Source organism: Micromys minutus (assembly GCF_963924665.1).
Source record: "Micromys minutus genome assembly, chromosome: 2".
NCBI lineage: Eukaryota > Metazoa > Chordata > Mammalia > Rodentia > Muridae > Micromys > Micromys minutus.
In genome coordinates, this window is record NC_137971.1 from 91,621,501 (window position 1) to 91,693,589 (window position 72,089).

The 72,089-nt window shown below is 38.5% G+C and overlaps 4 protein-coding genes across 4 annotated transcripts; 2 read left to right on the forward strand and 2 right to left on the reverse strand.

Moving 5' to 3' along the window:
* Positions 1–1,333: 1,333 nt before the first annotated feature.
* Positions 1,334–2,293, forward strand: LOC308418030 (olfactory receptor 51G2-like; the record flags this gene model as incomplete). The annotated part of the gene is made up of 1 exon (XM_080913367.1): positions 1,334–2,293. One exon carries the CDS (start codon positions 1,334–1,336, stop codon positions 2,291–2,293), a length of 960 nt encoding a protein of 319 aa, XP_080769493.1.
* A 10,784-nt stretch (positions 2,294–13,077) lies between these two features.
* Positions 13,078–14,037, reverse strand: LOC308418025 (olfactory receptor 51G2-like; the record flags this gene model as incomplete). Its single annotated transcript, XM_080913363.1, has 1 exon — positions 13,078–14,037. The coding sequence occupies one exon, from the start codon at positions 14,035–14,037 to the stop codon at positions 13,078–13,080; it is 960 nt and encodes a 319-aa protein (XP_080769489.1).
* Positions 14,038–33,601: 19,564 nt separating this feature from the next.
* On the forward strand, positions 33,602–34,552 carry LOC308418060 (olfactory receptor 52P1-like; the record flags this gene model as incomplete). The annotated part of the gene is made up of 1 exon (XM_080913392.1): positions 33,602–34,552. One exon carries the CDS (start codon positions 33,602–33,604, stop codon positions 34,550–34,552), a length of 951 nt encoding a protein of 316 aa, XP_080769518.1.
* Positions 34,553–58,236: 23,684 nt separating this feature from the next.
* On the reverse strand, positions 58,237–59,187 carry LOC308418058 (olfactory receptor 52A5-like; the record flags this gene model as incomplete). Its single annotated transcript, XM_080913390.1, has 1 exon — positions 58,237–59,187. The coding sequence occupies one exon, from the start codon at positions 59,185–59,187 to the stop codon at positions 58,237–58,239; it is 951 nt and encodes a 316-aa protein (XP_080769516.1).
* Between the last annotated feature and the right edge of the window lie 12,902 nt (positions 59,188–72,089).

A 72,089-nucleotide genomic window follows, 5' to 3' on the forward strand; every position in this document is an offset into this window, starting at 1 on the left:
CTCTCTCTCTCTCTCGTGTGTGTGTGTGTGTGTGTGTGTGTCTGTCTGTCTGTCTGTCTGTCTGTCTGTCTGTCTCTCCTAAATTTATTCTTGTACCATCCATTTTGAAATGGAAAAAAGTCAGAAAATCAGCCCTTACTTAAAATGCCCCAGATTTTCTCGGCAGGTAGCATCAGTGTATGTACTTGTCTGCAATGTTGCAAAGGGTTGTTTCACATATTAACTTCAGCAGGCAGTCTCAAAACACCCACTTGAATCAAAGTTTGATTAGCTTTTAAATATGTTATTTTTAATTGCCTTTCAAACCCACTTTGCAATTTCCCTAGTCTTTTAAATTTAAAAAGCAACAGTAGAGACTTCTTTTATTTCTCTTTTTTAGAAAAATGCTGAAAATAATGCTATATCCAAGTAGGTGGGTTATCTAGTTAGGTTCAATAGAACTTGGACTATCAGAGTAAATCAAGCAGTGTGAAGGAATATAAAATAAAAGGAGTAGCAGACTCTGGCAAATTTTGTGTAAAAGTGGGGAGATAAAATGCTAATGTGGCTTCACATTCTCGTAGCTTGCTGGAATTTCTAGGGTTTCATTTGTACCCTACCTGGGAAAGTTTTACATTCCAGAAATGATAAGTGGATTGAATACAGAGCACATCATGTAGTCAATAGCACCAGTGGTGCTTGGTGGTAGAGACAAATATGAAAGGGTGATTTCAACTTGATATATTGGAGCATAATTATGTGAAAAAAAGATGAAACTGATATATATATATATTGTGTGTGTGTGTGTGTGTGTGTGTGTGTGTGTGTGTGTACGTGTTGGGTTACTATGCAACATGACAAATTTCATCAAGGGATTTTAATACTTATGTATCATTAATTGTTTTTCATTCATTTCCCTCTTCAATAGCTGTCCTTTGCCCAGTATTTGAGCAGATTCATATTCTTTCTCTGTTAATCCCAGCATCTGCTGTCATCTACTTGTATTCTGCTGCCCTTGCAGGTCCCTCTTCTCTTCAGATCTCTTTTTTTCCCCTTAAGATATGAGGGGGCTTTAATGCAATTGCATTTTGGAAGATGAAAGAAAGGTCTTAAGGGCAGTAAAGTAGATATTGTATTTTGATGTTAAATAATGATGAAATGGAGATGCTGAAGTAGAAATGAAGAAAGGATGGAGGAGTAAGTATACATATGGATCGAAGCCTTTTAAATATTACTTCTGCTCTTATCATTCATTGTCCTCTCCCTCCTCCCTTGACACAGATCCTGGCCTTGTCAATGTCTTCCACATTAGAGTATAATTGTGGGTTTAGACTGTGCTCGACCAGTCAGCCCAATGTCAACCTCAAACTCCAGCACCACTGTGTCCTCCACATTCTACCTCACAGGCATTCCGGGCTATGAGGAATTTCACCACTGGATTTCCATCCCATTTTGCTTCCTTTACCTTGTTGGAATAACAGGCAATTGTATGATCCTGCACATTGTGCGCACAGACCCCAGGCTCCACGAGCCCATGTACTACTTCCTGGCTATGCTTTCACTCACTGACATGGCCATGTCCCTGCCCACCATGATTTCACTGTTCAGGGTGTTGTGGTCTATTTCCCGAGAAATCCAGTTCAATATTTGTGTAGTCCAAATGTTTCTGATTCATACTTTCTCCTTCACTGAATCATCGGTGCTCTTGGCCATGGCCCTTGACCGTTATGTGGCTATCTGCCACCCCCTGAGATATGCTACCATTCTCTCACCAAAACTTATTGCCAAGATTGGAATTGCTGCTCTGCTCAGAAGTTCTATTTTGATAATTCCACTTATGGCCCGACTAGCTTTCTTTCACTTTTGTGGTTCCCATGTCCTTTCTCATTCCTACTGTTTGCATCAGGATATGATTCACCTGGCTTGTGCTGACATCAGCTTCAATGTCATATATGGACTAGTACTTATTACATTGCTGTGGGGCATGGATTCCCTGGGCATTTTTGTATCTTATGTTTTAATCCTTCAATCGGTGTTAAAAATTGCATCCCGGGAGGGTAGACTCAAGGCACTCAACACATGTGCATCCCATATTTGTGCTGTGCTCATTCTATATGTGCCTATGATTGGATTATCTATTGTCCATCGTTTTGCCAAACACTCCTCTCCCCTCCTTCACATCTTCATGGCTCATATCTACTTATTAGTTCCACCAGTGCTTAACCCAATCATCTATAGTGTGAAGACCAAACAAATCCGCCAAGGAATCTTCCATCTGATTTGTTCTCCCAAAATCAGCTCTATTACAATGTAGGCATGTCATCAAGACAAGATAGGCATCAGCATTTTCAATGTGTATCATGATAAGTTGTTTTCTCCAGTATATTACATATAGAGCGTCAACAAAAGCAGAAACAAGTCAGCGAAGAATCACAAGGAGGTTATGGAGGATTATGCTCTATCCGCTGTGTGTAGAAACACTGTCTCCACCTATGCTTCATAAATCTTCTTCAGTTATACATATCTTCCAGAGCACTGTATTGGTAATCATTGCTAATTATTCTTTACCACTTCTGTCCTCATATTTTGTTCCAGATAGTTTATCTATGAACATCAGGACCTGACTTCTACATTATTCTTCTCCAATTATTATGTGTGTAAATGTGCCTATAGTAAATTGTTATCTAGAATGAGCATTACTGTATGTTCGAGTAGATAGTATTCAATACTCATGGCATTAAAATATTTACATACCTGTCTTTTCCCTATCTAAGTTTTAGTTTTAAAAATATGCAGGGCAGTCTCAAACTATTGTCATTCAGCCTTTGTTTTGTTTTCTGTTTTTGATGCTGATACTAAGCCTAGGTAGGCCCTGGTGTATGCAAAAAAACACTATTACCTTGCTAGTTTACTAAATTCAATTTTGAAGAAAGTTGAGAATGAATTTTGAAAATTTTCTGGTTGTCATGTATCCACGTGAAACTAATGTTACAGTCTATTGAATTAAATATGTCTTAATAATAATTAAAAGTAACTATTAACACACATGTAAGTTCTTAGAAAATTTTTAAGTGGGAATCATATAGCAAGGGTCTTTATCTATTCATCTATACCTCTCTGCAATGTTCTAAGCCATTACTTTTTATAATTTAGAGATTGTTTTGTGTGTTCATGCAAAGAGTATGATAATAGTACTTTCAAAGTTTATTTAGGATTTTTTTCATTATGTGTTTATACTATCAAAAAGAGACATCCTAGCAAGAAAATGACCAGACCGAAAAGTAAGTAAAAGCTCAACTCCTATGAATCAAAATTCATAGTACAATAGATATGAATAAAATAGATAATGTATTTTAATATACACTTTCTAACCATGAAATAGAAATTATTGCAATGTGACTGTGCTTGTTTTTGAAGACTTAAAGATACTCTATGTAAAATTATTGTGAAATAAATTAGAAGTAAAAAAAGACTCATTTCTTTATTAATTTTATATATCTATAGTTGTCAAGAGGCCACATTTTATTTAATAAAATCTATTTTAACAGTTTAAAATTAAGATCTTTACATTTTAATTACCTGATGTAACCCCAAGAAACCCACAAACTTTCAATTGTACCTTAATTTTTGTTGATTGTATCTGTTTACCCCATTTATTCTCATCTTAGTCTTGCTTACTACCCCATCCTGAAACATATTCCATATCTTGGCAATTGGAATATAAAATAAAGCAATAGATATAAATATCAGAATGTCAGGATTCACTTTATGATACATATTTTAAATCAAATGGACTTCATGAAGATATTTCTAAAATTTTCTTGATTTTTGTTTGATGTGTATGAATGCTTGCCTATTTGCATGCATATGAAAAACATGTGCCCACTGAGGCCATATTATTATAGCTTACAAAATTAGTTATCTAATAATATATGATAAATGCAAAAGTTTTTCTTTCTTTTTCTTTTTCTTTTTTTTTTTAAGAAGAACTGAGGTTTCCACATTTTGCCCTTCCTTCTTTTTGAGCTTCATAAGTTCTGAGTGTTATTTCTTGGGTATTTAGAGCTTCCTGGCCCTAGTTTCCAATTATCACTGACTGACTGCATATAGTGTGTTCTTTTGTGACTGTGTTACCTCATTCGTGATGATATTTGATAGTTCCATCTATTTGCCTAGGAATTTTGTAAAGTCATCTCTTTAGCTTCTTCCATCTTTTACCCAGTACAGTCACAGGGGACCCCAGCATCTGTTCATTGGATGGGTGCTGATATCTGCATTTGACTCTTGTTGAGCCTCTCAGTAGGCAGTCATGCTAGGCTCCTTCTGCAAGGACACCAAAGCACCAGGAACAAGGTCAGGGTCTCAGGACTCACCTTAAGCTGCATCTTAATTTGGACCTGTCTTTTCTCTGTCTCTTTTCCATTTTTAGTCTCTGTAGTTTCTTCAGGCGGGGACAATTCTAATTCTGTCAGAGCTTTTAACTGTGGGATGGTAACCCCATCTCTCCACTTGATGCCCTGACCATCCACTGGAGGTAAACTCTACAAGTTTCCTTCCCCAATGTAGGGCACTTAATCCAAGGTTTCTTCCTTTGAGTCTTAAGAATCTCTCACCTTCCAGGTCTCCAGGAAATTTACAGGATCTCCCGACCTCCCACCTCCCAAAGTTTCCTGTTTCCATTCTTTTTGCTAGCCATCAGAGCTTCAGACTTGTTCTCCCCAATACCTGATAATGTTCCTCCTTCCCCTCCTTGTCCCATCTCTTACCCAGGTCCCTCATTCCCTCTGTCCCAATGACTGCTTTCTTATATCCCACAAGTGGTCTTGAGAAATCCTCACTTGAATCCTTTGGATATTTAACCTTCCTGAGTCCTGTCTGTCATGCCCTGGCTATCCTGTACTTTTTATTACTAATATCTACTTATTAGTGTGTACACACCATGTATGTCCTCTTGAGTCTGAGTTTCCTCACTCAGGATGGACCTCAGTATAATAGCAGATAAACTGACACTAATAGAAGAGAAAGTGGGAAAGAGCCTCTAACTCATTGGCACAGAGGAAATTTTCCTAAATAGAACTCCAATGGCCCAGCAATAAGACCAACAATTTATAAATGGGACCTCATGAACTCCAATTGCTCAGGCTTTATGATCAAAAATTGATAAATGGAACACCATGAAACTGGGAAGCTTTTGAAAGACAAAGGATATAGTCAATAGGACAAATCAGCAACCAACAAATTGGGAAAACATCTTTACTCACCCTACATTCTATAGAGAGCTAATATCCAAAATCTGTAAAAAACTCAAGGAGCTAAAGTACACAAAACTAAACCCAATTTAAAAAGGAACTCTGGATAATCAGTCTTGAGGTTTCTCAGAAAACAAATGTACCTGAAGACCCAGTTATTCAAGTCCTGGGCATATATCCCCTGAATGTCCCATCATGCCACCAGGGCACATGTTCTCCTATGTTTGTAGTGCCTTTATTTGTGATTGTAAGAAGCTAGAAACAACCCAGTTATCCCACAATGGATGAATAGATACAGGAAATGTGGCTCATTTACATAATGGACTACTACTCAGCTATTAAGAAGGGGGGCATTATTTCACCATACGAGATACTTTCTCAGACCCATATGGAACATCACAACTACTTTGAGACAAATCTGGGCTTGCAGCACACACTAGAGATAAAAGAACTGCCTATCAATAGTAGAGTCACTGAAAACATGACTTAGAATGTTACATAGGTTGGGGGACAATAAGAAATTAACTATTTCAAGTTATTAGATACAGTATTAAAAAAGATAAATTATGAAAATGAAAATATGCATTTTGCCATCAATAAACCTAAAACCAACATTATATGCCAACAAATCTAAAACTGCATGGAACTGGTACAGAGATAGGCACCTGGATCAATTGAATAGAATAGAAGATCCAGAAATGAGCCCTCACATATATGGTCACTTGATTTTTGACAAAGGAGCTGTAAACTTTCAGTGGAAAAAGGACAGCCTATTCAACACATGGTGCTGGTCCTACTGGCACTCAGCATACAGAAGAATGAAAATAGACCCTTTCTTATCTCCTTGTACAAAGCTCAAGTGCAAGGGGATCAAAGATCTCCACATTAAACCAGGTACACTGAAACTATTATATGAGAAAGTAGGGAAAACCTTAGAACTCATAGGCACAGGAGAAAATTTCCTGAACAGAACACCAATGGCTCGAGCTCTAAGGTCAAAGATTGAAAAATGGTACTTAATGAGACTGTAAAGTTTGTGTAAGGCTAAGAACACTGTCAAGAAAATAAAATGGCAGCCAACAGATTGTGAAAAGATCTTTACCAACCCTACATCAGATAGCGGCCTAATATCCAAGTTATACAAAGAACTCAAGAAGTTAGACACCAGAGAATCAAACAACCCTATTAAAAATGGGGTAGAGAACTAAACAAAAAGTTCTCAATTGAGGAATATCGAATGGCGAAGAAGCATCTAAGGAAGTGCACGGCATACTTAGCCATCAGCAAAATGCAAATCAAACAACCCTGAGATTCCACCTAACACCAGTCAAAATGGCTAAGATCAAAAATTCAAACGACAGCAGATGCTGGAGAGGATGTGGAGAAAGAGGAACACTTCTCCATTGTTGGTGGGGTTGTAAACTGGTACAACCACTCTGGAAATCAGTCTGGTGATTCCTTAGAAAATTGGACATAGTACTACCTAAAGACCAGTACATGTATCTTTCTTTTTACAATAAAGTTGTAAGAAAAAATTCAGTGCATGAATAGATGACTTGTTTTCTGTGTTCACTTCATGCCATAATTTTCACAATATGCTAATTGCTGTGTTTATGCAATAGAGTTTTTATTAGGAAAAATTATTATGTTTTTATGAAAATTTAACCTCATTCATGTTTCTTTAACCTTATAAATTATAAACTTTTGCTCAAAAGTGCCTTTTTTAAAAGTATTATGGTATGGATGCAATGTCACTCACAGGCTTGTCTTAGAGAGGAGTCACTGTTCATAGGGTCTACAGAACAGGAGCTTTGCTGGTTGATGTGTATCACCAAACTTTGAGCTTTGTATTCTTGCCATTGCTTCAGATTTATCTCTTTGCTTTTCATTTATTTATTTTTATTTTTAGGGAACTTTTCAGTTTACTTTTATGAGGGTTGTCTCTCTCTTTCTCTCCCTCCCTCTCTCCCTCCCTCTTTCCCTCTCTCTCTCTTTCTCTCTCTCTCTCTCTCTCTCTCTCTCTCTCTCTCTCTCTGTGTGTGTGTGTGTGTGTGTGCAGTGTGCATGTTTGTATGTGTCTGTCTATCCGTCTGTCTGTGTAAACATGCTAATACCGAAGGGAACTGAAATTATTACTTTAAGATTGGCTTTCATCGATGACTACCAGACATAATTAAAATGCACCAACATACTAGAAAAGGTCTGGTCTAAGCTATCTGCACATATGTTATATTGTTTCCCTTGATCTTCAAGTGGGACTCCTATCAACCAGCGCTGGGACCTTCTCTGACACTGTTAAGTGCCTTTGGGAACTTTTCCTTGTACTGTGCTGCCTCAATAAGAAGGATGTGCTAGATACATATGTGGGAGAAGAGACCTTTGGTCCAGTGAGGGCACATATTCCCAGTGTAGGGCAATGCTAAGCCACTGAGGTGAAGAGGGTTATTGGGAGCTAGTACACTTTCCCAAAGACAAGTAAAGGGAGAGAGGGGATGGGAGTGGGGTGGGTGAAAGGGATAACATTTCAAATGTAAATACAGAGAGTATCTAATAAAAATATAATTATACACAAAAGAGAGGATATGCCTAGTCTTTGTGCAACTTGATGTGCTGTGGAAGCTCTGACCTCTTATGAAGAGAAAGGAAGCAGAAGTACATGGGGGGAGTAGGGAAGGTGGGGTGAAAAACTTGGAGAAACAAGGAGAGAAAATGAGGTTGAGGTGTAATAATAAATAATTATTTTTTAAAAAAATAATAACAGAGAGCAACATTTTACATTTAAATACTTCATGGACAAGACAAAGCTGTTTCCTCTCCCTTTCTCTATTCCATACAGTAGTCAAAATTCTAGCTAGAGCAATAGCACAACAAAAGGAGATCAAGGAGATACAAATTGGCAAAGAAGATATAAAGGTATCACTAATAGTAGATGATATGATAGTATTCACAAGTGACCCCAAAAATTTGAGCAAAAAATTTTTAAAACTGATAAACAACTTCAACAAAGTCGTTGGATATAAAATTAACTCAGATAAAGCAGTAGCCTTCCTTTATACAAATGATAAACAGACTGAGAACAAAAATTTGTGACTTCACCAGAGTCACAAATAACATAAAATATCTTGGGGAAGCTAGAACCAAATAAGTAAAAGATCTGTATGACAAGAACTTGAAGTCTCTCAAGAAACTAATCCAAGAAGACCTCAGAAAATAGAAAGATTGGGGGGAAAATCTTCACTAACCCCATATCTGATGGAGGGCTAATATCTAAAATCTATAAAGAAATCAAGAAGCTACTCACCAAAAATAATTTAATCAAAAATGGGATATATAACTAAACAGATTTCACCACAGAGGAATCTCTAATGACTGAGAAACACTTAAAGAAATGTTCAAAGTCTTAGGGAATTGTAAATTCAAATGACACTGAGAATCCACCTTCTATCAATCAGAATGGCTAAGATAAAAAACTCAGGTGAGGGCACATGTTGGTGAGGCTGTGGAGAAAGAGGAACCCTCTTCTACTATTGGTGGGATTGCAAATTGGTACAACCACTCTGGAAATTAATCTGGAGGTTCCTCAGAAAACTGGAAATAGATCTACCTGAAGACACAGCCAAAGCACTCCCAAGCATATATTTAAAAGATGTACCACCATGCCACAGGGGCACATGCTTCACTATTTTCATAGCACCCTTATTTGTGATACCCAGAAGCTGGAAACAACCCAGATATCCCACAATTGAATAATGGATACAGAAAATGTGGTTTATTTACACAGTGGAAAACTACTCAGCTGTCAAGAATGAGGACATCATGACTTTTGCAGGCAAATGGATGGAACTAAAAATATCTCATCCTGAGTGCAGTAACTTAGACTTAATAAAACATGCACAATATGTCCTCAATAACAAGTGGTTATTAGTCAAAAGAAGTAGAGTACCAGTATACAATCCACAGAACTCAAGAGATTAACAAGTCAATGGGTCCAAGCGAGGATGTTACAATCCCACTTGGGAGGGAGAAGAAACCAGATGGCAGAGGACAGAGGGGGCAGGTTAAGAGGGGAACATTATTAAGTACTGGGGGTATCAAGTGTGAAGTTCCAAGGGGCAACAGCATAAATGGAAATACATAACATCAGGAGGTAGGAGAGAGAATGCACCTGTACAATTTACCAGAGACCTGGGAGATGAAAGAAATTCAAGATGCAAAGAGAGGGGCCTTGGATGAGATGCCAAACAGTAGGGAGTGGGAACTTGTAAAGTCTGTCTTCAGTTGAAGGACATGCCTTCTGATAGAGAGATGGGGTTGCCATCACAGTCAGGAAATCTGACCAGGGCTGTTCCTGTCTGGGAGAACTGCGGAGATATAAACAGAGAGGAGAATGGAGGAAAAGAGGTACAATGACAGGCCCAAACATGGACCAATTTCAGTGGCTGACTCCAGGGCCTGACACTATTACTGATGCTATGGTGTGTTTACAGATGGGAGCCTAGCATGGCTGCCCTCTGATAGGCCCAAGAAGCAGCTGACTGAGATGGAGGCAGATAATTGTACTCAACCAAAGGACCGCTGTTTTTGAATAGGGGAAAGTCTGTAGAAACTGAGAAGGGAGGAGACCCCATGAAAATGTCAGCACTCTCAAAGAACATGGACCTCTGAGAACTCTTGGACACTGAGCCACCAAGTAAGTGGCATATACTGGCTGGTCTGAAGCCCCTTACAGCAAGGGACTGCCTGTCCTGTCCTTAGTGAGAGAAGATGTACCTTGAGAGATTTGGGGCCCCAGGGACTGGGGAGGCATGGAAAGTGTGGGAGTGTGTGGGCATGGGTGTGGGGGAATCCTCTCTGAGCCAGGGAGTACGGGGTTGGGGGTGGGGGGAGGTGTATGAATGAGATGAGAAACTGTTGCATCTCAGAACAGGAGGTGGATATCAACTGGACTATTAGGAAAGATTAAAGATAATAATAATAATCTAAAAACCAGAGGAAACCTCAAAAATGAAAAACCTTTCTTCAAACACCTACAGAGTTTCATGCTATAAAACATTTTGTGGGACACACAGAAGGAAGTAAGCACCTAATCAGTGTTTGCTACTATTGTAAGTGGTAGTTTTCAAACTCCAGCTTTTAGTTAGTCGTAACAGTCTCTATTACTTTAATAAATCTGATAATGCTAAATACAGATATGGAGCTCTACCATACAGACTTAATTAACAACTTTGTTAAATCAGTTTCTTAAGTATGATGAATTCTTAATGATTTTAAAGCCTGTAGTTGTGATTTTTAAAAAAATCACTTGTCTTTCAACTGCGTTGTCACATATAATACATGACATAGTAACTAAAATAAATTGTATTCCACATAAGGCTTTAAAGGATTGCTGTAGTGTTGACACGAAGCAATTGACCTGGGAATTGTTGAAAAACACAAGAGCTGTGGCTTTGGAACACCAAGTCCTTGCTAGAAAAGTTGCAGGTCACAGTAGCTGTACAGTTACTTATACTGATACACAGTGGTTACTAGTTTTGGAAGACAGAGATCCCATGTCTAAATATATGGGGATAAAAACAGTTGCAGTTACGTACAAACATCTGGATGTGAAAGCACACATGTGGCCCTATATATTCCCCAATCCTGATATGAAAACTGAACTAATCTGCTTTCATTTCACGATGTATACTCACTAGAGACAGTGTCATGCTGCTCAGCTGAAGTGGAGTAGAAATTAAAGATTCAAACTAAATACAATGTTATATGAATGCTAACAGAAAAATTTAGTATAAATATACATCCTAAAATTTACAAGATATTCCTGACTTTATACAGGATAAGAAACATTCAGTTCTGGTGTGCAGGAAAGAAAATAATAATTACACCAAGAATAGGAAACTCAGAGTATTTTAAAGTTTCTAATTGTTGATACTTTGGTCTTATATCATCCTACTGTGAAGTAATTTCCATGAGTATGGTCATCTCTTGCTTCTTATCCCTGTATTCTATGTTCTCAGCATACACTATTTAAAAATAAATTTGCATTTGAAGGCATTACTTTTGTCATGACTATTAGAAAATAGTATTGATTCTATATATAATGCTCATATGCTTTGTAAATAGTTCTTAAAGGAGCTGAGGAGATGGCTCTGCAGTTAAGAGTACTTACTGTTCTTCAGAGGACCAAGGTTTATTTCCCTGAATGCATATGTCTCATGACTATCTGTAAGTCTAGTTCCAGGGAATTTTTCCACCCTTTTCTGGCCTCAGTGGGCACATGTTCATATGCTTGCAGGCAGGCAAGCATTCATACACATCAAATAATAGTAAATAAAATTTTAGAAATATCTTCATGAAGTCCATTTGATTTAAAAGATGTATCATAAAGTGAATCATGACATTTTGATATTTATACCTATTGCTTTATTTTATATTCCAATTGTCAAGATCAATATGTTGCAGAATGGGTAGTAATCAAGACTAAGATGAGAATGAATGGGGGTAAACAGATGCAATTAAACCAAAATTAAGGTACAAACGAAAGTTTGTGGGTTTTTCAGGGTGACATCAGGTGCTTAAAATTTAAAGATCTTAATTTTAAACCATTAAAGTAGATTGTATTAAATAAAATGTGTCTTCCAGACAACTATAGATACTAAAACAATATAGAAATGAGACTTTTTAAATTTCTAATTTATTTCACAATAATTTTACTACAGTAACTTTAAGTCCTCATTAACAAACACAAAATGCAATAATTCTATTTAATAGCTAGAAAAGGTATAATAAAATACATTATCTGTTTTTGATTTATATCTATTGTATTATGAGTTTTGATTCATAGGACTTGAGTTTTTACTTATTTTTTCTGTCTGGTCATTTGCTTGCTTGTATGCCAGTCTATTCTAGTGTAAATACATAACGTAAGAAATCCTGAAAGAACTTTGAATGGATTATTATCCTACTCTCTGAATGAACACACACGAAACAACCTCAGAATTGTAAAAATTAATGGCTTAGAGCATTGCAAAGAGGTCTAGATGAATAGTTAAAGACTCATGCATTATCTTTCCTGTTTAAAAATATTGTAAGAACTTACTAGAGGGTTAATAGTTACTTTTAACTATTATTAAGACATTTTAATTCAATAAACCATAATATTAGTTTCACAAGGTTACATGACAACCAGAAAAATCTTCAAAATTTATTCTCAGCTTTTGTTAAAATTGAACTAATTAGGGTAGCAGGTTAACTTACTGGTAATAGTAATTCTTTGCATGCACCAGGGCCTACCTAGGCTTAGTCTCAAGCATCACAAAAAGACAAGAAACAAAACGAAGACTGAATAACAAAAATTTGAGGCTGCCCTGTATATTTCTTAGGAAACTAAAATTTGTTTAAGCAAAAGACATATTCGTAAATATTTTAATTCCATGAGTATTGAGTAATGTCTACTCGAACATACAGTAATGCTCATTCTAGATAACAATTCACTATAGGCACATTTACACACATGATAATTGGAGAAGAATAATGTAGAAGTCAGGTCCTGATGTTCATAGATAAAGTATCTGGAACAAAATTTGAGGATGGAATTGGTAGAGAATAATTAGCAATGATTACCAATACAGTGCTCTGGAAGATATGTATAACTGAAGAAGATTTATGAAGCATAGGTGGAGACAGTGTTTCTACACACAGCGGAAAGAGCATAATTCTCCATAACCTCCTTGTGATTCTTCGCTGACTTGTTTCTGCTTTTGTTGACGCTCTATATGCAATATACTGGAGAAAACAACTTATCATGATACACATTGAAAATGCTGATGCCTATCTTGTCTTGATGACATGCCTACATTGTAATAGAGCTGATTTTGGGAGAACAAATCAGATGGAAGATTCCTTGGCAAATTTGTTTGGTCTTCACACTATAGATGATTGGGTTAAGCACTGGTGGAACTAATAAGTAGATATGAGCCATGAAGATGTGAAGGAGGGGAGAGGAGTGTTTGGCAAAACGATGGACAATAGATAATCCAATCATAGGCACATATAGAATGAGCACAGCACAAATATGGGATGCACATGTGTTGAGTGCCTTGAGCCTACCCTCCTGGGATGCAATTTTTAACACCGATTGAAGGATTAAAACATAAGATACAAAAATGCCCAGGGAATCCATGCCCCACAGCAATGTAATAAGTACTAGTCCATATATGACATTGAAGCTGATGTCAGCACAAGCCAGGTGAATCATGTCCTGATGCAAACAGTAGGAATGAGAAAGGACATGGGAACCACAAAAGGGATAGAAGGCTAGACTGGCCAAAAGTGGAATCATCAAAATAGAACTTCTGAGCAGAGCAGCAATTCCAATCTTGGCAATAAGTTTTGGTGAGAGAATGGTAGCATATCTCAGGGGGTGGCAGATAGCCACATAACGGTCAAGGGCCATGGCCAAAAGCACAGATGATTCAGTGAAGGAGAAAGTGTGAATCAGAAACATTTGGACTACACAAATATTGAACTGGATTTCTCGGGAAATAGACCACAACACCCTGAACAGTGAAATCATGGTGGGCAGGGACATGGCCATGTCAGTGAGTGAAAGCATAGCCAGGAAGTAGTACATGGGCTCGTGGAGTCTGGGGTCTGTGCGCACAATGTGCAGGATCATACAATTGCCTGTTATTCCAACAAGATAAAGGAAGCAAAATGGGATGGAAATCCAGTGGTGAAATTCCTCATAGCCCGGGATGCCTGTGAGGTAGAATGTGGAGGACACAGTGGTGCTGGAGTTTGAGGTTGACATTGGGCTAACTGTTCAAGCACAATCTAAACCCACAATTATTCTTTAATGTGGAAGACATTGACAAGGCCAAAATCTGTGTCAAGGGAGGAGGGAGAGAACAGTGAATGATTAGAGCAGAAATAATGTTTAAAAGGCTTCGATCTTTATGTATACTTACTCCTCCATTCTTTCTTTATTTCTACTTCAGTATCTCCATTTCATCATTATTTTACATCAAAGTACAATATCTACTTTACTGCCCTTAAGACCTTTCCTTCATCTTCCAAAATGCAATTGCGTTAAAGCCGTCTCATACCTTAAGGGGGAAAAAGTGATCTGAAGAGAAGAGGGAACCTGCAAGGGCAGCAGAATACAACTAGATGACAGCAAATGCTGAGAATAACAGAGAAAGAATATGAATCACCTTCAAATATTGGGCAGAGGACAGCTATTGAGGACGGAAATGAATGACAAAAAATTAATGATACATAGGTATGACGATCATTCATGAAATTTGTCATGTTGCATATTATCTCAACACACAAAGGCACACATGCACATATGTGTGCACACACACACATACACACATATACAAAAGTTTTATCAGTGTATCATATTAATCTTTTTTTCACATAGCCATGTCCCAATATATCAAGATATTAATCACCCTTTAATATTTTTTGTACCACCAAGCATGCCTGGTGCTATTGACTACATGATGGGCTTTGTGTTCAAGCCAATTATCAGTTCTGGAAAGAAAAACTTCCTCAGGAAGGTTACAAATGAAACCCTAGAAACTTCAGCAAGCTATGAGAAATCGAAGCCACATTAGCATTTTATCTTCCCAATTTTATACAACATTTACCAGAACATGCTACTCCTTTTATCTTATATTCCTTCATACTGCTGGATTTACTCTGATAGTACAAGTTCTATTGAACCTGACCAGACATTCCACCTACATGGACATAGCATTATTTTCAGCATTTTTCTAAGAAAGAGAAGAACAAGTCTCTACTGTTGCTTTTTAAATTTAAAAGTGTAAGGAAATTTCAAAGTAGGTTTGAAATGAGATTAAAGATAACATATTTAAGAGCTACTCAAACTTGGATTGGAGTGGGAGTTTTAAGACTGCCTGCTGAAGTTAATATGTGCATAACCCTTTGCAACATTGTAGACAAGTACTTGCACTGATGCTACCTGAAGAGAAAATCTGGGGCATCTTAAGTAAAGTCTGATCTTATGAATATTTTCTATTTTAAGTTGAATGGTAGAAGAATGAATTTATAAGAGTCAGGCTTACAGAAAGACAGACACATACATACATAGAGAGAGAGATACTGAGAGAGAGGGAGATTTCAATATTTGTTCTTTTTTATTAATCTAAAAAAAACCTAATGTAAAGAACCTGAAATAAGACATGACTTACATTAAGAACATGAGATAACATTGTAACAGAGAGAGGAGGAGATAGACAGGAATAAAGAGGGGGGAGAGCAGGTGGAGAGATAGAGATAGATAGATAGATAGATAGATAGATAGATAGATAGATAGACAGACAGACAGATAGATAGTGAGAATTATTAAAAAAGTATCTAATATTTCCTCTTGTTGCTCTTCATTTTCTGATGCCTCCTCTCCTCCCTATTGCTTTTCAGCATCCTTTTTTCTTTGTTCTCTTGTATCCTTCCATTTATATTTCTTCCAATCCCACATACTTTGTAGAGGAGTTCTTCTCCATATAAAGGACCACACTATTGTTGAAAGTAAGCAGGATGTAAAATAATGTGCAAAAGAGAGGCTGTGACCCTCTCAGTGCTGACATTTCAATTTCTGGTTCTTTTCTGCACGACTACCAACCAGATCACGGCTGGATATCACAATTTAAGTGTAATGGATAATGAATTCTCTAGAGATTTTCAAATATGTTTGGTCTCTTTGTCTGGAAAAAGCTGATATGATGCAACCTGTAATGAGGTATGGGTTTACCTGAGAACATGAGAACAGTAAGTAGTTTCTGATGTGGTCTAGACTGTGGAAAATCACAGAGTCTATATAGTCTGAGAGCTACCGATACACAAATTCAATTATATGTGATAACAGGTACAGTATGATTCAGTTATTTGGAATGGTTCATTCAAAGTTATTTAGCAATAAAGCCAATTCTAAGCCTGAAATCTGATTTTTCAAAATGGTACTTTTTTAATATTCCATTTATCTAAAGCAAGAAAATAAAGATTTTTAAATATAGCATTACATAAACATTCACTCAATGAATCACTCATTCATGAATATTTCAAAAAAGAGATAACAGTTATTTATCCTGTCTCTGCCAAAATGTCTGGTAATCTCAGTCTATGAGTTCAGCTTTGAATGTCTCACTAGGTGACAAAATATTGTAGTGGTTGCTTAAGTTGCTCAGGAGGAAAGTAACAAGACCACACTGAATAAAATGGGATATACATGTGAATAGCATGACTGAGACAGTTCTGAAATTCATCACTGAATAGCTGACCACAGGAAATATGTTGATATCTAGAATTTGGCGTGAGAAAAGTCAATTATTTAAAAAAAGAGAGCACAGTAAAACATATATTGAAGCACTTAAGAACCCAAGACCACGTCCACTCCACACTTTGGCTCATGGTTTCTTCATTTCTATCCAAAAAAAGGAAAGTTATACTAGGTAAGCTCCACATGGAGTCTTTCTGGCCTTTCTTATGGTCTTACTTTTTGCCAAAATTCATAAGAACAAGCAATGGCAATCAAGTTTCCATCTAAAAATAGATAGATAGATAGATAGATAGATAGATAGATAGATAGATAGATAGATGATAGACAGACAGACAGATAGATAGATAGATAGATAGACAGATAGACATGTATGTGTGTATATGTCCTGTAAACAGGCAAATATTAAATATATTTTACTTATTTCTACCAAAGAAAATAGATTGTGTTTTTAGTCTAACAATATACAACACATTTGCTCAATAAATAAATCATTTATGCCTATATTACAAAAAAATAACATTTATCATATCTCTCCAAATTGTCAAAATATACAAATACATATGTGTATATATAAATATGCATAATGTGTGTGTGTGTGTGTGTGTGTGTGTGTGTGTGTGTGTATTCACAACACACAAACAACTTGTTGTGATCCTGGCATCAAATTCTTCATATCAGACAATTGGAATCATGACTTGATGCTTTTATTTTCTACTCTCAGTTTTATTTTAAAAACAATATGCACTGTTTCTTTACCTTCTATTAGTTTTGAGTTTAGTTCGCCTTTTTTATCTAGCTTCTTAGGATACATTGATATGATTTTTATCTCTAGCTTTACATTTTTCTTATTTTCTACCTCATAGTAATGGTTATTATTTGAAATATTTTGATTTTTTTGCTTTTCACACTCCATATGTTAATGGCTTATTCACGGGTGTTCAAGTTAGAAGCAGATGCTTGCAGCCAACCATCAGACTGAGAATGGGAAATCCACTGGAGGTGTTAGCGAAAGGACTGAAGGAGCTGAAGGGGTTTGCAACTCAGTAGAAAAAAACAATATCAACCAACCAGACCCCCAGAGCTCTCAAGGACTAAACCACCAAAAAGAGTATTCATGGAGGAATATGTATATGTAGCATACGTATCAGCAGCATATGTAGCAGAGGATGGCTTTCTCCAACATCAACGGATATAGAGGTAGGTCCAGGGAGGCTCTAGCCCTCTGTATAGTGGCTGGGTAGAGCACCCTCATAGAATCAGTGGAGACAAAAAAGGGGATGAGTATTTGTGGATAAAAAATTGGGAAGGAGAATAATATTTGAAATGTAAATAAATAAAATAACCAATAAGAAGGAGGATTCTAAATTTTTCTATGAAGTTTACTCTTTGGGGTGAGGTGTTTTGTTTTTTTTTTTTTTTTTGCCACTGAATATTTTATTCTTTATCACTTGTATTTTTTTTCCAACAGGTTGAAAACACTCATCTGAACATATTACTCAAAAATATGATGGTATTAAGTTCACTCAGTTTTGCCTCCAGGGTCACACCTGGCTTGATTTCCTACCTTGGTTTCAAAAGACTATGATTAGGGGTATGTAAGCCTAATAAACTTTTTGTCCTCAAATTACTTTTGGTCATCATCTCTCATCACAGCAATAGTAAATAGAACTAAGGCAGGCATTGTAAACACAAGCTCATCAACTCTGGGCACAGAGACAATTTAGGGATTTGTATGACTTTTATGGCTTTCTCTTTTCCAATTTTTCTAGACAGATTTTTAAGTACTATTGATTAGGAGTGATAAGGTAGTGTCTTGTTCCTGAACTTAGAAGAAATATTCTCAACCATTCACTGCTGTATTTAATGTTAACTTTAATGCTTTACATGACCTTTCATATATATATATAGTGAAAATTTTTCTCAATGCTTTTCCTGAATCTATTGAAATGTTCCAAAACTCTGTGTGCATCCTGTTAATATGTAGTGCCATTTATTGGTCTATGTGTGTTGGAACATTGTTGCATGTCTGGTAAAAACCCACTCCTATAATAAAGAGTGATCCTTTAATGTGAAAAAAAAAAGTTCACTCAGTTTTGTAAGATAAATCCACTTTGCATTCTTCTTTTTTAATTTTTCTTATAGCTTCATTTTTAAAAAGAGAGATACATATAGAGATTTTAAAAAGCTTTTTGGCACAAAACTGTATAAATATATTTTTGTCAGTAATTAATTCTTTAGAGGTTTGATAGTATACATTGAAATCTTACTAGTTACAATAAGCATAAAGTACATGTTGAACAGAACGTAATGTGAAAACCGTCAGAGTTTTCATGGTTGGTATAGATTAAACATAATGATATTTGAATACCAAAAATTGCCACAAGGCTTTATTCTTAGATCTTGAATTAAAAATGATTTAAGGTCCAGGTGTATCAAATTCTAAGAAGGTGCTATACACTTTTTTCTAAGAAGGACTGAGGCTTTTACTTTTTATCTTTTCAGCCTTTGTGTGTGTGTGTGTGTGTGTGTGTGTGTGTGTGTCTGCTTTTTATGGCCTGTGAGTTATTTCTAGGGTTTTCAGAGCTTTCTGGGGCTGGTATCCAATTATCAGTGACTGCATATTATGTCTGTTCTTTTGTGACTGTGTTACCTCACTCAGGATGATATTCTCTAGGTGCATTCATTTTCCTAGGAATTTCATAGCCTCGTTGTTTTTAGTAGCTGAGTAGTAGTCCATTGTGTAAATATACCACAATTTTTGTATCCATTCATCTACTGAAGGACATGTGGGTTTGTTCCAGCTTCTGGATATTATAAATAGTGCTGCTATGAACATTGTGGTGCATGTGTCTTTGTTGTATGTTGGAGCATGTCAGGGATATATTCCCAGAAGTGGAATAACTGGGTCTTCAGGTAGCATTATGTCCCATTTTCTGAGAAACTGCCAGACATACTTCCAGATGGTTGTACCAGCTTACAACCCCACCAACAGTGGAGGAGTGTCCTTCTTTCTCCACATTCTCACCAGCATCTGCTGTCATCTCAGTTTTTGATTTTAGCTATTCAGACTGGTGTGAGGTGGAATCTCAGGGTTGTTTTGATTTGCACTAGGAATGTCAAGCACTTCCTTAGATGCTTCTCAGTCATTCGATATTTTTAAATTGAGAATTTTTTGTTTAGCTCTGTACCCCATTTTTAAATAGGATTGTTTGATTCTCAGGCGTCTAACTTCTTGAATTCTTTGTATATATTGGATATTAGACCTCTATCAAATGACAGGTTGATAAAAATCTTTTCCCACTCTGTTGGCTGCAGTTTTGTTTTCTTGACAGTGTCCTTACCCTTACAGAAACTTTGTAACCTCATTAAGTCCCATTTCCCAATCATTAGTCTTAGAGCACAACCCATTGGTATTCTGTTTAGGAACTTATCTCCTGTGCCTATGTATTCTAAGGTTTTCCCTACTTTCTCTTCTAATAGTTTCAGTATACCTGGTTTAATCTGGAGATCTTTGATCCACCTTCACTTTAGCTTTGTACAATGAGATAAGAAATGGTCTATTTTCATTCTTCTGCATGCTGAGTGCCAGTTTGACCAACAGCATTTGTTGAAGAAACTGTCCTTTTTTCATATAAGGTTTTCAGCTCCTTTGTCAAAGATCAAGTGGCCATATGTGTGAGGGTTCATTTCTGCATCTTCTATTCTGTTGCATTGATCAGCATGACTATCTTTGTACCAGTACCATGCAGGTTTAACACAATTGTCTTGTAATAATAACTTGAGGTCAGGGATAGTTATTTCTGAAAATGTTATCTTGTTATTGAAGATGAAGTTTGATAGTATAGGTTTTTTGTTATTCCAGATGAATTTGCAAATTTCTCTTTCTAAATTTATGAGGAATTGACTTGGAATTTAGATGGGGATTGCATTGAATCTGTAGATTGATTTTGGTAAGATGGCCATTTTTACAATGTTGATCCTTCCAATCCATGAGCATGCTAGATCTTTCCATTTTCTGAGATCTTCCTCGATTTCCTTCTTCAGAGAGTTGAAGTTCTTGTCATACAGGTCCTTCACTTGCTTAGTTAGAGTCATACCAAGGTATTTCATAGTTTTTGTGACTATTGTGAAGGGTATCTTTTCCCTAATTTCTTTCTCAGCACGTTTGTTTTTATTTTAGTAGAGAAAGGCTACTGATTCATTTGAGTTAACTCTATATCCAGCCAGTTTTCTAAAGTTGTTTATCAGCTGTAGCAACAGGTCTCTGGTAGAATTTTTGGGGCCACTTAAGTATACTATCATATCATCTGCAAATAGTGATATTTTAACTTCTTTCCTTCCAATTTGTTTCCATTGATTTCCTTTTTCTGTCTAATTGCTCCGGCCAGGACTTCCATTACTATATTGAATAGGTAGGGGGAGAGTGGGTAGCCTTGTCTAGTCCCTAATTTTAGTGGGATTGCTTCAAGTTTCTCACCATTTATTTTGATGTTGGCTATTGGATTGCTATCTATTGCTTTTATTATGTTTGGGTCTGGGCCTTGGATTCCTGTTCTTTACAAGACTTTTAACATGAAGGGATGTTGAATTTTGTCAAATGCTTTCTCAGCATCTAGTGAGATGACCATGTTGGTTATTTTTTCTTTTTGAGTTTATTTGTATGGTGGATTATATTGATGGATTTCTGTATATTAAACTATCCCTGTATCCCAGGGTTGAAGCCTACTTGATCATTGTGAATAATCATTTTGAAGTGTTCTTGGATTCAGTTGGCAAAATTTTGTTGAGTATTTTTGCATCAATGTTCATAAGGGAGATTAGTATGAAGTTCTCTTTCCTTGTAAGGTGTTTGTGTGGTTTAGGAATGAGGGTTATTTTGGCTTTCAAGAATGAGTTTAATAGTGTTCCATTTGACTCAATTTTATGGAATAGTGTGGAGAGTATTGGTATTAGGTCATCAATAAATGTCTGATAGAATTCTACACTGAACACATCTGGTACTGGGCTTTTTTTGGTTGGGAGGCTTTTGATTACTGCTTCTATTTTTTATGTGTTATGGGATTATTTAGGTGACTTACCTGGTTCTTATTTAACTTTGGTATCTGGCATCTGTCTAGTAATTTATCTATTTCCTCCAGATATTTCAGCTTTGTTGAGCATAGACTTTTATAGTAAGATCTGATTATTTCTTGAATTTCTTCAGTTTCAGTTGTTTTTTCTTCACTTTCATTTTTGATTTTGGTTATTTGGATATTCTCTCTTTGCCCTCTACTTAGTCTGGCTAAAGGTTTATCAATCTTGTTAATTTTCTCAAAGAACCAGCTCTTGGTTTTGTTAATTCTTTGAATGGTTTTTTTTTTTTTTTGTTTCTAATTGTCTAATTTCTGCTCTGACTTTGATTACTTCTTGCTGTCTTCTCCTCTTTGGTATACCATCTTCTTTTTGTTATAGAGCTTTCAACTGTGCTGTCAAGTTGCTTGTGTATGCTCTCTCCAGTTTCTTTTGGAGGCACTCAGAGCTATGAGCTTTCCTCTCAGTACTGCTTTTATTGCATCCCATAAATTTAGGTATGTTGTACCTTCATTTTCATTAAATTCTAGAAAATTCTTAATTTTTAAATTTCTTCTTTGACCATGCTATCATTGAGTAGAGCATTGTTAACTTCCAAGTGTATATCGGGTTTTTTTTCTCTGTGTTGTCAATAAAAACCAGCCTTAGTCCATGGTGATCTGATAGGATGTATGGGAGTATTTCATTCTTCTTATATCTATTGAGGCTTGTTTTGTGACAGACTATATGGTCAAATTTGGAGAAGGTGTTATGAGGTGTTAAGAAGAAGTTGTATCTTTTTGTTTTAGGGTGAATGCTTTGTATCCGCTAAAGGAACAAAAAGCCTTAGAGCTGGCAGAACAGGTCACAAACTAATTTTCAATCTGAAGAGGAAATTTTAGAAAAACAAGAGACAAAAGAATTTGGGGCAGAGCAGTTTCAGGGGAGACAAAAAACTTTACCAAAACAAAAAACATTCTTTGCTTTTCCACCTCATGCAGAGAGGAAGTGTGAATTCTCCTTTTGTCTGCCAGAGACAGCCATGCCCGAGAATAACAACATCTGCAGTTATCACCCTCTAGAACATAAACAAGTCAAAGAGTTGGCCTCTAGAACATAAACAAGTCAAAGAGTTGGCGGAGTCAGTCAGAGTTTATAGAGTCACTGCTAATTATTCAAAAAACCTAGATAGGCTGATGCCACCTGGATTGCCTAGATTGCAGGTTGATGGCCTATTTCCCAGCCAAAGAGTAATTTGTTTATTCCAACCCAACCTAAGTGGTCACATTTTTGTATAAGAAAAAGAGATTCAGCCCTGCATCCTTAGACTGGCTGTCAATCTGGGGGAGTATGTTGGGCAGTTAATGGCCTCTTTAATTTTTCTCCTAATATAAAAACTGTTTATAATAATACCTGAAAAAAAATTGATCTGGTTCAAAAACGGATGGATATATTGTGGCAGGTTGCCCAGCTGAGCTGCCAATAAAAATTCTCAAGATTATGTGTGACCAATATTCAATATAAAAATTTTACTAAAGCTGCAAATTATTTTGAACAATTATCTCAATATTTTGTACATGTGTCCATTGACACTTGCTCAGGAGTTATTTTTGCTTCTCCTTTATCAGGAGAAAAGGCTTCTCATGTTATTACTCATTGTCTTGAAACGTGGAGTGCATGGTGCTGAAAGACCTCCGAAGGGAGACCCTCACTCAAATCTCAGGAGAGGCGCGCACCCAGTGAGGCACCGAGACCAGACTTGCTGCAATCGCACGAGGAAGTTTATTGAAAGTGAAACAGAGTGAGATCTCAGGCCAGCATGCTGGGGTCGAGACTCATATACCACGCAGGGGTAGAGGAGTTCGACCCTGGCCTGAACTTGTAACAGGCTTATAAAGGCAAAAATCACAAAGGAGGAGGAGGACAGGGGGAATGAGGAAATTCAAAGCGGGCAATGAGGAAATTCAAAGGGGGAAGAATCATACATTTTTTATCAGTGCACCCGGGGCGTTGAAACATTCCACAGAGGTCGTCCAGGACCTTCTGTGGTATTTTGGGAACTCAAATCTCAAGAAAGTGGGATTTCCTGGGAGCGATTTCCTGCAGAGGAAATCCCTAGGGCAAGGAATCAGTGTCCTTTGACAACCTTTTACTCTTCAGTGCATTCCTAAAGTGTTAAAAACGGACAATGGTCCTACATATACCTCAGCAAAATTCAAGCAATTTTGCCATCACATGGGAGTTTCACTCCTGACAGGATTGCCTTATAATCCTCAGGGTCAAGGCATCATTGAATGTGCTCATCGAACCCTAAAGGTTTATTTAAACAAACAAAAAGGGGGAATTGAAGAGATATCCCCTACATCTAAAATGGCCATTTCTACTATACTTCTTACCTTAAATTTTTTAAATTTGGATGCTCATGGCCATTCAGCTGCTGAGCGCCATGGACAATGGCCTGTGCCACCTAAAGAGCTAGTGAAATGGAAAGATGTCCTCACTGGTAATTGAAAAGGCCCGGATCCTATTTTAATACAATCCAGGGGAGCTATTTGTGTTTTTCCACAGGGAGAAGAAAGTCCAATTTGGATCCCAGAACGTCTAACATGTCGAGTGCTACCAGAACAAGAAGCTGTTCCACCTGCTTCTGATGAGCCTGTCCTGCATGACAATTCAAGCGGAACTGAGTTGGAAGATTCTGTCGGTGTTCCCAAAACTGATGCCCATATGCCTTAATGCATAATTATTTTCTTGTTTGTTTGACACCATAAAACCTTTAATGTACTGTACTTGCCCTTAGACACAAAGATAGCAGGGTTATGGGGATTATAGAACTCTTGCCTTATCAAGTAATTTTGGCATGCTTTTGTTCAGAGAGACTGTGTTTCTGCTCTGGATGGTGTGCAAACTCCGTACTCATCAGTAACGTGACAAAGTGGTCATAGCACAAGCTCTTGCTGCACTCGAAATGGGCACCTCTCCCTCTGTTTGGCTTAGTATGCTTTAAGAAAAATGTTGGGTCTGTGTATGGATAGCCCCTGCACCCTGAGCCTTCGAGGCATTGCACCAGGATCGGGTGTCCTACACATAGGCAGCCTTTGTACCCTGCGGGGCTTGTTCCCATTGCACGCAGGAAGGTGCCTTACCCAAAATTATAAGATATGCTTTAGGAAAAATGTTGGGTCTGTGTTTGGATAGCCCTTGCACCCTGAGCCTTTGAGGCATTGCACCAGGATTGGGTATCCTACAAATAGGCAGCCTTTGCACCCTGCGGGGCTTGTTCCCATTGCACGCAGGAAGGTGCCTTACCCAAAATTATTGCTGATCATGGTCTTGAACCCTAAAGGTCCAACAAGAGCCTGATGGTTGATCCGCCATGTTTTATGTTTTTTTATTTAAGAGAAAAGAGAGAAATGTAGGAAGCCGTTGGCACCAATAGATGGCGCCAGCTTCCCGCCAAGACTCAGCAAACAGCTGTTACCCAGCCAAGAGACTTAGAGTAGAAAAACTACTGGAGGATGCACCAATCAGGTAGCAACACAAGTCTCTTAGGCATATATAGCAGTGCATTTCTCTCCCATGTGGAGAGATCGCACGTGAGAGATCGCCTGTACAGAAGACCCCGGTAGGGAGATGCCCTGACCAAGAGAGATCGCCTGCCCAGGGAGTTCCCTGCTCAGAGAGAAGTTCCCTGCTCAGGAGGTTCCCTGCTCAGAGTGCTGTACAATAAAGGTTGTTCGCAGAAGAATCCTGTTGTTGCATGCCCATTCCTGCCGGCGGGACGTGGGGCGCATGACATGTGACTGTTGATTTCTTTTTTAGGTTTTCCATCTACAGGGTTGTCTCTTTTAGTGTTTCATTTATTGTTTCTATTTCCATTTTCAATTCCTTCATCTCTTTGTTTTTATATCCTGTGGTTCTTTGAGTTATTTTTCTGTGTCCTCTTTAAAAGCTTTTTGCTTATATGTGTCCTCCCATGCTTGTTTAAAGGTGTTATTCATGCTCTTCTGGAAGATCTCCATCATCAGCTTGAAGCATGATTTCAAGTCTGAGTCTTTTTTTTTTTTTTTTTTTTCTTGTGTGTTTAGTAATCTATTGCTTGCTGTGGTGGGATAGCTGGGTTCTGATGTTTCCAGGTTGTCTTAGTTTCCATTGCTTATGTTCTTTGCTTTTCGTCTTGCCATCTTGTTAACTGTGATTATAGTCTTATTGTCAGTGATTGGCACCTGTCATTCCTGTGTATCTGAGAGCCCATGGACTCAGGAAGAAAATTTCTTCAGAGTGTTCAGCTTTTAGTAGGCAAGCAGTGAGTTCTGGGAGCAGTGACTCAGCTCTGTTTTTGTGGGCTCAGGTGTAGGAGTTCTTGTGCAGTTGTTCTGGAAACTTAGCCCTCTGACCACAGGTTCTGAGTACTACTGGCAGGGACCTGGCTCTTTCTCTAGGCCAAAATGGACCCTTTTCCACATAGCACAATAATTTCTGCTCTCTGAGAATTCCTGGTGTGCTCTCACTGGGCCTATGTGCCAGGCTTCCCAATGGTCCAGGTGTAAGAGAGCCTTTAGGTTTGAGCTTCAAGCACTGCCTTTTATGGGTGGACCCTGGTTCCTACTGAAAAGGGCATGTGCATTACTGTGGGCCTGTGTGTATAGTCTGTGAGCCTGGGCTTTCTGGGCAGATCCTGGATCCCTCTGCCAGTGGTCTGGCCCTACTTTGGGCCATAGTGGCATGTTTTCCAAGTGCTCCTTTTAGCCTTCTCTGAGCTTTGGTTACTCACAGCTCAATCTCACCAGGCCTATGTCCCCAGATATCTGCTGTTCCAGGTGGCAAAGGGACAGAGCATTTTGTCCGCACCCATAGGTTTTCCAGGTGGATCCTAAGTCCCTCTGCCAGAGGTCCGGCCCTACTGTGGGAATCAGGGGCAAGTTTTCCATGAGCCCCTCCTAGCCATCTCTGCACTTTGGTTACTCACAGCACGATCTCCCTCACTGAATTTTTAATCTTCATTTTTAAAAAATTTAGATGTAAGATTATATTTAATAAAAATTGATTTTTATTCACGTGTATGCGAGTGCATGCCACATGTGTGCAGTGCTTGCACTGGCCAAAAGATAGTATTGGATGCTGTAGTTCACTAGTTATAGATGGTTGTGAACCTCTATGTGGATGCTGGGAATCAAATGCCAGTCTTCTAAAGCAGCAACATGAGGTTTTAACTTTTTGAGCATTTTCTAGGTCTTATATTATATTTAGTAAAAATAAATGTATAACGTATCAATAAATGAACTAAAATTTGAGTTTTGGGGGTTTGTCTTTAAAGACTGAAATAATATTTGGTACATAAAGTGATTATTAAGTTTTATTATAGACTTATTCGACTATTGTTCAGCCTCATTGACTGAATATTTTTTTAAACCCATGGTCTCTAAAGAAAAAGAACATATAAACAAGCCCCAGCCAAGCTCTGGAAATATTACAAGGTTAATATAACTATGCCCAAAGACATCAACTCTACCTGTGTTCAGCTCTGTTGCAGATCTCCAAAATAAGAAACCAATAACTGAGCAAACCCATACAGCCACACTCATGGCACATTCAACACTTCTGTATCATGTGACCTTGGTTAATAACCATCCTCTTCATTCTAAGCTGAAACTGCCAGCTTATGTTCTTTATTTGATGTGCATACCTTCTCTTCCCAAGACTTTCTATTCTATTCCACTTAACTCAGTCTCACAATGTCTGTCCTTCATTAGTTGCTTCCAGGTAGTATGAAAATGAAAGTAAACTATAAATAAAGTATTTACATTTATTTTTATTCTTTAATACTTTTTTTTACAGTTAAGACTTCATTTACCTCCTGCTTGGCTTTCTGACCACTACCCATCCCATAACTCCCCCCTCCAAAGGATGTCCCCACCCTACTCCTATGCTACCAGGGTCCCCACTCCCTGGATTCTCATGTTTCTTGAAGATTAGGTGCATATTCTCTCACTGAGGCCAGACCAGGCAACCCTCTGCTGTATATGTGTCAGGGGCTTCATATGCTGGTGTAGGATGCTTGGTTGGTTGTTAAGTGTCTAAGAGATCTTAGGGGGTCCAGGTCAGCTGAGAATTCTGGTCTTCCCATGAATGGTAGTCCTCCTCTTCAGCTTCTTTTAGCTTTTCTGATTGGTATAAGGTGGGATCTCAGGGTTGTTTTAATTTGCATTTCCCTAATCACTAAGGACTTGAAACATTTCTTTTAAGTGTTTTTTCGGCCCTTTAAAATTCCTCTGGTGTGAATTCTTGGCTTAGTTCTATAACCTATTTTTGATTGGGTTGTTTGGGATTTTGTGAGGTTAGCTTCTGGATAATAGCCCTTTATCAGATCTGGAGTTAGTTACCCCAATCTGTAGGTTGCTGACTTGTCCTATTGAATATGCCCTTTGCCTTACAGAAGCTTTCCAGTTCTATGAGGTCCCATTTATTAATTGTTGATCTTAGAGCTGAGCCATTGAAGTTATGTTTAGGAAATTTCTGCTATGTCAATGAGTTCAAGGCTTTCCCACTTTCACTTCTATTGGATTGAATGTATCTGGTTTTATGTTTATATCCTTGACTCACTTGGAATTGAGCTTTGTGCAAGCTGATAAATATGCTGCTCTTTTCATTTTTCTACATACAGACTGCCAGTAGACCAGCACTATTTATTGAAGATGCTTTATTTTCCATTGTATATTTTTGGCTTCTTTGTCAAAGATCAAGTGTCCATACAAGTGTAGCTTTATTTCAGATTCTTTAGTTCTATTCCATTGATTAAGCTGTCTGTCTCTGTACAGATACCATGCATTTTTTTTATTAGACACTCTCTGTATTTACATTTGAAATGTTATCTCCTCCCCTACTCTGCTCCTATCACCCCTCTCTGTCCACTTGTCTCCACAAAGGTGCACTTGCTCCTGATTACACTCTCAACCTCAGTTACTTGTCATTGCCCTGCATTGGGAAAATGAACTTTTTTTTTTTTTTTTTTTTTTTTTTTTGATTGAGAGGTTTTTAATTACTTCTTTTATTTCCTTATGGGCCTGATTAGATAGTTTACTTGCTCTTGATTTAACTTTGTTGCATGGTATCTGTCCAGAAAATTATCCATTTTATCAAGATTTTCCAGTTTTGTTGAGTATAAGCTTTTGTAATAGGATCTGATGGTATTTTTTATATTTCCTCAGTTTCTGTTTTATTATTTACTTTTTTCAAAGTAACACTTTGTGTACCAATAATACAGATATGAAATTGAACAAGTCAGTAGCTCTTTTTAATTTACAACTTCCAAGGTGTGATCATATAGAACTTACTATGAGCAGACTTTGTATTCGTCTCTAACCAAATCTTCCTTAAAAGTTCATATCTCAATAATAGGGGGAACAAAATAAATGGAAGAGTTACAAGAAATATATACGAAAAAAGGGTATAAATACCAGATTATAGTTTACTAAATAATTACAGTTCTGTTTAAAATTAAAGTGACATTTATATCTTCACATAGAGTATCTTTAAATGTCTCTGCTTTTAGTAGCAATTATGCCTTTATTATGTGTATGATGATTTTACCTGCCTGGATATAGGCATGCTGCATGCATGCCAAAGGTCCAGAGAAGCCTGAAAAAGTGGCAGCTCTCTGTAACTTGAGTTACTGATAGCTATTATTCTCCATGTGTGCTCTGTGGACTGAACCCGGTTCTATGACTAGCCATTACTCTTAGGTATTAATCATCTCTTCATAGAAATGCATAGAAATGAATGAGGCAGCCAAAACCTGAGAGTAATCTAATCCCTCTGTCTGGTTAAAGTGGTGCAAAAATATAAGTCCAATTTTAGGGAATGATGTTCATTACCTATCTAGAAGCTTTGTGGAATTTACAGGGTTAACAGGTTGGTACAGAGGGACATTGTGCTGTTCAGTATTTTCTCCTGTTTATTCTGGTTCCTTAGATCTTTTGTCTCTAAGGACCATCAGCTCTCCAAATCTGAAGAGCCACCTGGGAAGTAGACTACTATATTACAAAGCAACCATAACCATCAACCAGACTCAGAGTCTGTACTGTATGATGAAATAGTTCTTTCTAAATATCCTCTGCATCATAGAGATTATCACAGTATTCAATATAAAGAAAAGTCACATAGGAAAGAAAGAACTATATACACATGAATGGCAGTACAGAGTTTAATAATAATAACTAAGCAAAGAAGTAGAAAATTAATTAATATATTTTTGTTAACAAAAGGACCTTGTTAATTTGTCTCAAGACACTTTAAATTCATTAGTTTATGATAGAAATTATTTGGAAAGAACACATTCCAAGAAGATTATTGAAGTAAATGGTGTTTAGACAATACCTGTGAACGAATGGTTAATTTATAGAGAAGCAGAAACTTTAAATACAAGGTAAAATGTCCATAAAATTATTATTAGAGAATATAGAATACAGAGAATTCTGAGAATTTATTGTGACTTTGTTAGATTTCTGTATGTCCTTTTGGTGTATAAATCTTTGGAATGAGGCTGAAAGCAGACAGAAGTCAAAAGGTAAGAGGCAACCAAAGAGTTGGGGGAATTCATAGATAAATATATAGCAGAAGATTGCCTTATCTAGTTTCAGTAGGAGGAGCGGCCCTTGGTCCTGTGAAGGCTTGATGCTCCAGCATAGGGAGATGCTAGAACAGTAAGGTGAGAGTGGGTGAGCTGGTGGAGAAGAACCCTCATTGAAGCAAAGGATAATGGGATGGGGATTTGAGACAGGATAACTGAGAAGGGGGATATAATTTGAAATGTAAATGAATAAAATGATTTTTTAAAAAAGAATTCTAGCAGAAATAGAGTTAGCAGCTGCTGAGGAGAAACTGGTATCAAGTAAACCCAGAGATAAGTTTCTGAGTAGTTTGTTATGCTGAAGAAGAAAATGTAATGTGATATTCAGAATATGAGATGTATAGAATTCACTCAGGATTATGCATGTTGTTACAATACATTAAGGTAAAATGTATATTAGATTAAAAACATGCTTTTGTCTTTTAATTGACTCTTAAAGAGTTCCAGGTAAAGAATTTGAATCAATGACTGAGAAAGTACAAGTGTGGGTGCTGGTAACTTGGTGTGAAAGTAATTCTTGTGTTTGTGTTCTAAGAGAAGAGAGAAATTGTGTGGATTTGGATGAGTGTGATCGTGGGAGGTGTAGGGTAAGAGAAAACTCACTAAAATATATTGTAAGAACAAAATTTACTTTCAATAAAATAAAGGTTGTAGAAAACAGGAAATAGTTGAAAAATTGTGTGAGCAGAAATTTAGAGGTGAGGGCAGTTCATGCAACACCCTTTCTGCTGCTGCTGCTGCTGCTGCTGCTGCTGCTGCTGATGATGATGATGATGATGATGATGATGATTTTAATGACCATCCCACAGTAAATGACTGTCTCCAGATTCAATGGACAGGAAGCTTGGGTGACAAAGATGATCCACTTAGGAGAATCATGGTCGAAGCAGACCATATCTAAGCCTGTAAAGACACTTATTCTTGTAGAAATCACTTTTACTTTTAAATAGACTGCGTATATTGTATTCATATAGGTAAAATTATCAGAAAGAAAATACTTTTAAAATTGTAACATGTATTTGCCAAGGATACTCATTCACATTTTAGCAAAGTTTCCTTGCTATGCTGGATGGCCATATTTTTAGGTGAGCTACTTTTTTTTCTTACTATCACAAAACACCATGTATTGGCTTATTATGTTCTGTCAGCTACCACTAGCTTCATGCATGTTTGACTCTTGCAGGGGCAAAGAGCAGAGTTAATCATGGCTTAACAACTCACTCAGAGAACGATGTCATATGCAGGTTTACAGATTGTTTAGTGAAAATGTAGTAGAACATATTGTAACTTGATAAAGACATATTTTTGCATGATCTTTCTATCTGGATTATTACTCTAAGCTTCATCTGTTGTTTGGTAGTTTTAAAGACTATGTTTTCCTATTAAGATGAAACATACTTTTAAAGGTTTTTGATATGTTTGATGAGTCTTTGATAATTTTTCAATTCCTCTCAAAAATACCTCAGAAAATAATGTGCACTGGTCCTGAGAAGCAAATGACTAAGCACAGAGTGCAGGTGCCATGTTAATTTTTCCCCATAAAACTATGATTTGGATATATAGACATAAGTACTTCCCATTGAAAATATTTGAAAAGATGTGTCATGAAGACTTCTAGTTAATATTCCACAGTTTGACTGACAGGTGGAAATTAGAATTCAGTAGTGACAGACAAGTATGCTGGAAACATCAGAATATAATCAGCAAAGGGTCCTAAGCAGTGAGAATTGTTTCAGAAACTAACACTGAAATCCTGGGTTTTTGATTCCTGTTCTCTCTACAACAGTTGGATGTCAGAGCTTGAGGAAGGGCCACTGCCTAGCAAGGATTATTATTTTTTTGCTAACTTTTGTGCTTATAAAGAATAATTTGAGACCATCTCAATGTACAAAAATAAATAATTGTATTTTTTATTTTATATTTTTATAGTAACTTATCCATCAGAAAATCTTTCTATGGAGTTAATACTGCTAAGGAAAATTTTTATCAGGTTACTATTTGCTATCAAGATCTTCCTGTACTCCAACCCCAGATTGAAAATCCCAGAGTATTTCTCATGATGAACTTTCAAGTTATCAAAATAAATGCAAAACTAGGTAGATTTCACACCTACAAGAAATACATACAGGTTAGAGGGCTCCATGGGGGAAAGATGTCTACTCTTAAACCAAATGGCCTACATTCAACCTCAGGGAACACATAGAAAGGAATGTCTTCTAAAAGTTGACTTCCATGTGTGTGGCACATGTGTGCACACTAATAAAATAAATATAGCAAATAGTTTTTTAAAAGAACAAAATACCAAGAAACAATCAAAATTTCCAAATAAGACTTTTGCGATCAGTATTACTCAGTACAAAAAAGTCATCTGTGATGACCTAATGTCAACTAATAAGAGATCTGTTTTCCTGTCTTCATCTTTTTTTGTTTTAATTGGATATTTTATGTATTTGCATTTCAAATTTTATCCTATTTTCCAGTTTCCTCTTCAGAACTCTCCTATCTCATCCCCCTCCCTTTTCTTCTGTAAGAGTGTTCCGCCTCCCACCCACCCATTCCCTTCTCATTGCCCTAGCATTTCCCTAGAGTGGGGTATCAAACTTTCACAGGACCAAGGGCCTCTCCTTCTATTGATGCCAGACAATGCCATCCTCTGCTACATCTTCTAAGGAAAATAATATTGAAACAACCAATGCAATAATTTTTTTTGGTTCTTTTTTCATCCTTTCTCAGCATAAGATGAACCTCCTCCACTGATGGAATATTCATTCTGTTTATACAATGAAGCATTACCCAGCTCTGATGTGGAAAATGAAATAAGGAGATATTTAAGTCTTCATAGAGGTTACTTTTGACGACCTAAAATACATCTAAGTTTACCTTTGATGGATTATAAAGCACCTATTTCTATAATTGGATTTTCTTTATTCTTATTAGAACTTTTGAGCTAGGTTTCCTAAGGATAAAAATGTCCTGCATTAAGTGAATTCTTGAAGTGTCTGCCGACTCTTAGTGTGTGCATTCTCTGTTTATGCTTATGACTATTCTATCATCTGCCCATGTAATAGCAAATGCGATATTCGTAATGAGATTTAACTACACAGTATAACATTTTCCTTTGTATATGCTCATTCCATTCCTCCACATGCAGTTCCTGTGCCCCTATAGGCTGAAATTCTTTTCCTGAGGGTTTACAAAGGTTTGGAGAACAGTCTGAGCTCCACGGTCAGTTTTATAAAGTGACTATAGAGTACCCAGGAAAGACATTTAAAATTAATCTGGCACACATATTTTCTGCCTGTTAGGCATTTTTTTTCTGGGTACCATATTTTTAACCTTGCATTTGAAACATCCCTATTTTTATTTTTATTTTTAAACATCCCTAGTTTTAACATGGCAGGCAATGCTACACATCGTATTGCATCTTTCTTCCTGGTTGGTATTCCTGGGTTGGAACACTTTCACTGTTGGATTGGCATTCCTGTCTGTCTTCTGTTTGTCCTGACTCTGCTGGGGAACACCATAATCATTGCTACTATCAAGCTGGAGCCAAGTCTCCACCAGCCTATGTATTTCTTCCTTTGTATCCTGGCAATGAATGACATGTGTCTTACCTGCTCTGCAGCTCTGAAGATGCTCGGCATCTTCTGGTTTGATGCACATTGGATCAGCTTTGATGCCTGTCTAACTCAGATGTATTTTATACATACACTGTGCATCATGGAGTCAGCCATCTTAGTGGCCATGGCATTCGATCGCTTTGTGGCCATTTGCATCCCATTGCGTTATGCATCAATCCTGACAACACGCATGGTGGTTAAAATAGGTCTAGTGGGCCTAAGCCGAGCTGTTCTTATGATTATGCCATGTCCGCTTCTCATTAAAAGGCTGTTGTACTACACCAAACATGTCATCCATCATGCGTATTGTGAGCACATGGCTGTGGTGAAGATGGCTATTGGTAACACTCAGGTGAACAGAATATATGGAATCTTGGTGGCCCTTTCAGTGGCAGTATTTGACCTTGGGCTTATAACCACATCCTACATAAAAATCCTCCAGGCAGTATTTCAGCTCTCTTCCCAGAATGCCCGTTCTAAAGCACTGGGCACCTGTGTTGCCCATATGTGCACCATTCTTGCCTTCTACACACCTGCATTGTTCAGTTTCCTAACCCATCGTTTTGGCAAGAATGTACCTCCAAGTCTCCATATAATCTTTGCAGTCCTTTACTTGCTAGTGTCCCCCACAGTCAATCCCTTGGTATATGGTGTTAAGACTAAACAGATTCGTGACCGAGTGGTGAGTCTTTTCTTTTTTTTCTCCCCAAAACAAAAATTTTGAATACTAAAAAATTCTGATACAACTGTTGTTGGAAGAATGTGGTTTTCACACTCGTGGCGTGTCAGGCATATTTGTCACGTTCCCCTCAAAGTGCTATTTAATAGAAGATATATTCCATATATATCTTAGTTCTGTGTTTACCTCCAATATTCAATTGTCTTAAAACCATCAATAAAACTATTCAATATTTCATGGAGAATCTTCAAATTTCACACTTCTGGTTTTTTTTTGAGACAGGGTCTTGCTATGTAGACATGAGTGTCCATCAATTTGCAGAGATCCATTTGCCTCTGCTTCTTAAGTTCTGGACCCAAGGTGTGTGATACTATGCCTAGCTACATTTGTCCATTGCTAGATATCTTCTTGTCTATTTTGCTATGTCTCTAAATATTGATGAATGTATATTATCAGCATATTTTAGTAAATTAAATGTGGTAATGATAATTTTTATTTTAGTATATTAAAATCTGTTTTACATGTACTTTATGCTCACTGTTACTGGTGGGATCTTTATCACACTGTCAAACCTTTAAAAAAAAAACAAGTACTGACAAAAATGCATTGTATAATTTTATGCAAAAATGCTTAAAATCTGTACATTTATTTTTGTTTTGTAAAATAAAGTTGTTAAAAATCTGTAAAATATCATGAATTGTTTTATGAAAATGTAAAAAAAAAAATACAAACTAAAAATCAACAACTTTTCTACATTTGCCAAAGAAACAAAATTACATGGGAAATTGATGCTCTTAAACTTAGAGGAAACAGAATTACAGTCCATATGAATGAAGCTGAAATAGAATTTTGGCCTTAGAAAAAGTTACAGAACAATGGTTCTGACATGTGTAAATTAACATAGGTCAAAGAGACAAATCCATGGGAATAGAGTCAAACAGAAAAAAAAAAAAACAGAAGTAAAATGTTGATTTCATTTTATTATGTAATGTATATTGCACTGTTCAAAGACCTAGTGTTATTGAGGCAATATGTAGATATCAATATGATGATCTAGCAAAGCAAAGACATGCCTTGTGCATAAACCATGGAGTGTTGATTCTAAAGAGAGAATCACATGAAGGCACAGTCATTTATTAAATTGATTTTTATTTATTATTAAAAATGGATAAGCATGTTTGTGGAGGAAATTTAATTCAAGTATAAAAATTTATGTTATACCCCAACCAATGAGTTCACAAGGAAAGACCCCTGCTCCATGTGCATATGCAGCAAAGGATAGAATTTTCTGACATCATTGGGAAGAGAGGCCTTTGGTCCAGTGAAGGCTTGTTTGCCCAGTGTAGGGGAACACCAAAGTGTTGAGGTGGGAGAGGGTCATTCACAGAGGGAGCACCTTCATGGAGACAATGGGAAGGGCAGGGCGGAAGAGATTGTGAGAAAGGGATAACATCTGAAATGCAAATGCAGAGAATATCCAGTAAAACAATTTTGGGGAAAATTTATGTTTTAAAATAGACAGTAAACATTTTGTTTTATTTTTGAGTGCACATGCATATTGTATATATACACATAATCACCCTGATTTATTCCTCTGGCTAAGAACTCAAGCACTGTATTCTATATTATATAAAAGTGAGAGAGTAATGATCTTTCCTACAGGTATGATTTTAGAGGAAATAATTTTAGTTTTTTTTCCCATCAAGTGTAAGATTCACAACTTCTACTATGCATATGGTTTCCTATGTTTCCTATGTACATAAGATTCTTCAACTCATAGTTTCAACAAGGCTTTTGTCATGGAAGAGTTTGAGTTGTGTTAAAATATTTTTTTCATTTTTAGAGATGAAATTATGTTTAATTTATCTTCATCTTGTTTTGAGAATTATATATATATGTACACACACATATATGTATATATATATATATATATATATATATAGATAGATAGATAGATAGATAGATATAGATATAGATATAGATATAGATATAGATATAGATATTGATATGAGCTTCTCTTTCTCTTTTATGGGTTAGGTTGAAGAACACTGGTATTAGTCTGGTTTCAGTAATTTAAGGGTCTAGTAGATCCCAGCTCTAGATTCAGTGTGCGTTGGGCTTTTCTTTATTTTAAAACTCTTTAAAATTACTTCTTTATTATTTTACTACTTTAAAATTATGGGTCATTATTATACATGTGTTTTAATAAGTTATAACAGTTCAGCTTGATTTCAATAGGTTGCGTATGTTTGAAAATGTATCTAGACCTTTATATTTTCTAATTTTATTGAGTACACATTCTTATATGTTTGCTAATGATCGTGTAAATTTTATTTTGTATCTTTTGGTACTTGCCTTTTGAATTTCATTAACTTGTATTATATTTGGGGTTACTTTAGCTGAGTGATTTATAATTTTTCTTTACAATTAATGAAGAGTAAAAGGTTGTCAAAGGACACTGATTCCTTGCCCTAGGGATTTCCTCTGCCGCTCCCAGGAAATCCCACCCAGGAAATCCCACTTTCTTGAGATTTGAGTTCCCAAAATACCACAGAAGGTCCGGATGACCTCTGTGGAATGTCCCAACGCCCTAGGTGTGCCTGGGGGTGTACTGATAAAAAAATGTATGATTCTTCCCCTTTGAATTTCCTCATTCTGCCTGTCCTCCCCCTTCTTTGTAATTTTTGCCTTTATAAGCCTGTTACAAGTTCAGGCCGGGGTCGAACTCCTCTACTCCTGCGTGGTGTATGGGTCTCGACCCCAGCATGCTGGCCTGAGATCTCACTCTTTCACTTTCAATAAACTTCCTCATGCGATTGCAGCAAGTCTGGTCTCAGTGCCTCGCTGGGTGCGCGCCTCTCCTGAGATTTGAGTGAGGGTCTCCCTTCGGAGGTCTTTCATTTTGGGGCTCGTCCGGGATTTGCGCGACCACCCAGGGGCCCTAGACCTACTTGGAGGTAAGGATTTTCTTTCCTTTCTTTCTTTGTTGTCCTGTTGTGACTCTGTGTTTGTGGATTGTCCAGATTGTGATTCTGTGTTTGTGGATTGTCCAGATTGTGATTCTGTGTTTGTGATTTGTTCAGAGGTCTGGTGCGATCGCAGTTCGGTATTCGCAAACGCTCTAACCGAGTCTGCTCTTCCAAGGGAGGAGTGGAGTGGACGGGGATAGACGTTTCCAGGGTCCACCGTTTGCTCGCCCTGGGAGACGTCCCAGGAGGACAGGGGGAGGACCAGGGACGCCTGGTGGACCCCCACGGGAAAAGTCGGGAGATCAGTTTTTCTCCTTGACGATCTGTGTCAGAGGGCCAATTGTGGGCCATCTGGCTCTTTTCGGGATTTCGGGTCGACTCGAGGTCGGCGACTGACTTTGTCTCTCTGTTTTGTAGTATCTGTGAGTGTTTTGTGTGTGTGTGTCAGAACTAGAAATGGGCCAGACTGTGACAACCCCACTAACACTGACTTTGAACCATTGGACGGACGTTAAGACAAGGGCCCATAATCTTTCTGTTGAAGTCAGGAAAGGACCGTGGCAAACTTTCTGCTCCTCCGAATGGCCGAGTTTTGGCATAGGATGGCCTTCGGAGGGAACTTTTAATCTATCTCTTATCTCCGCTTTTAAGTGAATTGTTTTTCAGGCTTCAGGGGGACACCCTGATCAGGTTCCATACATCATCGTGTGGGAGGACCTGGTCCAAAACCCGACATCCTGGGTGAGACCCTGGACAGCGGGGGCAGAAACGGCAACGGTGGCCGTGGCCTCGAACAAGCTGGCACCTGCGCCATCGGCCCCCAGGAAGATCTATCCTGAAATTGATGATGGTTTTCTTCTCCTCGACAACCCTCCACCCCCATACCCTCAACTGGCTTCTCATGCAAGTCCCCCACAGGCACCGACTCCCACTGACTCCCAGATGGCCTCTGAAACAGAACCAGCGGCCTGGACCCGAAGCCCCCGGGTTCGAAGCCCAGGGGGAAATGGCGCGAGGCTTGGCTCTGCTATTGTCCTACCATTACAGGCTTATGGACCCGCCCCAGCTCCGGGAGAAGTAGTCCTGCTACATTATTGGCCGTTTTCATCAGCCGATATGTATAACTGGAAAACTAACCACCCCTCTTTTTCAGAGGACCCCTCGGGCCTGACGGGACTCCTTGAGTCCCTGATGTTTTCTCATCAGCCCACTTGGGACAACTGCCAGCAGCTTTTGCAGGTCCTCTTTACTACGGAAGAGAGGGAGAGGATCCTCCTGGAAGCTAGAAAAAATGTTCCAGGACCAGATGGGACCCCCACCAATCTCCCTAATCTTATAGATGCAGCTTTTCCCTTGATCTGCCCTGACTAGGATTACAACTCTGCAGAAGGTAAGGAGCGTCTCAAGGTCTACCGCCGGGCTCTAGTGGCAGGTCTCAAGGGAGCCGCAAGGCGACCCACGAATTTGGCTAAGGTAAGAGAGGTTCTTCAGGGACCTGTTGAGCCGCCGTCTGTGTTTCTTGACAGGAATTATACCTTGACCCAACCTCTGAGGGTCAGCAGGCAGAGGTGGCTATGGCCTTTATACAGCAGTCAGCATCAGATATTAAGAAAAAGTTACAATGGCTAGAGGGGTTCCAAAACTATACCTTGCAGGATTTGGTGAAGAAATCAGAGAAAGTGTTTCATAAGGAGGAGACTGAGGAAGAGAAGCGAGAAAGAGAGAAGCAGAAGGCAGAGGAAAGAGAGGACCGGAGGGTAGTAGACAAAAAAGGAATTTGTAGGATTTTGGCCACAGTAGTGAAGGGCCAGGGAGTTAGGAATCAAGTCTGGCACTAGGAGGGAGCCTCTTGGCAAAGGTCAATGTGCTTACTATAAAGAAGAAGGCCACTGAGACAAAAAATTGCCCCAACAAGAAAAAAAGGGGACACCAGCAACAGAAGCCCCGGACATGTGGCTCCAAAGTTTTAAATATTTATGGACTACCCGAAGATCTGTGGATCTCGGAGTGGGCCGGGTATCCCACTTATTCATTGTAATGCCAGACTGTCCCTGCACCCCGTTGGGGAGAGACCTCCTGACTAAGATGGGGCACAGATTCACTTCCACTCTGATGGACCACAGGTTAGAGGTCCAGAAGGGGAGCCTGTGCAGGTTCTAACCATTCAGTTGGAGGACAAGTACCAACTCTAAACAGCCTGCCTCAGATCATACGGACTGGTGGCTGCAGGCATATCCACAGGCCTGGGCGGAGACTGCAGAAATGAGAGAGGCTAAGAACCAGCCCCTGCCCATATGGAGCTGAAAGTCCAGGCTAGTGGTGCGTTAGTACCCCATATCAAAGGAGGCATGAGACGGGATCAAGACACTCATCATTCGGTTACTCCAACAACTTCGTATGTGTCCATCATCCTGAGGTATGCCTCTCCTACTGGTGCGGAAACATAGAACCAACGACTGCTGGACAGTTCAAGATCTCTGGGAGGTAAACAAATTGGTGGCAGAACTCCACCTCACAGTACTTAACCCCTATAACCTGTTGAGCTCATTGCCCTATCCAGGACCTGGTGTACAGCACTGGACTTGAAGAAAATGCATCAATGGACTCATCTAGAGGTAGACAAACTTGTAAAGACTGTCTTGAGGTCAAATTCTTTTGTGCCAGATTTGACTAGATAACTGTGTGCCATGTTAGAAAGCAAATGTATGTAGAAGGCTGGGAGGAGAGAAGATAGACCTGAGGTTTACTGAGAAGTGGATTTTACAGAACTGAGCCAAGAAGATATAGATATATAAGTATCTATTAGTCTTTATAGATACATTTTCTGGGTGGGTAAAAGCCTCCCCACAAAGAGAGAAATGGCAGCAGCGGTCATAGCTAAGAAGATTCCAGAAGAGATCTTCCCTAGGTTTGGCACCCCTAAGGTAATTGAATCAGACAATGGGCCATCTGTGTTGCCCAGGTAAGTTAGATATTAGCTTGTTTATTGGGGACTAATTGGAAATTACATTGTGCTTACAGACCCCAGAGCTCAGGACAGGTAGAAAGAATGAATAGAACTCTAAAAGAGACCCTTACTAAATTAGCTATTGAGACCGGCGGTAAAGACTGGGTGACCCTCCTCCCCTTTGCGCTTCTTAGAGTCTGAAACTCGCGGGGCCTTTTGGCCTTACCCCTTATGAAATCCTACATGGGGGACTGCCCCCCTTAATGGAGTCATGCGGGATATTGGATCCTGGCACTAACTCCCCCTCCTCCTCTGCTCTATTTGCCCACTTAAAGGCCTTAGAAGTTATTAAAACACAGATCTGGAGTCGAATCAAAGAAGCCTACACTCCAGGAACCACCGCGGTGCCCCACGGGTTCCAGGTCGGAGACTCAGTCCTGGTCAGACGACATTGTGCTGGCATGCTTGAGCCCCGGTGGAAGGGACACTACCTGGTGCTGTTGACTACCCCCTCGGCAGTCAAGGTCAACGAGATTGCTGCTTGGGTACAGTGGCAGCTGGTGACAATTCTCTTAAGCTGCACCTTCGTCGTAGCCCCAACCTTGGGTATTAACCCCCATGCCCCTCAAAAATTAACCTGGGAAGTACTTAATGAAGTGGGCAACATCGTGTGGTACACTACCCCTTGGACTTGGTGGCCTGATCTTGCACCCGATGTCTGTAAGTTAGCAGCCGGCTCTATGGCCTGGGATCTTTCCAGTTATACCAATTTAGAGAAGCCACCCCCAGAAGAACAGTGTGTCCCTCATGGCATAGGGAGCACATTGGGGTGTTCAGGACAGTTTTTCCGAGCCAACCTTCAGGCAGCAGACTTCTATGTCTGCCCCGGACAGGGACACACCAGGGAAATGAAGAGACGGTGTGGAGGGGCCTCAGACTATTTTTGTAGTAAATGGGGATGTGAGACCACGGGAGAAGCCTACTGGAACCCTTCCTCCTCTTGGGATCTAATTATAGTTAAAAAGGGTCGTAGGCCAGGGGAGCCAGAGAAAGGGGAAAGAGATCCATCCAAATACCTGGCTTATAGGACTGGGTGTGCCTCTGAAAGCTCCGCTAGCCCTCAGGGACCGTGCAAAGACAGTTATTGTAACCCTCTAAATATCAGCTTCACCCCACAGGGAAAACAAGATCGTCAGTGGGTAAGAGGAAACCGTTGGGGATGGAGAGTCTATACTGGCAGAGGGGACCCTAGATTCATTTTTGTTATTAAGATAAAGATAGAGAGTCCGCCCACATGGCCCGTAGGCCCCAATTCGGTGCTTGATAACCCTGCACCCAGGCCTGAGAGACCTCCTTGTCTCACTCTGTCACCAAAGGAGGACTCGTATCCCCTTTTGACCACACCCTCCTATCTCCCTATGAGAACTGAGGACCGCCTGTTCAATCTGCTTGATAGTGCATTTGTTGTTTTAAACCGCCGCTACTTTGACCTTAGCTGTCTTGTTAGGACTTGGAGTGGCAGCAGGAATTGGAACAGGGGCAGCTGCCCTCATCCAACAACCTTACTACTATAATGAACTCAGAGCAGCTATGGACGCGGACCTGGGAGCATTAGAACAGTCCATAACCAAACTAGAAGAGTCATTGACTTCATTATCAGAGGTAGTGCTACAGAACAGGAGGGGATTAGATCTGCTTTTTCTAAAGGAAGGAGGGCTCTGTGCTGCCCTATAAGAAGAATGTTGCTTTTGCGTAGATCATTCTGGTGTCATAAGAGATTCTATGGCAAAGCTTAGAGAAAGACTAGAAAACAGAAAAAAAGAAAGAGAAACATATCAAGGATGGTATGAAAATTGGTTTAACGGGTCACCCTGGTTCTCTACCCTAGTCTCTGCTTTAGTCGGGCCTTTACTTATTTTAATGCTAATCCTAACCTTTGGGCCATGCATCCTCAATAGACTGGTGACTTTTATAAAAGAAAGGGTGAGTGCAGTACAGGTAATGGTCCTAAGACAACAATACCAGATATTACAAGAAGCTGAGGGATCGCTCTAAGATTAGAGCTTTTTACAAAAAGAAAAACGGGGGAATGAAGAGTAAAAGGTTATCAAAGGACACTGATTCCTTGCCCTAGGGATTTCCTCTGCCGCTCCCAGGAAATCCCACCCAGGAAATCCCACTTTCTTGAGATTTGAGTTCCCAAAATACCACAGAAGGTCCGGATGACCTCTGTGGAATGTCCCAACGCCCTAGGTGTGCCTGGGGGTGTACTGATAAAAAAATGTATGATTCTTCCCCTTTGAATTTCCTCATTCTGCCTGTCCTCCCCCTTCTTTGTAATTTTTGCCTTTATAAGCCTGTTACAAGTTCAGGCCGGGGTCGAACTCCTCTACTCCTGCGTGGTGTATGGGTCTCGACCCCAGCATGCTGGCCTGAGATCTCACTCTTTCACTTTCAATAAACTTCCTCATGCGATTGCAGCAAGTCTGGTCTCGGTGCCTCGCTGGGTGCGCACCTCTCCTGAGATTTGAGTGAGGGTCTCCCTTCGGAGGTCTTTCATTAACACACTATTAGTTTTATTAATTCTTGGCATCATTTTCTTAATATACAATTCCTTAATTTCTACCATATTATTTTATCCTATTTTTTACTTTTTTCATTATTTATTCACTTTAAATTCTGATAACACCCTCCTCCCTTTTACCTTCCAAGTCCCACCCCCTACCTTCTTTCCTATTTCTTTCTTCCATTTTTCTTAGAGTACCAACCTCCCCTAGAACATAAAGACATAGTCTCCTAAGGGCTAAGCACATTTTCTCTTACTGAGGACAGACAAGGCAGCCAGGTACAGAAAAGAGATCCAAAGACAGGCAACTGAGTCTAGTCAGAGATGGCTCCCTCTCTAATTGTTAGGGTACTGGCATGAAGACCAAGCTGGATATCTGCTACATCTCTGTGTAGGGTGCCTAAGTCCAGACCATGCATGCTCTTTAGTTAGTGATTTAGTCTTTGTGAGCCCCCAAGGGTTCAAGTTTGTTGGCTCTGAAGGTGTTCTTGTAGTGTCCTTTACCCTTCCTCCTTTTCAATTTGTTCATATACTCTTCCACAAGACTCCCTGAACTCCACCTAATGATTGGCTGTGGTCTCTGCATCTGTTATCATTAGCTCCTAGATGAAAGCCTCTCAGGACAATTATGTTAGGCTTCTGTCTATAGGCAAAACAAAGTATTATTAGTCATGTCAGGGGCAGGTGGACACTCTCCTGTGGGGTGGCTCTCAAGTTTGGCCAGTGATTGATTGGCCATTCCCTCAAAGTCTGCCCATTTGTTATCCATGCACATCATGTAGGCACAGCAAATTTTGGGTTGAAGGTTTTCTGGGTAGGTTGGTGTCTCTCTCCTTCTACTGGAAGTCCAGCCTTGCTCTATAGGAGGAGGCCACTTCAGGCTCCATTTAACCTGCTGCCAGGAGTTGCAACTAGGGTCACCTCTATATCCTCCCAGGAGCCTCCCTTATCCCAGGTCTTCAGCTTGTTCTAGAGATGTTCTCCCACATTTACCTTCTTTCTCCCTGTTCTCAGTCTTCTCATCCACCACCCTGATCTCAACCCCTTTTCACCTCACCACCCCCTCTCCCAGGTAGTTTCCTCTTTTCATCTACTTCCTATGTCTATTTAGTGCCTCACCACCCCTTTTCCCATCTAGTTCCCTCTTTCCATCTACTTCCAATGTCTATTTAGTGCCCACTTCTGAGTTCAATTCAAACATCTTCCCTTGGGTTGTCTTTATTACATAACTTCTTTGGATCTGTTCATTGTGTTATGGTTATCTAAACTTTATGAATAATATCTACTTAAAGTAAATGCATACCCTCTGTGTCTTTCTGGCTCTAGGTTACTGTACTCAGGATGATATTGTTTCATTTCCATTGATTTGCCTGCAAATTACTCGATGCCCTTGTTTTTAATAATAGTCTAGTATTTGATTCTGTAAATGTACCCTGTTTTATTTATCCATTTTTTTTTCAGTTGAGGGATATTGGAGTTGTTTTCAGTTTCTGTCTATTATAAATAAAGCTGCTATGGAGATGATTGAGCAAGTGTCCTTGTGGTGTGGTAGAACATCATTTGGGTATATGCTCAGGAGGGGTACGGTTGAGTCTTGAAATAGAACTATTTCCAATTTTTTGAGAAAGCACCAGCATGATTTCCAATGTGGTTGTACAAGTTTTCACTCCAACCACCAATAAGGAGTGTTCCTTTTGCTCCAGAATTTTGCCAGCATATGCTGTAACTTGAATTTTTGACCTTATCCATTCTGACAAATGTTAAGATGGAAACTCAGAGTCATTTTATTTGCATTTCCCTGATGAATAAGGAAACTGAACATTTATTTAAGTACTTCTTAGCCACTAAGGATTCCTATGTAGAAAATCCTCTGCTTAGCACTGTACCCATTTTTAATTGGGTTAGTTTGTTGGTGTATACTTTATTGAGTTCTTTTGAACTTTTCTCGAGCCCTCTGTGAAACTGTGAAAGGTAGCATGGTCCCTGTTTGAGCTAAAGCTAGAAGCCCTGGAGACCATGAAGGTACATTAGGAGCATTGGCTGCTCTCAGGCACCAAGTCCCTGTCACTAGCTGCAACCTCTCCCATAGATTTGTGGCTATCAGTCATGTAAGTCCCTCCACATGTAAAGGACCTGACCTGTGATCATGTAGACTCAAGGCAGATCTTCATGCTAATGAGGTACATGGAGACCTAAAGGGCTTAGCTAATGAGTTTTCCTTCTCAGACATTCCTTCCTGAAAAAGATATTTAAACTTGGGCTAGCCCTGAGAAGGAGGGTAAAGTTTTATACATCTACTTTCCGCCATGACAATAAATGTCTTAAAACTATGTACTGCCCTTCTCTCTTTGTTTTCCCCTCAGTCAGATGAACTCAAAGATCAAAGTCCTAACAGCTACCCTATTTTAGATCTCTCACCCCTTACCTAATTTCTAACTTCCCTATCAACCCTAAGATTTAAAATAGCCCCTCACAAAATCTAACTTATTTTGCCCATTGTGTTTTTACAAAGAGATTTCCCTTACCTTGACAATCCCTCCTCAATCTCACCCTTTCCTTCTCTCAAAATCTAACGATTGCCTCACTCCAGAGCTTTTTGGGTAACCTTACCTGGCTTTGACCCTTGCTCCCCTTTCCCACAATTAGGCTTTAACCACTTTTGACCTCTTAAAAGGACACAAAAGGCCCTCTGCCCCAAGAACACTGTCCCCGGAAGCAGTCCAAGCTCTAAATTCTGTCAATGCAGCCCTAAAATATATGGCTTTTTCTAGGTATGACCCAACAATGCCTATACAGCTCCATATCTATAATGTCTCCCCTAAACTGTAGGAGCTCTTTATCAACCTCAAGGGGTGCTGGAATGACTCCACACCCTGATGGTTGGTACTCCCCGATTTTAAATGAGGTGGATGTACTCAAAAGCATGATTAAAAATGGCAGGAATAAAGCCTTGCAAATCCTAGGAAAAGAACCTGACATTCTTTTCACCCCTTCTTTCTCTCTGACATTCAGTTGCCAGTCAAAAATCACCTCTGCTGAGCTATCAGCTTAGTAGGATTTCCAGGACAAATTGGCAACCAGTATCCAAGTGAAAAATGGGCTTCTGCCCTCCTGATGTCTCCATGGCTGCCCCCAAACTATTCTCAGAAGGGCTTACAGTGGGAGCCCCTTCAATATTTATTGATGGAGAAAGATTGGAGCTGCAGCAGCAATATACTACTTCCCTGAGAATGAACCCCCTATTCTTTGAAAAGGGGGGCATCACTCCCTTTTAGATTGTCCCAAAGCTTTTTGTATTTTAATGTTAATTCCACTTCCCCTAGAAGGGCTGCCTAGACTCCAACTGAACCTTCCCATTTCAATTAGAAAAATAAAAGAAAGCTAGTGACTGGGCAGGCAGGTGAGGGAGGTGGAGAGAAGGAAGGTCTAAGAAGTCAGAGAAGAAAAGGTTAAAGGTAGGGGAGGTGGAGAAGGTGAGAGGATGGATGGGGATGGTCATGGATACATGGAGCTTCCCAAGGACCAGCTAGACACAGGTGGGTTTTATTGGTGTAATAAAGCTATGAACATTAAGGATTTTACAGTTCTAATATCTCATATAGAAGGGCAGTTTGTATCTTTGTATATTTGATGCAATCTTGTTGTGTAGAGGGTTTGTGGATTGAGAATTGAGTATATAAACCCATATGAAAAGCTATTGGGCTGTAGAGTTTTGTTTGTGGGATTTTGGGGTAGAGAAACACCCCCGGACAGAGGCAGAGAATAGGTGGTAGAAAACTGCCAGGGAAGGGAGTTGCGCAGACAAGTTGGGCCGTAGTGACAGCTCAGACCAGAGGTGCACATGATTCTAAACTAAGAGATAAACCGATTTTATTTTTTATTATTTAATGCAACACTTCCTCCAATATAAAACATTATATGCCATCTATCTAGCTCTGAAAGAATTCAAGGGCCTCCTTAACCCCTTTTCACACAGTATATATGATATCAATTTGCTGCTTTGGTTAGCAAGATCCTTAGTCAAACTAGACACCAACTTTCTTTCCCTTCTACTTATACAGGTTTCCACCCTTCTACGGTAAGGAGCCTTCCCCATCTGCATTCAGCATGTCCAATCTCACAGTGCTCTGACAGGTCCTATATCTGAGACAAATGCACTAGCTGATCAAACAGCCTCATCGGGGATATTCGTGCCACCACTGAATACCAGAAGACAGACCAGTTTCATTCACACACACACATCAATATAAAAGGGCTTCATGCTTGCTTCCCTCACGTCCCTCTTGCTCAGCTTGTAAGAAAAATAAAAACATGTTCCTCTTATGCATCCCTCATTACTATCCCAGCTTTACAAATGATGGGCACCAATCACTGAGGCCTCAAATTCAGTGCCTTATGGCAAATTGGTATCACCCATATTCTCCAATCTGGTAGGCAGAAATATGTTTTCTTAACTCATTCTTTATATGGACCATATCCCAAACATGTAAAAACTCAAAAAGGTTAATTTACTATTTGTTCTCTACCTTTGCTGTCATGGGCATTCCTCAACAGATAAAAATTGATAATGACCCTGCCTTCACTAGCTCTCAATTCAAAACCTGAACACATTTGGAAACTTGCCCATCATATAGGAATTCCCCATAACCCTTAGTGCCAAGGAATAATAGAAAGAACACATCAAACTCCAAAAGCCAAACTTCTAAAACAAAAGACAACCACCTACCCCTATAATGTACAATTAATGATGCCTCTGACTACCCTAAACTTATTTAACATGTATTAAAAAAACTCTAAACACCCTCCTATTTTCTTCATTGGTATACACCAAAATTAACACCTGCCCCCATCCTAGTAAGATAGTGAGGTCCTTAGGATGGAATTCGGAAGAGATCAACCCACCCCTCCTTACAACCCGAGGGGGTTTTGATTGTGTTTTTCCACAAGACAGGCTTTAGCCTATCTGGGTTCCTGCCAGAAATGTCTGACACTGCCCCACCAACCAAGACGATGGCCCGAAGATCAAAGAGAGAGGAAGATGAGAAGGCAAAGGAAACACTACATCCAAAGAAACAGCACGATTTCCTGGAAGGGCATCCATCCATGGACCTGGTGACTGCTACCCAGGCCATGTACCCTCCACAAGTTTCCTTCTCCTCTACGCTTATGGCTGTTTTTGTCATTTTTCATACTAACTCTGCTACTGCCCAGACTCTCCTCAGTCTTCCCTATACCTACCACCGGAGATTCTATGCTAGAAAAACCTACAATGGACACAACAAAGTTATAGGAACCCAGGTTTTCCCACTTGAAGGATGCCAGACCAGGACTGAGATCTCCGTATACCTGGATTTTATCTCTACTATTACCAACCCTTTCCTCTGCTTTCCTTACTGAAACAGGTGAATGTCTCCAGAATGTCTCCTCATGTGGAGGTTGCAGATATTGGAGCTGAGGAATGAAATCCATCAGTCATGATGGCACCATGTTTGCCGACATTAAATTCAATTTTAACTTTCCATCAGTGATCTGTAGAATGAACGTTGGAGAACAGGAGTCATGGGTAAAGTTCACAATAATGGCTATGCCAAATATTCCCAGAGCTGACTTGCATGTCTCCCGTGAGCTTGTTCCTACCTACAAATCAGTCTTTACCCATGCTAATATTCTCCAACAAAAAAATCAGTCTCAGAAGGAACTCTAGCCTACCTGGCTTCAGTATATCCAACATACAGCTGACCTCCCTCCCTTGACCACCCAGCCCAACTCCTCCCGATGCTTTTTCTGTGCTTTTCTCTCCCAACCACTATTAGCAGCTGTTCCCATTAACATTTCCCTTCATGACCTCCATGGACCCTTACCCACAAGGAAAGCACAGGACATTTCTCTCTTTTTCCTATCTGCCTCTTTGCCTTGTAGGGCTCTCTTTGAAACCCCATCTTATATGTGTCCATGACATTACCATCATCAAATCAGTATGTGTCACGCGCCCACGCTTCCCGCCGGTAGGAACAGGCGTGCAACAAACAAACAGATTCTCCTGTGGACAACCTTTATTGTACAGCACTCTGAGCAGGGGACTTCTTGAGCAGGAAACTTCTCTCTGAGCCGGGGACTCCCTACCGGGGTCTATCATATAGGCGACCTCTCACGTGCAGTCTCCCACGTGCGGTCTCTTTGCCCAGTTTCTCTCCACGTGGGATCTCCCGCAATCTCTCCTATCGGGTCTCTCTCCACGTGGTACCTCTCTGCCATCCCTCCACGTGGGGTCTCCCGCAATCTTTCCACTATCTCCCACGTGAGAGAGAAATGCACTGCTTATAAATGCCTAAGAGACTTGTGTTGCTACCTGATTGGTGCATCCTCCTGTAGCTCAATCACGTGCCCCGAGATTGGGCTGTGACTTATGTGGTTGCCAAGCAACACGAGGGGAAAGGTTTTTGTAGGCTGAACAATATGCGGGAAGCTGGCGCCAGCGGCTTCCTACAAGTATGTATTAATCCTCCTGACCTCATCTGGTGCAAAGGCACTACTCTTACTTGTATTAACTCCCCCTACCCTATTACCAAAGCTTCTATATTCCCATGATAATTGTTCCTCAGGTTTATATATAAAAACCTGAAGAACTCATCCTGCAGATGGAAGGAAGCCAAAGAAGAGAAATCTTCATCACTCTGCTCATTGAACTAGACCTTTCTGTCTCAGTGGCTATGACAAGAACCACTGGACTTTGTGACCATAATGAAGGGAATTGTTTCCCTAATTTCTTTATCAGCCCATTTATCATTTATATAAGGAAGGCTACAAATTTATTTGAGTTAATTTTATATCAAACCACTTTGCTAATGTTGTTTATTAATTGTAGAAGATCTCTGGTAGAATTTTTGGGGTTGCTTATGCATACTATCATATCATATACCAATAGTGACACCTTGAATTCTTTGCCAATTCATATTCCCTTGATCATCATTCATTGTCTTATTGTTCTAGCTAGAACTTTGAGTAATGTATTGAATAGATAAGAGGAGAGTGCTCATTCTTGTCTTGTCCCTGATTTTAGTGGAATTGTTTCAAGTATCTCTCCAATTAGTTTGATATTTGGCTGTTGGTTTGCTGTATATTGCTTTTATTATGTTTAGGATGGTCCTTGACTTCCTGATCTTTCCAATACATTTAACATGAAGGGGTGTTGTCAAATGCTTTATCTGCATCATAAGATAATCTTGTGATTTTTTTTCCTCTGAGTTTGTTTATATTGGATTACATTACTGGACTTAATTTTCTTTTTCTTTTTTTTTCTTACAACTTTATTTTTTTTTTTTAAAGAGGGATACATATACAGATTTTAAAGGCATTTTTGGCATAACATTATATGATTTTTGTCAGTACTTATTTTTTTAGAGGTTTGATAGCACTAAATTTTTTATATTGAACTAGCATTGTATCCCTAAAATGAAGCCTACTTGGTTGTGGTAAATGATGGTTTTGATGTGTTGTGTTCTTGGATTCGGTTTGTGAGAATTTTATTGAGTAATTTTGCATTAATATTCATATGTAAAATTTCTCTGAAGTTCTCATTTCTTTGTTGTTTTGAGTTCTTGTTTGGCTTAGATATCAAAGTAATTGTGGACTCATAGAATGAATTAGGTATTGTTCTTTCTGTTTCTATTTTATGCATTAGTTTGAGGAATATTGGTATTAGATTCTTTGAAGATCTAGTAGAATTCTGCACTAAAGCCATCTGGCCCTGAGCTGTTTTTTGTTTTGTTTGTTTGGTTGGTTTTTGTTTTGATTGGGAACTTCTTAATGACTTCTCCTATTTCCTGAGGGTATATGGGCCTGGTTAGATAGTATACCTGCTCTTGATTTAACTTTGGCACTTGGTATCTAGAAAATCATCCATTTTATCTAGATTTTCCACTTTTGTTGAATATAAATTTATGTAGTAGCATCTGATGATTTTTTTGAATTTCCTCAGTTTCTGTTGTTATATCTCTCTTTTCCTTTCTGTTTTTGTTGTTTTGGATACTATCTCTGGTAGCTTTAGTTAATTTGGGGAGGGGTTTATCTATCTTGTTGATTTTCTTTAAAAAAACAAACACCCATCAATTTTATTGATTCTTTTATTGTTCTCTGTGTTTCTTTTTTTTTACTTTAGGCCCTGAGTTTTACTATTTCCTGCAGTATACTCCTCTTGGAGGTGTTTTAAAAATATGTGTGTGTGTGTGTGTGTGTGTGTGTGTGTGTGTGTCCATCCATGTGTGGGGCCTATAGAGACACAGAAAATAAACCATTGACCCAGGAACTTGGGCTACACTGACTATGAGATTTCTGATATGGTTGCTGAGCAATTTCTCCCGCCCTAAACTTTTTGATGTTAAAAATAATGTTTCTATGATCCTGAGTGAGGTCCCCCAGTCACAAAATAACACTTATGGTACATACTCACTTATAAGTGGTTACTAAGCCAAAACCTTTCATACCCAAGAAACAATTCACACAACTTATGAAGCTCAATGAGAAGAAATTGCTGAAGGTGGATGCCCCAGTCCTTCTGAGAAGAAAGAACAAAGGGAGGAAATAAAGGGAAAATACAGGTGCAGGAAATGGAGAAAAAATCATCCACAGACTGCCTCACCAGGGGATCCAGCCCATATGCAGCCACTAAACCTAAGCACTATTCCTGATGCCAAGTAGTGCTTAATGGCAGGAATATGATATGGATGCCTCCTCAGAGGTTCTGACAGAACCATACTGATACAGAGGAGGATGTTTGCAGCTAACCGTCAGACTGAACACGAAGACCCCAATGAAGGAGCTAGAGAAAGGAATGAAGGAGCTGAAAGTGTCTAAAACCCCATGGGAAAAACAAAATTATCAACTAGCCAAACCCACCACAGCTCCCAGGGACTAAAACACTAACCAATGAGTTCGAATGGAGAGACCCATGGCCCCAGGTGCATATGCAGCAGAGGATTACATTCTCTGGCATCAATGGGAGGAAAGACCTTTGGTCCAGGGAAGACTCGTTTTTTTTTTTTCCAGGGTAGGGGAATTCCAATGTGCTGAGGTGGGAGGAGGTGGTTGGGACAGGGAGCACCTTCATGGAAGCAATGGGAGGGAGTAAGGGGAAGGGATTGGAAGAAGGGGATAACATCTGAAATGTAAATGCAGAGAATATTCAATTAAAAAGAAAAGAAGAAAGAAAAAAGCTGAGCCATCTCCAGCCTCACTAAAGTATGTAAATTAATCAAATAAGAAAAGTAAACATTACATGTGTTAAAAAATGTTTGAATTACTGACTTGAGCTTCATAAGAAACTGTTCAAAGACTTAGGGTTGGAATTAGAACCAAACTTCCAACAATTTCTGAAATTATCTTCAAACCATTAATTTTTGCCATTTTGTAATCCATATTTAGGGAGCCAACATTTTCCATATTGATGATCAGAAAATCAAAATATAGACCAATTCTAAAAAGCAGTGATGATACTCTTTATCTTGCAATAGCAGGTGTTTAGTCAAGTTTTAATATTATATGCCAATCTGAGCAATCACATTTATCTTAATAATATATAATTTTGCCTTACTCTTAAACATCTACTAAATTTATAGGAATCCAGAAAGTTGTTCAAATAAATTTCTTTATGATCAATGTTTAATTCATTAGTGTTTCATCAATAAACTATATATACCTATGTGAAGGTAGATTAAGTATACTTGAAAGAAAAAGGTTAACAAGTAGAAAATCTTAAGAAGTACCACTCTAGGGAATAAATATAGCCAATTGGGTAGTGTATAGTTCTTGGGGGTTAGCTCGGAAATTATATGAAGAACTTGGTAAAGTTTTTAAGGTAGGTCAAGAGTCCTGTGACACAACTTGAAAAATCTGTATAAGTTTGAGGCAGTAGAGTTATTTAAAACTTTGTGCTTCAGTGTTGAAAGTGTAAGTTATCAAAGGATCATGGATGGGACACTGAGAACTGAAATTACACAGATTAAGCAGATCTTATCTCACCCTAAAAACACTCCTCATTAAAGAAGTATAATATCAACATTAAAAGTGCATAATTTGAACACCTTAAGGTCCCTGAAGTGAACTTTTAGAAGAGAATTCAGATTTCAGGTTTCTTTTTCACAAAGACTACACATCTTATTCATGAAGCTTTAAAAGAATCCCTAGTCGGAAAAGATGGTTAGCATGGGAGCCACTATTTCATGGCCACTCTTACACAAAGAAATGCCCACCACAATAAATCATGTCTGAATTTGTTTTTCTAGATAAAAACCTTGAGTAATCATTGATATCCCCTTGGATACTAATCTCCAGCTACAGGTTTTCTTCTGTTTGATGTCTATGACTTCTGTCCTCAAGAGGAAGTCCAAAAATTCCAAGAATCAGTTTTTATTTTCATCATATTTACTAATCATTGGAAACCTTACAAGGCTCATACAGAATTTAATAACATTTATTTCTTTATTAAAAGTGTTATTTCTATATAAGTGTTGAATGAAAATGAGGACATGACCACTCTTAGGTATGATTAAAGAGAAGATTTTGACTGTAGTTATGAGGGACTGAATAGCCAGAGGCATCTGGAAAGTACAGATTGAATATGGCCAACGTAGTAGACCAGGCTCTAAAGGGAAAGGAAGAGGAGGGAAGGGCAAGAGAGGAAAAAAGAAGGGGGGGTACAAGAAAATAAAAGTGTAGAGAAAAGAGAATATGGGTAGAATGGCTGAACCATATAGGGAAGAGCAGCTGGAGGAAGGGAGTGAAGCTCAGGAGCTACAGAAATTTAAGGTAGGGTGCTGGGATGAGAACTGCTGAGAATAGCTAGGATGCTGTAACAGGTACTTGCAATGCTGGGAGGTGCTGGAAGAAACTAGGAGCCAGCATCCACTTTGATATGTTAATGGGTCCCTCAGCTCACCATTTATCCTGGATTTCCTCAGGACCTAACAGCATGAGATACAGGGCTGAATTCCTGCCTGATTTCTATTACTCTGGTTTTTGCTTTTGTTTTTGTTTTTTCAGCTGTCAAGTGGATAATGCAAAGAATTCTATTTTTCTAAATATTCATTTCATCAGCAACATAGGTAGATTTTTATCTATGTATCCCATTTCAAAAGGTCATTTTTATCTTTTACATTTCCTATTTCAGGGATTACCAATTAAGAACGCTGAAGCAAACATGAGAGAGAGTAAGACATTACTTATTTAAGTGACACTTATATGAGAAAAAGTGTGTGACACTAAATTACAATATTTTATTCACTTAGAGATTCATTCAAATTACTAATGTGCACACACCTACTGATTAAACATAGTTTGAGTACAGTCTGAAAGACAATGGGTATTGAAGAACAAAACAAAGCCTAAAAGGGAACATGTTGGAAAAAATGACAATAAAAGTAAAAATGTATCTGGCTGGTCTGTGACCCAGTGTTTCAGAGCATTGGCTGCTCTTATAGGGGCCTTGTGCTCAAGTCCCAGCATAGGTACTGTGGCTGTCAAAGTTCTGGAATTTTGGTTCCAGACATTCTGACTTTTGCTTCTGACCTCTGTGGCCACCATGTATGCATATATCAAAACACACACACACACACACACACACACACACACACACACACACACACGTAAAGCAAAAAATAAAAGAATAAAAAATAAAAATAATCAACCATCTAGTCTTAGAGAGAAAGATCGTTTCACCAATATCACACCAGAACAAGGAATTCCTGGTAGAGAACACAGCATGTGAGAGTGAGTGGAATGGAATATAAACACCTGAAAACACTTCCTTAAAAAAGCAACATTTTCAAATGATGCCCCTGAGTAGACAACAGCCTCTTAGCCCTATTAAGGCCACTGGATTGTACCAGATTTAAAGACAGTTTCATTTATGGTAATCTAGAAGTAAAAATAAATCATGTAGGGCATATAATCTTAAATGCACATAGAAAAAATAAATAGTCCTCAGGAATGAAGAGATGGTTCAGTGGTTAAGAGTACTTTCTATTCTTCTAGAGGAACTGTGTTTGTCAGGCTGTGTGGCTTCCTATTAGCCAGGAGTGCCACTAGTGGGTCCCTTAGGAGACACTGGACACAATCTGAGGATGAAGATCAGCTGGTGAAGCCAAAACATTACAGGTCTCCAAGGGGAAGCCTGGTGGGGTAGGCAGCTACTGTTGTAGCCATGAGCTGCCACAGGTGGTCAGAAGCTGCAGCAGGAGCAGCTAAATAAAAGTCAGGATGTGGTGGCAATCTTCAGTAAATGGCAGCTAGTAGCAAGCAGCTACAACAAGAGCTTGAGCCAGGCCTGTTGGGCAGAGCTGAGGTCTGTGGTTGAATGTTTCAGGACAGAAAACTCTTCCCTTTAGTGTTGAAACTCAGTAAAAACAGGCACCCTCAGATGATTTTTGGAGAAATAACTCCTATGCTTTATTCTATGTGTATAAGGACCTTATAAATACTTGGGAGTAAGGTGGGATCCAGGGGTAGATGCTTCCCATTTACACAGTCTGAGATGTTAGGAATGCCTTATTTGCATGGGGAACCACTTCAGGTGTTATCCTTACATGACTGTTGGTCCTCTCAGTGGGGTGTCATGGTTACATGTTATAGGACAGGTAGAGCCTGGCTTGGAGCTGGTTCCAATGACTTCTGTTCTCAATTACAAGATTTACTGATTTTTGCTTTTCTTTTTTAACCTGCTTTAACTTTACCAGTTTGTCTGGTGGCACAGTCCACTTGCCCCAAATGTGTTCAAATACCATCACTCAAATAATGGCTCAACATTATGTGTAACCCCAGATACAGGGGATCTGATGCCTTATTTTGGTTTCTATGGGCACTACATACTAACATAGTACACACTATACATATAAGCAAAACAGTCACACATATAAAATAGAAATGTAAATCTTTTCTAAAAATGAAATAATAAATTAGAATTTATAAAAATCAAAACTCATCATTTCCTATATCATGAAAACTTTATTTTATGTAGAGGTATATGGAACCACATAAGTTTTATCAATCACTTTGAATGTAAACATGACAAGGTAAAAATCAAAAGCATAATATAAACATATAACAAGGAAGTAAAATTCAGAATGCAGGCTGCTGTAGTCCACATATTAAATACCCGCTGTGTGCCAATTTGCTACTAGGTGGCTATATAATTAAATCATCATCTTTGATCTGTCTGACATTATATTAAACATTTAAACAAGTCATTTAGAGTATTTGCAAAACCCATCACACTATCATGTGTAAAAATATTTTTAACAAATCTCATTTTAAGAACAAAAATAATAACCTAACAAACACAGGTACTCACTACACATTTATTCAAGTGTGGTAGCTATTTCTCATGGAAGATCTACAGAAATTTAAAGCAATGAAGAAAACAAACATGTAGAAATACTTTAATTTGAGGACCTCCTATTTTATCTGTGAACTAATAATGTAATGTTTCCTATAATTCTTATTTATTTTACCTTTATAGAAAATCTTGGTGCAAAACTAGCTTATTAACTGCTGATTAGATTTTCTCACATTGTGCCTTACCCTAAACACCTAAAAAGGTTTAATTTATATTAATAATTGTTGATGTATGTGTATCTGTCATAAGCTACATCCTGTATGATCTTGAAAAGAGCAGAGTACAATTAAATATGCATGTATGTATTAAAATTATCCTCAAATTAGTACTCATTTGTTGGGTGTAGTTTTAAAAACATGCCTGTGCTCTGGAGCTGCTAAGGGACCATCTGACTCCTGGCTCCCTTTTGTTCCACCTAGCCACCAGCACTGACCCAGCTGCTCTTTCCTAACGGCCTTCGATCCTACTTGGCACCCAGATCCACTGCTGACCTTAGAATCCGCACGTAAAGGACACACAGACAGCTTTACTGTTTTAGAACTTGCCAACTATGCACAATTGCTGGGTGCAGAATCTCCTCTCAGAAAAGGAATGTCCCGTCAATTATTAACCCTGTTCTTCTTCCTGCCCTAAACATAGTGGGTGTATCAGCTAGCCCTCATGAACCACCTTGGCAGGCCCTAGCTGCCACCAGTCCTCACATGAGTGCTGCTTTTTACTAGTTCCTCTCTCTTTCCCTGCATCTCCATTTTCTTTTGGGACTCTGAAGTCCCTCCTGTACCTTCTGCCCAGAAATTGGTTCCTGGCCTTCTTTATTGACAAATCTTAAAAACAGGGAACTAGACCTTAGTATCAACACTGCCCCTTACACTAATATCACAAGGATACAACTAATGAGCTATATTTAACCATTCTAATAGTGATTCTGAGTGTGATTAAAAATCTGAAAACAAGTGATAAGTTCATTCAAACAAAGTACGTGCATAGCAGTATCAATACCTTTTTATACGTTTTAGAATAACTTAAAATGTTTAAAATGTAAGGTTACTTTTTTGAAAAGTGTTCATTATTAAGAGTTTAATTTGTACATAAAGATAACTGTCTTTTATAGTAAGTTGTGATTAAACATAATTAGATTTAATTCAATTACATTTATGACAGAAATATATTGAATTAACTAAGATGTAGTCGAAGTTTTTCCATGCTGTGAGAACAAATTTGAACTAAAATTTAGTACCTATTCAGAGGAAACTAAATTAAACACTTATTAGAAGCAAAATTTTGGAGTTGTCAAGGTAGCATAGTTAGTTATATGCTTGCTACTCAAAGAGTAATTAAATAGCTAGAATATGTGAAAAAGCATGGAGTAATTGGCACAGATTTTATTTAGTTTAAGCACTAGAAAGGCAAATGAAGACTGCCCTGCCAGAACAATCTAAATGTGAACCAGAGGCCCTAAGAGGCCAGTTTCTTATGTATATAAGACAACATTCACCACCACCAAATAACAAGGTAGACAGTTTCTAGACCTCTGTCTTTTACATATTCTTACATACATACACACACACACACACACACACACACACACACACACACACACACACACAGGGGTGGGGAGAGAGGAAGGGACAGGGACAGAAAGTGAGAGAGACAGAGAGACAGAAAGACAGAAGACAGAGAGACACAGACACATGCACACACAGAGAGAGAGAGAGAGAGAGAGAGAGAGAGAGAGAGAGAGAGAGAGAGAGAGAGAGAGAGAAGAGAGAGAGAGAGAGAGAGAGTGAAAAAGAGAGAGACCAAAATCAAAGAAGTTTGAGTAAGATTTGTTATTTGAAGCAAAAGTAAATAAATAAAAAATCAAGAGGAATTCTTACAATACAAAATTTTGGACACTTGATCTCGAATCTGTTTAGTCTTCACCCCATAAACAATAGGATTGAGCAAAGGTGGGACTAGTAGGTAAAGGTTGGACAGGAGAATGTGAATGTAGGATGGAATGTGAGAGCCAAACCTATGTGTAAAGAAGGAGAAGAAGGCCAGAAGGTAAAACTCCAAAAAGACACAAATATGGGCAACACATGTGTTAAAGGCTTTGAGTCTTGCTTCCTTTTGAGGAAGCTTGAAGACAGTTATAAATATTCTGATGTAGGAAAGTGTGATGAAAATTATGTCCAGTCCAAGTATACTGAAAGCCACAAAGAGACCATAGATTCTGTTGACATGAACATCTTCTGCTGCCAGCTTCACAATGGCCATGTGCTCACAGTACGAATGGGAAACAACAGTGGTCCAGTAGAACTTCAACCTGTATTTGATGAGAATGAGACATGGAGCTACCAACAGGGCTGCTCTGAGTGTGACTCCTACTCCTATCTGAGTGAGGAGCCTCTGGGTAAAGATGGATGCATGTCTCAGAGGATCACAGATTGCCACATAGCGGTCCATGGCCATGGCAAACAAGATGCCTGACTCAATACCCTGGAAGGTGTGAATCAGCCACATCTGTAGGAGGCAGGCATCAAAGTATATGGTTGGAAGGTGAAACCAAAATATTCCTAACATTTTCGGTAAGATGGAAGTGCTAAGAGCAATGTCTGTTGCTCCAAGCATTGCCAGGAAGAGGTACATGGGCTCATGGAGGCTTCGCTCAACTTTGATGACAACTAGAAGCAGCGAATTCCCCAAAAGTGCAATGACATACATGGTACAGAAAGGAATCCCAATCCAGAACTGCACAGACTCCAAGCCAGGGATCCCAGTCAGAGTCAGCACTGAAGGCCTGAAGATGGTGCTGTTGGCATGGGGCATGCTGCCTCAGCCTGCAGGCCTGTGGCTTCTCAGCTAGACTGGCAGCTGGTGCTGGGGATACTCCTGTGTTCTGCTCTCACCTAGGGTCACACAGTCAGAGACTGAATGGGATTCCACATGGCATTTTTCACATACAGCATTACTGATAAGAATGTTTTATGCAGATCCATAATGTTTATATAACTTTTACAGGTGTGAATATTTTATTTCTTCTCTTTCCGTGTCTATCTCATCACAAGTTACACAATGCATATACACAAAAGACACATTTTCCAAATAAAAGCCTTTTATGTGTATTCTGTAAAAAAGATGTATTTATGTACCTTATGAGAAATATTCTGTTGAAACTGAAATTTGTTTTTCAGTTTTATATGTGTGCATACATTCTTTGCTTTATTTAGATATATACATGTTCTTTCTTAAGTCCTTGTCAGGAAACATTTATATATTTAATAAAGATGTCAGAAAATGGACAATGAAGTGTACATTTAGTAGTATATATACTGCAAATATACATATAAATAATATATATACAACATATTTGCATATATAGTATATTTATATATATTCTCAATCAGATATACTTTTATGATTAAAATATCCATTTCATAGATTTTTCTATGAATATAATTTCTTATTTTCAGCCTGCAATCTAATGTGCATTTTAATATAATGAGGGAAATTATCTTCAAAATCTAACCTGTTTTAACTTGAAAAACCATATAGGACATCTTTTTGAATGAATTTATATCTGAATGAAGTAATGTGAAGGGAAAACATAATTAAAATTCAATTTCAAAACAAACAAACATGATTACAGTGAAATGTTAATATTATACCTGTAATTGATTCTGTCAAGCTACATAATTTTAAGATTTGGAGAATTTCTTTTTTAATTCTACACCATATTCAAAACAAAGCATGTATTCCTACATTTTTATATTCTTTTTGTATTTTAACTAACATACCTGTTTCTTATCTAAGTCTGAGGTCAAACATCTTATTTATAAACTCATCTAGTTTTTAATCAGAAGTTAAATTTTGTGTCTTAATTACAGGTCAAATCTCTATGAATTCTCCTAGTCTTTAATTAGAAGTTAAATGATTAAGTACTTAGTATTTCTCTGTTTTCTCACTGGGGGCGTATTTAATGATTACAATCTTTTGGAAGCCTCTAAGTTACTTGTACTTTACGTTTCTGTCAACTGGTTAAGTTGGAAATAGTCTAAGTGTTCATACAGATCCCTACGCAGCACATACAGGGAAGACTGGAGGCTAAGAGGGAAAAGAAACAACCAATCCCAAAAGTGCTCAAAATTATTGGAAAAGAAACAACCAATCTCAAAAGTGCTCAAAAATCTTGGTTACTTTTTGTATGAGCATTGTAGGCTGTTGCTACCACTTGCTGCCCTTTTAATGACCGAAAACGACTTACATACCTGTTTGCATAAATGTCTACAAGAAAAGATGGATGAAATACCTTCTTGGCAGCATAACAATCAGCACTTCCTATTAACACTGCCTGTCTAGAGAAAATGGTATGGAAGTCTTCCCTTCCTTTACATAATGTCTAGTCTGAGCTGAAATATAATTAGAAGTCCTCTCACATGTGCAGGTGCAATTCCCATAGTCTCTTCACAGATTACCTTAATGTTTCTTTTGGAAGTTCAAAGGCTCACATGGGAACACAAATGTGTTTAATTTCCCAACCTCTTTGTGTGAGTTCACATATTAATGACATTGTAGCTTTCCAGAGGCAACTAAAGAACGTGATTCATGTTCAGCATCCAAGCAAAGAGTATAGTACAATTCTCATGGGATGGATGAGTGACCAAATAACCCTTTTCTACGAGGCCCAGTGTTACTCAATCTCTGTCTTAGTATGTATACCGGTCTTGCACATAGGAAATGTTATAGTCGTTGACAAGTAATCCTCCCTTAATTCTAATGTCTCTTGTAATGTCCCTATCACTTGTACAGAGTAAACTTTAGTCCCAACAAATGAGTGGACAAAAGAAGTTCTAGAGATGACATTTAAAGGCAAAACAAAAAAGAAAAGTAGTTTTTGTGGTTTAAAGGACTCTTCCTTTTTAATACATCAACCCCAGGGACAGCTGAGTCCAGTTCTTAAACCACAGTGGCTACACACTCAGGAAATCTCAATTTAACTTGACAAGGCAGAGAATGACTTTAACAACAGCTGTTTAAATATCACTGAAACAGAGTTAAGCATTTTGCTTTTCTAAAATTTACTCCTAATCACCTCTAGGAAACATCTTTGGTGGTTGTGGGCCTTGACTCACAGACTTGCAACTCCAAATACTTGTACTTAATGAACTATTCCCTGTGGGCTGGCACATGTCATAAAGGCATTTTTTCACTGCATAATCAATCAGTGTCATTTTCTTTATTGTTTCTATTTCAATTTTTAGGTCTTCGACTTTTTTTTTTTTCAATTAGTCAACCTATTCGTGTTTTCATGTGTTTCTTTGAGAGCTTTATTTGTTTCTTCTCTAAGGGCTTCTAGCTGTTTAATTGTGTTTTCCTGTGTTTCTATAAGGGAGTTATTTATGTCCCCCTTGAAGGTCTCTATTACCTTCATAGGATGGAATTTTAGTATAACACCATGCTTTTCAGGTGTGTTGAAGTATTCAGGGCTTACTGTGGTAGGAGAGCTGGTGTCAAAATATATTGGCTACTCTTGCTTATGATCTTGTGCTTGCCTCTCACCATTGTGTTATCTCTAGGGTTAGCTGCTGTCTGGAGCTTGCCTCTTGTGTCCCTAGGTTACAGAAGATCTCCTGAAAAACCTATGGTCCTGAATTCAGCAGATCTCCTGGGAGAACTGTAGACTGTTGGGTATGTTGAGAAGAGCAGATATGCAGATCTGCCCCAGTGGAGAAAATATAGACTGGTACACAGGGTTCATACAGAGGGAAGGGGCCTGTGTCTGCTGGACTCCTCAGGCGTCTCAGCAGCTGTGATTATTTCGGTGGATGTCCTACCTGCTGCCCTGGCTGCAGCAGATCTCCTGGAACAACTGCAGACTTTCAATGTTGAGAGAAGGGATGGCATGCCGATCTGTCCTGGCATACTTGCAGACCAGAAGGTGGTCAGGATTCCTAATTATTAGAGAATAATATTCAAGTCATAATGACTCTGGGATTCCATCTTACACCAGTCAAAATGGCTAAGAATAAAAACTCAAGGGCATTAAAAACTAATGCTGGTAAGGGAGTAGAGAAAGGGGACTATTTCTCCATTGATGTTGGGAGTGAAAACTTGTACATCCACTTTGAAAATCAATTTTGTGGTTTCATGAAAAATTGAGAACCTTTATTTCTTTAGACCCAGCTATACCACTCCTAAAAATATACCCAAAGGATGCTCTGACCTACCATAAGAAAACTTGCTTAACTACTTGATAGCAGCTTTATTCCTAATACCAGAAAATTGAAACAACCTAAATTCCCTTCATTAAGAATGACATTGTAATAAATTTATGGAATAGAATATTACTCATCTATTAAAACAAAGACATCATGAAATTTGCAGGCAAATGGATAGAACTAGAAAACTTTATCCTGACTATGGTAACCCAGATACAGTAATATTTTGTGGTCCAAGTTCTTATATCAATTTATAACATATGTAGAGGCAGTTCACGATGGTTTTCATTATATTTTCACAAATTCTAAATCAGGGGAAATACCTCAATGAGTCAGTTCTGACTTTTCAGGCTTATTTGCTGAAGAATAAGTCTGTAAGAGATTTTACTAAAAGGTATGGCCAAGAATCTCACTCTGAACTCCCCAGAAACAACTCACAGGCCATATGAAGCTCAAAAAAACAAAAAACAAAACAAAACAAAACAAACAAAAAAACCCCCAAAAAACCAAACAGAGGTCAAAAAATTAAAGCCTCATTCCTTCATAGAAAAAAAAATGTATAGCAGCCTCTCAGACTATGGTACACCTGGACCTTAAATCATTAATAATTCAAGAGCTAAGAATATAGCCTTGTGGCAATTTTTAGTATTCAAAGATCATTATGTTTAATTTATATTCACCAAGAAAACTGTTTCCATGTTACATTCTGATCTACATGTAATTTATGCTTATGATAATTAGTGGGATATATATATATATATATATATATATATATATATATATATATATATATATATATATATCCATATCCCTCTTTTTAAAAATAAGGTTGTAAGAGAAAAAAAATGTGGTGCAGAGCTAAATGAAGAATTCTCAACTGAGGAATACCAAATGGCCAAGAAGCACCTGAAGAAATTCTCAATATCCCTAGTCATCAGAGAAATGCAAATCAAAACAACCCTGAGATTCCACCTCACACCAGTCAGAATGGCTAAGATCAAAAGTCACATGACAGCAGATGCTCTTGAAGATGTTGAATAAGACATACACTTCTTCATTTTTGGTGGGGTTGTAAGCTGGTACAGCCATTCTGGAAATTAGTCTTGCTGTTTCTCAGAAAACTGGACATTATACTATCTGAAGACCCAGCTATTCCACTTCTGAGCATATACCCCAATGATGCTCCAACATATAATAAGAACACATACTCCACCATGTTCATAGCAGCCTTATTTATAATAGCCAGAAGCTGGAAAGAACCCAGATGCCCTTAAACAGAGGAATGGATACAGAAAGTGTGATGTATTTACACAAGGAGTACTACTCAGCTATTAGAAAAAGTGACTTTATGAAATTCCTAGGTAAATGAATGAATTAGAGACTATCATCCTGAGTGAGGTAACCCAGTCACAAGAGAACACACATGGTATGAAGTAACTGGTAATTGGATACTAGCTCCAGAATACCCAAGAAACAACTCACAGAATTTACAAAGCTCAAAAAGAAGGAAAGTCAAAATGTGAAGCCTTCGTCCTTCTTAGAAGAAAGAAAAGAAAATAGTGTATTCTTCATACATTATTATGTAACAAATTTTGTGAGCTATAATAATATTTTATAAAATAAATAAATTTTTAAAAAGGAATAAAAGAACCTCATTTCAAAAACCAGTTACTGAGTAATAATTCAAACAACAAAACTTATTATTGACATTTTCCATTGTTTCTGACTTTTCAGTCTCTGGCAATGACCAGTTTATCATTTTCCAGGTATAAGTGAAACTATGAAGGCATACTCCTTTTGTATTCAGAACAACAAACTATTTTTCTTTTATACTTCCATCAATATAAAAATTTTCATCTTTTAAGGGCTAAGTACCATTTGGTTTGAAATGCACTACAATTTTATTATCCATGAAAATGCTACGTATATCAGTATATAAACCTTTACTACAGTGAATACGGGTCTATTAAACATGTAGGTAAAGGTATCTTTTTGAAATGTATGATTTGCTTACTTTAAGACATAAATCTTATGGTACTGGAAAATAGCTCATTAAAATAAAATATTATTTTTGCAAACATGAAAACCTGAGTTTAATACTAGATAAATAAAATCAGGGACTAGTTCCATGTTTGTTAAAAATTACAGAGCTGAGTAGGAGTAGACAGCAAACACCTACTGAGGGCATTTTTGTGGCTGACTTCGTGAGTTTTCGCCAGAGATAGACTATAACGCACACACACACACACACACACACACACACAGAGTGTATTGCATATGTGTATTTCACTATTATATTATATAAACACATATATGTGTGTGTATCCTCATGTAGGTCCTTCAACAACTGGCAGGGACTGAGCCTGACTCTGGTGCCTACCTATGGATCTTGTTCTGCTAACTGGGCTGCCTAGCCTTAGTGGTAGAGGATGTGCCTAGTCCTACAGTGATTGTTGTGCCATGGCATTTGTTTACCAGGAGACCCACTCCTTTCTCAGAGGAGAAGAAAAGAAGAAAGGGGAGAGAATATTTCAGATGGGAATGGGGGGAATGGGGTTTAATCAGGATATAAAGAAATTAATTAATTAATGGACAAAAAGGACCAGTGCCTTCATTTGTACCTCTTTAAAATCAGTGCATCACAGTTTATGCATATGTCATGTCTTTGCTTTTCTAGCTCATCATATCAATATCTACAAATTGCCTCAATATTACTAGTTCTGTGAACAGTGCAATATTTATTAAATAATAAAAAAGGAAGTCAATTTTTACCTGTTTCTTTCTGGTTGATTCTCTTCACATAGATTTGTCTCTTTGACCTATGTTAATTTTCACGTCACAGAGCCATTGTTTTGTAACTTATTCTGAGGCCACAATTATATTTCTGCTCAACTCATATTGACTATGATTATCTGTTTCCTCTTTCTACATTGTGTAGCAGCAATTTCCCATGTAACATCTTTTCTTTGATGAACAGAGAAAGGTTGTTGATTTTTAGTTTAGATTTTTTATATTTTCATAAGGCTATTGATGGTATTTGCATTGGATTGGAAGGATTAACTTTGTAAAAATGTCCATCTAGCTGAAAGCAATCTACAGATTCAATGTAATCCCTATCAAAACTCCAACTCAATTCTTCTTAGAGGAAAATCAATTAGAAAATTCATTTAGAATAAAAAAAAATCTAGGATAGAAAAACCTGTTCTCAACAATAAAAGAACTTCCAGGGGGATCACCATTCTTAACCTCAAATTATATTACAGATCAATCATGATAAAAACCAAATGGTACTGGTACAGAGATAGGTAGGTAGATCAATGGAACAAAATTGAAGACCCAGAAATGAACCCACATACCTATGGTCACTTAATATTAAACAAAAAAGTAAAAACATTCAATGGAAAAAGGACAGCCTCTTCAACAAATGGTGTTGTTTTGACTGGCACTCAGCATGCAGAAGAATGCAAATAGACCCTCTCTTATCTCCTTGTACAAATCTCAAGTGCAAGTAGATCAAAGACCTCCACATAAAACCACTGAAACTCTTAGAAGAGAAAGTGGCAAGGAGCTCAAAACACATAGGTACAGGGCAAACTTTTCTGAACAGAGCACCAATGGCCTATGCTCTAAGACCAAGAATTGACAAATGAGACCTCATTAAACTACAAAGTTACTGTAACTCTAAGGACACTGTAAAGAAGTCAAAATGGCAGGCAACAGATTGGGGGAAAAATCTTTACCAATTCTACATCTGACATTCAATATATACAAAAATCTCAAGAAATTAGACCCTAGAGAATCAAATAATCCTATTAAATTATATTAGTAATCCTATAAAATTATATTAATAATCCTATTAAATACATAATGAACAGGAATACCTAATGGCCAAGAAACACCTAAAGAAATGGTCAACATCCCAAGTCATCAGGGAAATGCAAATCAAAATAATCCTGCGATTCTACCTTACACTAGTCAGAATGGCTAAGATCAAAAACTCAGTTGACAGCAGATGCTGCTGAGGATGTTGGTGGGGCTGTAAGCTGGTACAACCACTCTGGAAATCAGCATGGTGGTTCCTCAGAAAACTGGACATAGTACTACCTGAAGACCCTGGGCATATACCCAAAATTTGCTTCAATATCTAACAAAGACATATGTTCCACCATGTTCCTAGCAGCCTTATTTATCATTACCAGAAGCTGGAAAGAAGTCAGATGCCCTTCAACAGAGAAATAGATACAGGAATTGTTGTACATTTACACAATAAAGTACTACTCAAATATTAGAAATAATGACTTTATGAAATTTCTAGGCAAGTGGATGGAATAAGATATCATTATCCTGAGTGAAGTAACCCAGTCACAAAAGAACATACATGGTGTGCAGTCACTTATAAGTGGATACTAGCCCCCAAACACTCTGATACTCAAAAAACAATTCACAGACCTTATGAAGTTCAAAAAAGAAGGAAGGCCAGAATGTGGATGCTTCAGTCTTCCTTAGAAGAGAGAACAAAACACCCAGGAGAAAATAATAATTGGTACAAATAGAGGAGCAGGAATTGAAGAAAATATGAATCAGTGACTGCCTCACCTGTGGATCCATCCCATATGCAGCCACCAAACCCAAGCACTATTGCTGATGCCAAAAAATGCTTACTGGCAAGAACCAGAGTTGGGTGCCTCCTCAGAGGTTCAGCCGGAGTCATACAGATACAATTGAGAATGCCTGCTGCTAACCATCAGACTGAACTTGGGGAACGAAACAAAGGGGCTGGGTAAAGGACTGAAGGAACTGAAAGTGGTTGTAACCTCATGGAAAGAACAAGATTATCAACCAACCAATCCCTTCAGCACTCCCATGGCCTAAAACACCAAGCACTGAGCGCACATTGAGAGACTATGGCTCTAGTTGCATATGTAGCAGAGGATAGCATTGTCTAGCAACAATGGGAGAAAAGGCTTTTGGTCAGAGGAAAGCTCATTTTCCCTGTGTAGGGGAATGTCAAGGCACTGAAGTGAAGAGGGTGATGAGAGAGGGTTCACCTTTATGGAAACAAGTGAAGGAAAAAGGGGGGATAGCAGCTGGGGTGTGTGTACAGGGGATGATATTTGAAATGCAAATACAGAAATTATCTATTAAAATAATGAAAAAATGCTCCAATAAAATTATCATTACTACATATATTTTTATCTAAAATATGCTAATAAATATATATTCATCTATATTAATAGACCCAAGGTAACAAAGAAGAAAGATAGCAATAGATTAATGTAGCCAGATACAGTGCTACATGATTTAACTCTCAACACTTGAAAAGCAGAAGCAAATGGATCTTTGTTAGATGGTTCTTTGAGAAAATAGACTAACTTTTAGCGAAACTTACTAAGATGCAGGGAGCCAGAATCCAAATAAGCAAAATCAGAAAGGTAAAAGAAGAGCAAACAACTGACACTGAGGAAATTCAAAGGATTATTTGCCCTTACTTCAAAAGCTCGTGCTTCACATAATAGGAAAATCTAAATGACATGGATGATTTTCTAGACAGATATCACCAAAGTTAAATCAATATCAGCTAAACTACCTTAGTCTTTAATAACTAGTAAATTTGTTTGAATCCAGAAAACTGTGTTACAATAAATTTCTTCATGGTTTCTTACACTAATGTTTGATTGGTAAACTTATTAGATACCTATGTAAAGGTAGACAAAAAGTATTTGAGAGAAAAAGGTTAGCACAAAATATTAAGAAGTGCTGCTCTAGGGGATAAATATAAACAACTTAAAGTCTTTTGGATTATGCTTAAAATTCAGAGGAAAAACTTGGTGTACTTTTTATGGCAGTCTATGAGCTCTTCATAAAGCCCCGTGACACAGCTTGAAAAATCTGTGTCATTTGGAGTCACTAGAGTTATTTAAAATATTTTGCTTTAGTGTTGATAGTGTAAATCATCAAAGGATAATGGATGGGACACTGAGGATTGAATTTATACAAATTAAGCAGATCTTATCCTACCCTATGGACAATTCCTAATTAGAGAAGTATAAAATAGACATTCATGTATATATAATATGAATGCCTAACAGCTAAAATTGAAAGTAGCTTCTATAGTACATTCAAGGTCCCTGAAGTGGACTTTGAGAAGAGGATTCAGAATTTAGGTTTCTTCTTCACAATGATATTGACTGCATGGCAGAGGGAGATGGCAAATCTTATTTGGGAAGCTGTAAAAGGATTCCTGTTCAGAAAGGTTGGTAAAATTGGGAATCACAATACACACAGTAATTCTCACCATACACACAGCACATCTGGGTTTATTTTTTTAGATAGTAATTAATTCTCAAAACCTTGAGTATTCACTGATATCTTCTTGGATAATAATCCCCAGCTACAGATTTACTCCTACTTGATGTCTTGACTTCTATTCTGAAGGTGAGGTCCAATTCTGAAAGGTGGGATTACATAGGGAAGAGTAGCTGGGGGTAGGGCATGAAGCTCAAGGGCCTGAGTTTATGGTAACATGCTGGAAAGAGAAGTGCTGAGAAAAGCCAGGATGCTTTGATAGGTACTTGCAAAGGTGAAAAATGCTGGGAGAACCTAGCAGCCTGCCAGCATCCTCTTTTATATGTTAATAGGTTCCCCAGTTAGACATTTGTCCTGGATCTCCTAAAGAATTAAGAGCCTGAAATACAGTGATAAAATGCTACCTGATTCACTTTATTCATTTTACAACTGTCAGGTGGATATGCAAAGAATTCTATTTTTTTTAATATTCTTTTCATCAGCACCACAGATAGATTTTATCTATGCACAGCCCCCAAAGATGTCATACTTTAAATGTTTTTAGTATTGATTAAGTAAGGAACAAGGAAAACAAGCTTGAAAGAGTTAATCTAAGGCATTATTTATTAAGTGACACTCATGAAATGAAAATTGTGTGGCATTAAATTACAATACTTTATGTAGTTGGATTTTTATTTTTCAGATTACAGAATTGCACATAATCTTATTATAAGACAGCTTGACTCTAGTATGGAATACAATAGATCTTGAAGGAAAAAAAAATGGAGCCCAAAAGGAAACATTTTAGGAGAAATGATAACATAAATGAAATATAGGTGGCTAGAGATAAGACCTCCGTGCTAAGCATACTGGCTGCTCTTGAAGAGACTTGTATTCTTATCATACATAGGACAGGGATTATGGATATCAACAGTCCATAATTCTGGTTCCAGGGATTATCCTGCTTCTGGCTTCTGTGGGCACCAGGCATGTATGTGGTTCACAGACATGAATGCACGCTAAACATGCAAACAAATAAAATATTTTCGAAAAAAATAATTTAAAGTCACTAAATATCTAGCTTTAGAGGATAAGATCATTTTACGAATATCACACCAGGGAAAGGAATTCCTGGCAGAGCACACACCACGTGAGAGGGAGGGGAATAAAATGTAAGTACGTGAAAACACTTTTTTTAAGAGAACAACACTTTCATTTGATACCCAAGTAGAAAACAGCTTTTCAGCCGTATTGAGGCCACTGGATTTTTATTGGTTTAAAGACAGTTTCACAGTAATTCTGAAACAAAAATTAAATTATGGAGGTAAGATTATCCTGACTGTACATAAGCACAATAGAGAGATTAAGAGTACTTTCTGCTTTTCTAGAGGACCCAGTTTTAAATTCTATCACCTAATGATGGGTCAAATGGTCTTAAACTGATCTCTATGTGTCAGCAGATGTGAATAAGGTACACAAAATGCATGCAAATCACTAACTAACTTACATAAAATAATTTTATAAACGTTAAAATGACATTTTCTGGTCCAGAGAGAGGGCCTGATGACCGCCATTAGGACTCAGGACCTGGACAGAAGGCTTAGCTCCAAGAACAGCCTCAAAAGTACTGTCACACCTGAACACACAATGAGTCAGCCACTCATTTCAACTGGCTATCCAGGGGAGAACTCTGAGATCTCTTGTAGCGCAGATAGTATGGTTCTTTCCCTTCCAGAGAGAGGGTCAGGTAAAAATCATCAGGACTCAGGATCTGCACGCAGACAGTTGAGTTTCAAGAACAGCCTCACTGTAGGGAGCTGTTTGTGCCGCACCCAAACATGGTGCCGGCTTCCCGCCGAGAACTCAGCAAAAAGAGCTGTTGCCCAGCCAAGAGACTTAATGTGCATATGCCATATACGTCGTAGCCCGCTCTCTGGGCATACTATTGAGTTACTGGAGGGCGCACCAATCAGGTAGCGACACGAGTCTCATGGGCATATATAAGCAATGTTTTTCTCTCCCATGTGGAGAAGTCCCCTGCTCAAAGGAGAAGTCCCCTGCTCAAAGGAGAAGTCCCCTGCTCAGGGAGATCCCCTGCTCAGAGTATTGTACAATAAAGGTTGTTTTCAGAAGAATCCTGTTGTTGCATGCCTTTTCCTGCCAGCGGGAAATGGGGCGCGTGACAAGTGGTGCCGAAAATCCTGGGAGCACCGAGGGGACCCTTCAGTTCGCTGAAGTGGATTCAGAACTGCGAAAAGGTAAATGGTAAGCCCCGAGAGACATGTCTCTCTTTGGATTTTACAGGGTGCCAAAAGAGCATGCCAAAGACTTAGGCATGTCTCTTCTTGAATTTTCTCCAGAAGTAGAAGGGTTATTGCTTGCATTTGTGGTAACTGTTGTAACATTACTGTTGTGGAAGTTATCTAGACAGAAAGTTATCACGCAGCACCAAGAGGGTGGGTCAGAAACGGAGCATAATGAAAGAGGGAGCGCGCAAGAAAAAAGTAAAAGAGGAAGGCTTCGAGAGACATGTTCAAAACAAGTCAGAATTGGAGGGTACTCAAGGGCGGAAAGACCGCCGGGAGGAGAGAGGATTGTGCCCTGGGAAACAAAGTACAAGTTTCCTGGAGAGGATACTTTGTATCTCTAAAAGAGCAAAAAGCTTTAGAGCTGGCAGAAGAAAAATTAGAGGATGAATTCAAATCTGTGGAGAAAGATTTAGAGGAGGAGGCAGCAGAATGTGAGGCAGAGCGGTTTCAGCCCAGACGGAGGACTCCTGTAGCACAACTGGAAGCTCTTAAAGCAGCTGCCGCCTCTGTTTCTCCGCCTCACTCAGAGAGCAAGTGCGGGTTCTTTTGTATGCCAGAGACACGCCATGCCATCAGGCAAATGTTTCCCATGTTCGAGGATGATCACCCCGAACACAAGCAAGTTAAAGAGTTGGCAGAGTCAGTCCAAACTTATAGAGTCACTGCTAATTATACAAAAAAACCTGGATAGGCTAATGCCACCTGGATTGCAGGTCGCTGGCCAATTTCCCAGCCAAAGGGTAATTTGTTTATTCCAGCCCAACCTAAGTGGTCACCTTTCTGTACAGGAAGAAAAGATTCAGCCCTGTATCCTTGGATTGGCTGTCAATCTCAAGGTGTATGTTGGGCAGTTAAGGGCCCTCAAATATATGGGGCAACCAGCTCCCCAGTAGTCTGAGAGCAAGAGAACCCCCACGGA